Source organism: Glycine max, chromosome 20, assembly GCF_000004515.6.
Source record: "Glycine max cultivar Williams 82 chromosome 20, Glycine_max_v4.0, whole genome shotgun sequence".
In the NCBI taxonomy this organism is placed as follows: Eukaryota; Viridiplantae; Streptophyta; class Magnoliopsida; order Fabales; family Fabaceae; genus Glycine; species Glycine max.
This window is the reverse complement of record NC_038256.2, coordinates 43,539,488-43,610,470: the sequence shown is the minus strand read 5'-3', so window position 1 is coordinate 43,610,470 and position 70,983 is coordinate 43,539,488. Positions and strand designations below refer to the sequence as shown.

The window sequence follows — 70,983 nt, the reverse complement described above, 5'->3', positions numbered from 1 at the left end:
GTATTTGACTAATATTTAAATATGGTTTTAATTTATGTAATATATTCTTTTTTAAAAATTATTTTTCAAAATTATTTTTGTAATATTTAATTATTCTTTTGGGTTACTTCATTCTAACAACTGTCTTATCAAATGTCATTTGATGACACATCATTTTGTATAATTTTTAATGTAAGTCTTACCAATATCTTATTTTTATTTTAGTCTTAGACTATTTAGCTACAACGGCCAAAATTGGTTAAATCTAGGAATCAACAAGTCTAACCATTAGAGGTTAAAAAAAACGAGTCAAATTGCAAATGAGATAGTCAAGCCAGTAAATTTAAAATCCAAAAATCACTGGATCAATTTGATTTATATTTTTTTTTTAATTTTATACAATTTTTTTTTTTAAAAAGGCCAAATTGATATGCCTTAGAAGTCAACAGGGGTTGTTGTTTCCTTTACCTCTAAGTTGCTTCCTACACCTTCTTTTTGGCATTCAGAATGAACATTCAAAATGTAAAATTATATTCCAAAATGTACCCTTTTTTACTTTCAAAATCATCATTCCAAAAGGTAAAAAAACATTCCATGAAGAATGCAAGAAATAACAACCGAGGTCATGTCAAGTCAAGTCAAAAAAATCGTTACACACAAAAAATTTGGATCCAGTCCACTTTTTACCATTCGGTTTGTTAGGCCGACGAGACCAATATATAATCATACAATGACTTTTGTTATATTCTACTCCCATTTCTTGTTAAGTACACTCCCATTATATATACTTTTTATACCCATAACATTGATACATAATATTTTTTTTTACAATAGTAAAGTAGTTGAAGTGGAGAAAGCATATTATTGATATTGATATTTCAATTTGAGAGACTTTATGAGGCGCTCAGCTTTGACAAATTTAAGATCTAATCATACGTTTTAGCATATATAAAATGAGAAGCATCAATGGTGTTGTGTGAGTGAACAAAAACAAAAGAAATAAGGAAAATAATTAGGAGCGTAAACATATTGCATTGGATTTGGAGATTAAAGTAAGAGATCAAAGAGGGAAGCATGGAGTGGAAAAGATGAGGGAGTGTGTTGTTGTTGTAAAAGAAAAAGTGTGTTGTTGTGCTGAAAAGGAGAGTGTGTGAGGAAAAGAGGAAAATTTGAAAAGGAAAGATTATTTAAGTAATGTAATTTTATTAAAAAAGGGGAAATAAAGTGTACGTAGATAAAAAAAAAAAAAGAAGTGGATATAGCAAAATCCTTTTACAACTATAATTTTACTATTTTTGTTACATGTGGTTCACGATGAATAAGTAATGAGAAAGATTAAGGGTATATTCAATTAGGAATTGAAGGATTTTTTTAAAAGAAATCATTAAAAAAGTCTTGTGGTATTCAATTATTTTTTTAAAATGATAAAAATAAGTTTGTGGTATTCAATCAATATTATTAAAACTTTTTAAGGAGTACATTAAAATTTATTGATATTCAATTTAGAATTTTTAGAAACTTATAAAAAAGTCTTATGTTATTCAAAAGTTTACAAATTTAGATGAATAGTTTTTATAATGGATTTTGATGGATTTTATGAGACATTTTACTAAAAAATATATAAATTACACCAATAAAATAATTTCACTTAAACCCTTAGATTTTTTTGGACTTTTTTTTTCCTGTTTGTTGCTATACTCTTATTTCTTCCATCACATAATCTCTTTTTTTTTTTCTTCCTTGAAGGCAATGGGAAAATATAATTGTGTATGATATGTTTTATGATGGGGACAAATATAATTTGGAGGAAGCTGCAAATGCATATCAGTCATGCGTTTTTTGTTTTCCTTACGAAATGATGCGATACGGTTATAGGAGGAATGAGGTTTATGGGTACAGGTTCATAGGAATATAGGTAAATATGTAGAGATTGGTTTTTTTATTATGTGTACAATAGAATAACGTTTTGTAAAAGGGGAGCTTAGGATACTATCATTTGGGTTAGTAAGGGATTGTTAACGAGAGGATACATAGAATGATAAATCCCCAGGTCATCTTGAATCATGTTGATGGCTGATAGAATCCGACTCACAGATAAGAGAAGGAATTCCCTCCAACCAAGCTAAACTGAGATCATTAAAAATAGCTTGCAATTTCGCATTGATAATAGTGGTAAAAATCACACGAATCTTGATAATCATGCACTACTAAAAAAAAGTTAATTTACATCGGTTATATGAGATTATCTACATCGGCTGTCATCGTAAGAAATGTTGTTAAAAGTGATTATTTATTTTATGACGGTTGCCAAAAATCATCTTAAAATATTCAGAAAAAAGAAAAAACAGTGCTTATTCGATGACGATTTCAAAACATCATCTTAAAATGCTTAGAAAAATGATTGCTTATTCTATAACAATTGTCGAAGATCCTCTTAAAATGCTCAGGATTTTAAGCTGTGACCGATGTCTACGACAGTCACAACTTGGCCAAGTTGTGCGTGCTGCATGCGCACATGAAGACTCCAGAGACATCATCAAACAAATTGTGGAAAACAAATCACATATTCAAATTTATAGAAATATCTCAAATTCAAAACGATGTCACTCTAACCGAAGAGGGATTATGTGACGTCACCAGGGAATCCATGGCTTCTTTACGTTTGCTTCTTTAACATCATTTCCTGTAATTAAGAAGTGTTCTTGGGTTGCATCACGTTTTTTTAAAAAAAAAATCCCTCGCATGTAATTAATTAGTGCAGATTGTGGACAAGCGTAATGCGTCTCTCCTCCTAAAATGTTTCTTTACAATAATAATAAATATAATGATAATTAAAAGCCATCATTATTTATGAATATACGTGTCAAAATTCGTAATTTTAATGACGTCCATCTCAATTGGATAAAAAAAAAACTTATTTGAGACACTTTTAAAAATTAAATGTTAAAATTTGAAGATCAAATTAACATATTTTAAATCATTTAAGAATCAAATTAATAATTAAGCTTAGAAATCACGGCATGTCAAGTTTATAACTAAAGTTAAAATCAATATATATCTAGTTTTTTACTTGTATGATTGTGGATATACACAGTTAATTTGGTAGAATTTAGATTCCTCGGATATTAATAACCTGCAAGCTTCTAGTGTCACTCATTATTGCCGACATTTTTTTTTTTCTTCTTTTGACTTCATGACCGACATTTTATATATATAAGTATTAGACAGTATACAAATGTATTATGTGTATGTATAGCAGGGGAAACAGTTACTGCGTATCTAACTGTTTTTTTATAAATAAAAAGAAAGATATAAGATCGGAGGGAGTATTATAAGTTAGTAAATTATTTGTGAGAATAATTATAAGAACAAAATAATAATTTATGAATATAGTTATACAAATAAAATAAACATAAAATAGGTATACAAAATACTGTTTGACAATATGTAAATAAATATGAATTATACCATACTATTAAAATTTTATTAAATATTTTTATATCATTATACAAACTTATATAAAAACGTATTTGAAAAAAAAAGTATGTTTTATAATGCTTAATTAAGTTTTTTTTTAATATGAACTTTTACCCTTTCACATTATTATTATATTATACATTTTTGTGAACAAAATTCATAGCGTACTTTTTGTCGTCTACAGGAATTGATTGAAGACTCATTGTCTAACAAAGCGAGTTAGACTCCTTTCCTATAAATATAATCTGGGTAACGGAAAATGAATTAAATCAAATAATAAAATTTAGTAAATATTGATGAAGCTCTTCATTTCAATATAGATACATTTTTTTTACGAAAACATCACACATTTAAGAACTTTTACATAAAAATTAAAAAACAGACGCAGCTTCCCTTATTTTTATTTGTTTATTATTTAAAAGGATAAAAATGGCAACACAACACCCACGTGCGCGATTTCCACTCTAACTTTATCCGTTGCCTGACTCATTCTTACTCATGAGTCATGATTTCCTTTAGAATTCTATTATTTCATGATAGTAACTAAAAACAAATAAACTCAGACGCTCCGATGAACTTTTATCAAGTTTATTTGCGTTTATGAAAAATGTTTTTAGTTTTTATATGATATTTGTAAGAGTTTCTTTTTTATGTACTGAAAGTTTGAAGAGTTATTAGATTATCAATTAATAAGAAATTATAATAAATTTTTATAAAAAATAATACATTTATTATATATGTCAACTTTTTATTGGTTGATAATATGATTTTTTTTAAAAAAAGCTGTTATAATAGAACTTGATTGCTTTAGGTTTTAGGCTTCTCTCTAATCGAAAAAAAAGAGTATTCTAAAATACCAAGCTACCTATGTGAAGTAAAATTCTTTATTTGAGATAATAATGTCCGCTCAACATTTTTTAAAGAGGAAAGTTACATGCAGTTTTTATAGATATTGTATGTAATATTCTCCGTTTAGAATTGGTGTTTCACATTAAGATATGAAGAAAAATAAGTTTTACATTAAAAGATTGTGCATATTATCTATTTATCTTAATGAAACTCTAATTCTAATTAGGGATGAGAAAGTACATTCAAGTCCTATGCATATTGTAAAGAATCTGTAAATAGAATGGATAATTAACTGTAATTGGGACGGGATACAGATATGGATAATATTCAACTCGTCTGGCTTCTCATGCACACACCCCTTTTAAGATTAATACTTTAAGTTTTTAATTTTTAACAATATCATTATTAGATAGTAAAAATACTAAATCTTTAATTATATTTTTTTAAGTGATTAAAAAATTAATTTTAACAATTGGTGTGTTAAATGATTATTTTTATAATTTTGTTTGTTTATGATTTAAATTTAAAATAAATTAATATTATGTTTATTTATTTTTAATATTATGTGCGCGTATTTTTAATGTTATAATTAAATTATTTAAGAATAAGCTTTTATACTTAAGTAAAATGTGGATAGTAAATATAAGTATGAGTATATAAGTATTCAACAAGTATAAAATGAAGATTAAAATTATTAACTATATAACTATAAATATTATTTTTAAACACAAATATGAAATCTTTACACATTATCATCCGTAATTGTAATCGAACAACAACACATACAATACTTATAAAATTATACGTAAGTTTGTCTTTTTCTTTTTATTGGGAGGACATTATTTACACTAGCAATAAATACAATATGTTTTTAATTTATTATTTTAAATTTTTTTTAAAGGAAATTTATCAAATTAGTTTTTTTAACTTATTTTAATGAATTTTATGATAAATGTATAACCCAAACACTTGCATAATAAAAGTTTATTCAATACACTTACAAAAAATTTAGTATTGAAATACACATAGTTAACTCGTTACCTAAATACATCTTAACTGGATTGGTAAAAATGTCGAGAACTTGAAAGGGCATTATTATCTCAAATTTCAAATAATTGAAATAAGGAAAAAAAGAAAAAGAGAAAGGTAAGTCCAACAAGGTGCAAGCGAAATTCCAATAATACCTACCCCAGACCCACCTACCTACACTTACTACCATTATCATTTAAAAGTCTCTTATTATTATCATGTCGTGCAAACTCAAGATTTTTAAATTAATAGTAAGTTCAAACAAAATAAGTAATTTCCAATTTTCATATTTAGTTTTTATTTATTTATAAAAAAATAAATAGTTGAACGTAAGTCAGAAAAAAATAATGAAATTATGTTCATTCTACTGAGCAACACCAACGAGAATTGAGTGCATAATCTCTCACAAGTCACAACATAGTAGATTAATGTGGAAGAAATAGTTACATTTAGTGTTGATTGTGTTTCTAATATGATTGCATCCAAACCAAACCAAATAAAATCCTTCTCAGCGACTCAGCGTACGCTTCACTCTACACAACATTAATTTACCACTAAGCAAAGTAAAAATAAATAAATATAAAATATAAACATAAAATAATAATATAAATACAAAAAATATTCCCTTATTCCATTTCCCACGGCTTTCACCATTATTTTCCTTTCTCTCTCACTCGAAACAAAACAAAACAACACAACCGGAAAACCAAACCACCTCTCCCTGCTCCCGCCGCTGTTTTCCGCCGCTGTCGCCGTCGTTCCCGCCTCACCGTGGCGGCGCGCGCGTCTCCGATGGGAAAGTACATGAAGAAAGCGAAGCCGAAAGGAGAACTCGCGCTCGTCGAATCCACCACCAGCAACACCACCACCTCCTACATGGGGGTCCGAACCCGCGCCAAAACCCTAGCGCTTCAGAAATCGCACGCGCAGCAGCACGAGCTCGCCGCCACCTCCGACTCCTACCTCCAGCTCCGGAGCCGTCGCCTCCAGAAGCCTCCGATTTTGGTCCACTCTCCGAAGCGCCCTAAGCACCCGAACCCTAAATCCCCAATCCCCGAACCTCCCAGGCTCGGACTCGCTTCGGAGCGCGACGCTACCCTCAACCACAACAAGGACAATACTTTGCATGAGAATGCCGAGCCTCAGGAAGCGTCGTTCGGGGAAAATGTTTTGGATTTTGAAGGTAGAGAGAGGTGAGTTTTCGTTTTCCCCTTTTCAAATTTAATCCCAATTCGTTTTGATTTTTGCACTCATAAAGCTGCTTACGGATTTTCTCATTTAAATTATTATTATTATTATTTTTGTGATGAAAAAAAAAATTAAATTAGTGAATGCCCTATTTTTTGGGGGGTATTATGATTTCGTCTTGGGTGGAAGACGACTGTGGGGCAAAGTACTAAAACGTGGATTTGAAATTGATTTTTTTCTTTTTCTCTCTGGTTTTATGGTGTTTTGTTCGGTTGAGTTAACCGTGTTTTGAAGATCAAAGTGTTTTTGAAGCAATTGTAAAACTTCATGGCCTTATTTGCTGCAATGTAATTCGGTTTCTTTCCTGAATATCAGTCAGAACTCAGAAAGATGATTGAGTGTGGGGATTTTTGTTTTCTTCTTTAACGGTTCAGTGTTGTGTTCCTATTCTTGTGGTAAGAGGTTGATTTGCTGCACAGCTTTTCTTCTCTTCGGACATTTTGTGCTCTTTTTTTTTTTTTTTGGATGATCTTTTCAGTTATGCATGCAATTCTTGTGAAATTTTTGAGCTAGATTTTTTCTGTGAAAGTATTTTCTTCATTGTCTTCTATCATATTTTCCCCCCAATTCAAGGATTCACTGAAGAAAGATGTTTTGTTTTCTCTTCCTACCAAAACTTTTAGTATATGTTTCCAATATCGAAAGTCGTGTGACCATTTTCTTTGGACATGTTCACCTGATATCCTAAAAATGCTTCCTATTGATCTGAAGATGTTAATTAGAAAATAATCTACGAAATCTATTCAAGGGGAATACTTCATTTTTTTTATATCCTGCCGTTGGAGTACTTTGTTGGCAGAAAATGTTGATATTTGATAATTCGTCAGAAAGTTCGCCTCTTTTTCCTCAATTTGACGTTTTTATTTATTGTTTTAGCGATTGAAATATTTCACTAATTTCTCTGGTCGTGTGCTATTAGATTTGTATATAATAATGATAATAATAGTAATAATTAATATTAACCATAATAATGTAGTGTAGAGCGGAAAAAATAATCAATTTTTTTTTTCAACTGAGAGAATGATGTGATCTGTATAAACCATCAAAAGAAGAGATATCCCTTATTAAGCAATCTCCCATTTCCTGCAAACTTCTTTTTTCTGGCGGAAACGAGGTTAGAACTTGAATCGTTAAATATTCTCATATCTGAATCGACATATGCACAGTGATTTTGAAACCTTGTTCTTTGGCTTTAAATGTGGTGCTGGTCAGCCTTGATTTTACGAGCATTATCATTTTTGCCGTTTTGAGACTAGCTCTTACCTCTTACCTAAAATATTGTTTTGCCTTTTGCCACTAATATGCTTTCATTTTTTGTGTGTGTTTCTATTCTACTACTTTACGGTTAAATTGTTAAATTGATATATTTATTATTCGCTGCAGAAGCACTAGGGAATCCACACCTTGCAGTTTGATAAGGGACTCGGATACTGTCAGGACTCCGGGTTCAACTACCAGGCCTACTTGTTCAGCTGAAGCTTATCGAAGAACAGAGCATGCAGCTAGAAGGCAAATCCCAACCTCCCGTGAAATGGATGAATTCTTTGCTGAAATTGAAGAGGCTCAGCAAAAAAAATTCATTGAGAAGTATGCTTTATTGCTTTGAATTTATTTAGTTCTTTCTTGCTAAACTGCAACGTCTGTTGCATCCCCACAAACTAGTTAATCACTTGAGTTCAATTGCAGGTACAACTTTGATCCTGTGAATGAGAAGCCGCTCTCAGGGCGCTATGAATGGGAAAAGTTGAAACCCTAGAAGGGTAATGTAGTGTTCCATCAAGACATCTTTGAAGTAGCAGGCAGGCAGCAGGGTTAGAATTTGTTGAAGCGGTGGTGGCGTTATTTCACTTTTCCATCACCTTCTATTTACTTGTAAAGAAAGTAGGACTCTTAAAACTGTGTAGACTAATGGTCTGTAACTTTACAGAGGTTGTTGATTACACAACAATACAAATCAAAGGCCTTTGTCTAACAGATCATTTTAAGGAAGGGGGCAAGGGAAGAAGGGGCTGTAGCGCGTAGGATTAGGGATCAGTCAAATTAGGTCAGTATGAGGTACAGGAATTTACCTAGGTTTTCTCTTGTTCTTGTATTTTACTCATCTTTTGTCTATACTTGTACTGATGGAACTTGAACAAACTTTTAGAAATAAAGACCCGATTCCCCCACCTAAATTTCTGTCACTTCTTTTGTCATCTGTGTTCTGTTCTATTAAATATTGGCCTTATTTCCGCGCGAGACACTGAATCTTTCATTTGTTTTTAGATGATACTAGCTGTTTCTGTGGCCATTTGCAATATTTGCTAAAATCTGCTGGTCTTCTAAGCGTCCTATAGTGGTGGGGCAACGCTAACATGGAATGTTTTGTCTTCTCTGTTATCATGTTACCACAAATCACTTTATAACATTTAATAACCTGACATTGTGGGAGACTTTGGCAAATTGGAAAATGATGCCTCGCCAGATTGAGTATGCAAAGCACAATTTCAAATTGGAAAATGATGCCTGACCAGATTGAGCCTACAAGCACAATTTCGACTCTTACTCGTGAAGTTACTGTAGGTCACAAGTTTTTAAGGGAGGCATTGGCAAATTGTGGAAGACATTTGGAAAATGATTTTGAGATTTATACATTTTCGAGCAGGTCGAGTTACTGTGGGGTTTTCTAGCCTATGGAACGCGTCAATTTTTTCCTTTTTTTCTTCTGAATATAAATAAAGAATCTAATTGCTGGGCTAGAAATAAATACCCTCCCCCTTCGTCACAGTAATTTTGAATCCCTTGTGTTTTTTATTTTTATTTGATAACCACCTAATTAGAGGCCTAAGGTTCCCTTGTGTCTTTTATTTCCATTCATCCCAATTATGTTTCATTTGTATTTTATTTATATTATTCTTATTTATTTTTCTCTTATTTTTTCTCAATTTCATTTTTTTATTATCATGTTCTAAATTTGTTGATTACTAATTTCATAAAGAAACCTTTATTTGGATTTCTTCTAAAGTAATATAAGATTTTAGTTAAAAGTGACGGACTTCAATATTAATCATACCAATAAGATGTTGGTTTTCTATGTGTCTCCAGGGATTAATTTTCAATTTCTAATTATTTCTGTCTAATGTAAGCACATTTAGATTATCATTATTCATTCTTTTACTGAAGCAGCGGCAATGAGTGCCAAAAAAAAGTTTCCATGATGTTCTTGCCACTGCGGAATCCAAGTTTTATCATCTACGGAATGCTATAAATTTTCAAGTACGCAATCGAATGAAAAGTTGAATAGAATCAAGCCAAAACAAACGAAAAGTTCTCCACTGAGTGAAAGAAGTAGGAATGCGAACTACTATCACTAATTAAAAGGGTCTCGTTATGAGATTCGAGTTATGTATTTATTTATCTTGTATGTCAAATTTTATTTATCAAATATTTCTTCAGTTATTTGAAGATTATATTATTTATGTAATATTTTTATACGTCTTTTTTTTATAAAATATTTTTATTTGTTTATTCTAAAAAAAACAACTGTCATCTTATTATCTGTTTATTAATTACTAATTACTTTAGTTATTGTTTTAATTGAGTTTTTGTATTTACTAATCTTCAGTAAACTATGTATTTTCTATCATATAGTGACATTTTAAGCATTAACATATAATAAACCATTGCTTTTCACACCTTTCATAGTAAATTAGTATTTTTATTAGTTAAAAAAAACATTTCAAAGCTTACTTTAGGTCTACTTGTCATGCACACACGTGTGGAAGATAAGTCTTTTTATCTAACTTATAGTAACTCATGTCACGCATTACCTTATAAGTTTATATGACTAAAATAAAGGTGGTTGGTAAACAAAATTCTCTAACTTATTGCATTTTTTATGCTATTTGATGCGACATTCAAACTTATAGTATCTTATTACAATTTATTTTTTTATTTTTATTCCCAGCATTTCTATAAAATTCATCATTTGCCATCTCTTTTAATACTACATTAATTGTTTGCTTTAACAGTTATACTATTTATATTTTTAATAATTAATAAAATATTTTATCATTAAACCAAAAAAAGATCAAAGTTAACTTTGAATATATATATAAAAAAAAAAAACACCTATGGATTGTTCATGTTAGAGATTAATTGAATATAAATAGCATTCTAATTATTTACGATGCTAACACTCAGATAAAAAAATAAAAAATCAATTTAAATGCATGATTCTAATCGAGTGCTTCTTCTCCCTATCCTTAGGAAATCTGGTTCACACTCCACCAGCATCGAGACATTGTGATTGGAATAATGGTTGTTGCTGTTGTTTTTGTAGTGGTGGGTGGTGGATCTGTGAAGATGGTACTGGCCGTAACTCAGGGATCTGCAATTTCCAATGAAATCTCTTTGCTCCTTTTGCAAAAAATAAAATGCGTGGAAAGATTATTCCCTACATGCAAATTCAAATGGGCATTCATGATTTGTTCACCCAAGGGAAGACACTTGACAATGAAACAAACTCCCATATCATTATTCCTCCTTTGACTCTATGGGGAATGACACATCGGGTATCTCAATGGAGGACCCTGTTCATAATGTAATTAATAATCATCGTACATCGAATACCTTGTGTAAAATTACAATATCCTTTTAAACATAAAAGATTATGAATGATATTTTTCACAGAAATTAATTATCATTCAAATTAATAAATATTTTATATATAATAATAAAATAAAATATTCCTTTAAGCATAAAAGGGTCAATAAATACTTACAATATTGAGATATTGCTAATTTTTTCATAAAAAGGTATTGCCAATAACTTATTTTTAGAGTAATTTCACTGTAATTTTTTATAAAAATATTTGTTTATTTTTTTGTATCTTTATGATACTCGTCTGCAGGAAAAAAAATTTAAGGACAACGGTCATTTAATTTTAAAAAAAATGTTTTTTTGGAGCAAGAAGTGTGACATGAAAAGTGGATACAGGAGAGAATTATGATCTTGTGAAAACTTTTCAAGACAAGCCTTGCCCTAGATGCTGTGAAGATGTATTTTTATTTGAACCGATCTTACAAAATAATTTTAGTTCTAAGCTCACTTTTTTTTTTTGGTGCTTGAACGAAAGGAAAGAAATTAGAGATTAAAAAAATATGAATATGATTTCTTTTTAGTTTGGTTGAAAAATAAATAGAACAAAAGAAGAAAGGAAAAACTGACTTTTAATAAGCAATTTCAAAAATTTTAATTCAAAGATCATTTTTTTTTCTTCTACATTTTCTTTTCCATCTATCAGATAGGGTCTTCGTGACGTTTTGAATGCACGTAGTATGCTTGTTTGGCTTAGCCTTCAATCTTTTTCTCTTTCTAAAGGAAGAAAGTAAGAAAGATCTTGACCGTTGTTATATTTTGTAGGATATATATAGAAATATATAAAGTTCAAGACTATGTGAACTCTATATATATGCCGAGAAGAAAAATCAATTCTAGTACAGACATAATTGGAAGTGTCCTTTACTTTTCCACTTTCAAGTCCTATTTGTTATTTTGTAGAGACGAAAGAGATAGAGTTAATAGAAATAAAATGGATGAAAAAAATAAGTGAAAAATAAATTAAAAATGCTTGATCGAAAAGACATAGAGAATAAATAAGAAGAAAGACAAAGAGTTAAGCAAAAATAATACAATGAATCTAATTATTTTAAAAATTATTTATATCTTATTTTTCTTCTTTTAAACATATATACCACCTTATTTTTATCCACCCTTGGGCGTAATTTCTCACCCACCAAACAAAGTGTTAACGATGGGAAAACGGTTATTCACAGCCCATGGGAAGTTGGCTTTGTATTGGGAAGGCTCCTATAAAAAATAATTCAAGCTACTAAAAATGAGCATGTATAAATATATCAACTAGAGACATTGGAAGGAAAAATCGCACCTCAAACATGGAACATAAGAAAATATTACAAAATGTATTTGATTCTCCACGTATTATTATGAAAAATTCAATTACATACACTTTCAAAGTGCTGTTTAAATCTTTTTACAGGTATCAAGCAGGGCATATTGCTAAAAGAACACAGGGACCAAAATGAATATTCAATATGTAGAATCATTAATTAAACCAATTGAGAGAATTAAATATTAAAAATAATAAGAAATATTTAGAATTTAGCATGATTTAGTAAATATTAGAAATTTTGTTAGCAGGCTGGCTTAAAGCCCAAGTAAAGGTTTTTAAGTCTCCAGAAAAAAAAGGTTCCAAAATTTTTTTTAGTATTACTATACCTAAAAAAAAATTATTATAAAATTATATTTAAAAATAAATTTTAATTAAAATATTATAAGTAACGGTTAATCTTTTTATTGGTACCTTAAGTAATAATTAATAAGTAACAACTCTTCATCAATATCATAACTTTGTGTTAGAAAAAAGAGTGAAAAAGTAAATAAAAAATCTTATTCTTAAATTTGCTTTAAGGCTCTCAAGTTCTTAAGACATCCTGTTTGTTAGAAATTGATTTTTTTTTTAAATATTTATAGAAATACTTGCAATTTTAAAGGAAAGTCAAGAAAACGATCCCCACCACCTAATGAGGAACACAATGCTTGATGGTGTCTTGAGTTTCTCAAACTCAATAAATGACTTGTATGTGTTTTAATCATCATTGTCATTTCAATTATAAGAACACCAGGTGGTGGAAGACTCATCAACGAAGATAGAAAAATGAAATTTGCAAAATGATGGTTTGCCCAATGTTGAGCCATGACCTGAATTCTATTTTCATTGCACAACATTATCATTTTATGTTTTTAGGCCTTTTTACCAGACTTTCACCATTTTAAAATTTTTTCTTAGTTTTTGTCTATTCTTGTGAGTTATTAGTGCGAGAGGGAGTTTGAGTTTTGAGTTCTTTGAAGTTTTACTATAGTCGTGCTTTAGAAAAACATATGGAGCTTCAATTATGAAGTGCATTCAAGATTTTCCCTCTTGCTTCATATTGTGCTAGTTATTTTTTGTAATGATTCAAAGTGTGTTTTGCACTCTATGCATTACTTAATTGTGCTTCAATTTCATCCTTTATGATTCAATCTTGTTCTCTTTGCCAATGTCTTCAATGTGATAGAATCAACTAGTTAAACTTAACTTGAGTTTAACTTGGAAAATGGATTTCAGATTAACTGAGAATCGAGACATGTAATAACACATGTATTCTCAAATATTAGAACCCAATGCATTAGTCTTAATTGAAGGTGCTTAAGGAATTAAAAATATTAATTGGTAATAAGTCCAAATGATGGAGAGTGTGTTCTTGAGAATCTCAATCTTAATGCATGAATGCAATGATGACGCCTAAGGAATTAGAGTTTTTGTTGGTAATCATAACACGAGTTACCAAGGAACAAGGACTAGCTACTTAGGTGCATACAGACCTTGAATCAAATTGAGGTTAGGATTCCAAAAGACTGAAGCTAAAAGCTATGGATAGAAGATCTTATGTTATACTTTGTCGTCAAGCAGAAAAGATCATTATAAATAGATTGAGTCTCTGTATTATTTTTCATTCGTTTTCTTTCTACACTATGTTAATTTTAAATGAAATGATTTAACATTATTATCAGATTTTTTTAATACATCATGAGAAATTAGAAAAATAGTAAATTCTATCCTCCCTTTTAATGTAATTAATGCAAAGTCAATTATGTATAAATTAATAAAAACATCTTTAAGGTTAAAGAAAAGAACAAAGAAGAATATCTGTGTGCATATTTTGGTCTTATATTTTAAAAAATAGATTTTTTATATAAAAATATTAAAAATAACTAAAAAGATTTTAGGGTTTAATCTTTTAAAACTATCTTTAATTATATTTTTTAATTTAAAAAAATTATAATTTTAAATTTTTAAAAAATTATAATAAAAAATTAATTTAGAAAAAAACAAAAAAATAATTAATGAAAAATGACACGTAGTTTAATTGATTAAAATATTAATAGTATCAAAATCCCTATAATCATTTGGGGGGCACGTCTTGTTAAAAATTATGTTTAATGTTATTATAATTTTTTTTGGATGAAAATGAAGTATTCCTTTATTGGGAGTCACCATAGTTTTTTTATAGAGTGAATAGACATTTTGGTCTTTGTCTTTATAATCATTTTATAAATTAATCCTTATCATTTTGAAATATAAAAAATAGTTCATATCTTTATATTTGATATTTAAATAAGTTTTTATTATTAAAATCCAATTTACACTGTGAGTCATATGTCTATGTGACAAATCTTAATTCATGTAAGTAAATCCATGTAATAAGTTTATGTGAGAAGTCTTAGTACATGTAAGTGATGTATGTAACCAAAGCGACCCTCCCTAGGAATGCTATCGGGTCTGAAATTCCCAGTTGCAGCCTTTAGTTCTTGAAATGTAAATTGAAGGAGCTGGCAAGGAACCTTATTCTCCTTAGATGGGGAATCAGGATTATCAGAAGATAATCGAGCTTCATTTGGAGGGCATAGTTCTCTATTGCTAGCATTCAAGTATCTTGTCTCGGTTGCTGCATCAATACAAAGAATGTGAAAGCTTCCTTTTTGAAAGAGTAATGCTATGATCCATAAATAAAATAGATGATAATTGCATTTAGCTTGGTTTTGGATCTGACAATGCCAATTGAAGCACCATCATAACAGAAAAATCCTTGATTTCAGCTACAAAATCTTTGAAACTTCAAATTTCAGAAAATGCCTTGGAAAGAAAAGTAGAATTTTACAAGAGGAACTAGTTTAGTTTTCCTCTTTGTACCCCACGTTCCTCCAAAGGAATCCTGAAGTTAGCTATGCTTAAAGTGCTGAAACATGAAGATGGAGAAAAAGGGTTCTCAGAAAGCTTAAAAATATCCATCTTTTTAACTACTCACATCATAATTAAACTCCATAAAAATGCGTGCCACAAAAAGTTCATTTTTTTTCAAAAAAAAAAGTTTCCCAAAAAACTCCATGATTTAATTTTGAAGTAAACCCAAAATCACAAGAAACTTATTGCGGATTCAAAAGGAAGCTCGAGAAACAGAGAGAAGATTCATATAGCGGGAAAAGACTCAAATGGAGCATTTGAGAGAGGGTGGCATGACACTAGGCTATTTTTTAGATTCACAATGAAGAAGGAGAGAAAACAGAGTGAATTTTGTTTCCATCGTGGAAACAAATTTTTTTAGATTCACAACAAATGGAGCGCCACTCCGACTAGAAAACCGGCGAGCCTTTTGCCATTGACGACCTCCTTGACTTCTCCCACGTCGACGCCATTATGTCCGACGGTTTCTTCGATAATGTCGCCGAAAACTCCACCATCACCGCCATCGACAGCTGCAACTCCTCAATTTCGGACAGCGGCAACCACCATTGTCCCTCTTATAAACGCTAATTTGAAGAAGAAAAAGCAAGTGACAGGAGAAGCTTTATAAACACATACTTTAATGTCATGTTGGATAATTTAGGTCACACTAAGATGGCTAACAATCCACTTTATTAATGATATTATTTTGGAATTTAACAACAAAAACTATTTTATAACACTTATTATACAAAAATAAAAATTATTTTTTACATTTGAAAAGGATAAGACTAATTTGTAAAATAACTATATAAATAGTTAACAAAATACTTATTTAGTCTTTCTCAATAGGTACGGACTTAAGGAACAATTAACTGTCAATCTTATTCTTATCATCACAGCGCATCAAAATTTTATTACTAATATTCTATTTTACAGTTTGGAAAGCTTGTGTGTTTCCAGATAGATAGAGGCTATGGAAACCTAAGAAATTGTACGAATCACTCTTCGACCAACTCAACTCCACCTTCGGCTGTGGCCAATTGTTCAAGACCTTTCTCTCTCTTGATGTCGCCCAACGTGGCGGTTTGCGCTTCCGCAACTTTCTCTCCGACGTTGACTTGGAGCTTCCTTCTTGCCCTTCGTATCTATGCGCGCTGCTTGAGGTAGGTTCAGTGTTGAGATGATTATTATATCTTGTGTTTTTTCAGCTATATTTTCCAGTTAATTGCTCGATTTTATCGTACATGATAATTTGGTACCTAATTTGACATGTAGCTTCTAATTAGATGTAGCTTTTGGTTTGAGGTCTTATTTGCATAAAAGTTTTGTTTATTTAGTTTTTAATTCTAGAATTCTATGATTTCTGTTTTTTTTTTTTTTTGGGGGGGGGGGGGGGGGGTTCTAGATTTAGGTCTTTTTCAATTAATTTCTCTATAGGAGAAGAAAACAATTTTCTGTTTTTTTTTTTTATTGAAGCTCTTTTCATTTAACTTTTTCAAAAGTTAATTGCACAAGTTGATATGAGTTTATGGTGTAGCTCAAAGCATTTCGCCTTCTTATTTTATTCTCCAATAAATGTTTATGGTGAATTTTAACCATACAGAGTCTTAGTATAGAGCACATATTCATGTTTGTTCCCTCATATCCATTTTGTTTCCTAGCATAACCTGGTTGGACAGATGTAATGTGGCATTGTGCTTTTAATTTGACGCTAAAGTCTTATAGTTTCTGGAAATAAAATGAAGTGGAGTTGAAATCAGGAAATGGGAAAATAGTTCTGTTTCATCAGCTCATTTGAGTTTTTAGTTTCAATTTGGATGGAACTGAATGTCTATGGGATAAGGATTTTGCAAAAGGGGTTGTCCGGTGCATGAGGCTCCTACCTGGTGAGGTCTGGGGAGGGTAGATATACACAGTTTTACCCCCATAAGCAGGGTGGTTGTTTCTAGGATTTGAATTGTAACTTCCAGGTCACCAGGCAACAACTTACTGTTGTGCCAAGGCTTGTCCCTCTAATATTTATGATTGTTACAGTGTATCAAAAAATATTTACATGTCTGTAGTCATCTAATATTCTGATCTATGCCATTATGTACAGTTTTGTGCATTGTAAACTTCTGCCACTTAGAAATTTGTATAGGTTTCTTGCTGGAGTTCTATCCATCTAAATTTGAACATGTTATCTCAGGTATTTGCAGATGAGCTTTTAAGAAATCAATCTTTGAGAAGATATCTTATGAAGGTTGATTCAGTGTCTTCCACCATTGAAAAACTTTTTGTGTGCCATTTCAACCAAGGTGATATTGCCAGTGTCCTGGAGGTGATAACTACCCATTTCATCATGTCAGTTTCTAATGAGAAAGCATTTGAGGATTTCACAAGTGGATTTTTTTTTACATTGTAACAAGGATTTTAGATTTCCTAAACTTAGCCTTGCGCCCTCCATGATGTTACTGCTTGACCCTGTTGTGTTTTCTGCACCAAAGATGTTCCAGGCACACACATTTTCAATGGTTTCTGAAGCCATTGGTTCTGGCTTATCTGCAGAGATTTTAGCTCCAGATATGAATTGCGACCTAACAGCACTTCAAAAACTATTATCTTTGACTCTATGCACGTGTCTAGTTTGCAAATAGATGGCTTTTGTGTTGAGTTGAAATGTTCCTATAATTCATACCTGCTTGAGAGAGATCAGCTAACTTTTAAAGCTTATATCCAGCAAGGCACAAGGAACAAATTAAATCAAGTCTTATCAAAATCAGATAATTCATGGGACTCCTATCAATGCAAAATGTCTTCCAAAACAAAAGCTGACCTTTTGGCTGACTACATTGCATTTATGAAAGATAGACAGTACATATTTGTTGATTCATGCTGGGACGCGACTACCTTAATCTTAGATTGTATTATCCATCAAGCTTTCTCTCAGGATGCCATTGGAGATGCAGTATACCATATAAAGGAAAATACTAGTGCCCAAGACATACACCTTCTTGCATCCATATTGAAGTTGATGAGTGCTTCATTGCTGCAGACAATTAAGTATCTAAGCAATAGTGGTGATTCAGATGTAGAAGCAAATAACTTTGATGCTTTGATGATGATCATGATGATTTGATGCAAATGCGCTTTTCAAGTTTAAATTCAAGATAATGATTCAAGAATACAAGACACAACATCAAGATGATCACTAGTATTTTAGGAAGGGAATTCCTAATTGATATAGCAAAAGGTTTGGCCAAGTAATTTAAGTTAAAAAGTGTTTTTCAAGAGATTTATTCTCTGGTAATTGATTATCAGAGGATGTAATCGATTACCAGTGGCCAAAAATGATTTACAATAGCTATTAAAAATTTGAATTCAAATTTTAGACTGTGTAATCGATTACACAATATTGATAATCGATTACCAGCAGTTAATAAACGTTTTGATTTAAATTTTAAAACCTGTAATCGATTACCAGATGAGATTTTCAGAAAATTATTTCTAAGAGTCTCATCTTTTCAAATGGTTTTTACATGGCCACCAAAGGTTTATATATATGTGACTTGAAACACGAATTTGCTCAGAGTTTTTAACAACAACAAGTCTTATTCTCTCAAAGAGCAAAAACATTTTATCCTCTTAAGAATTCCTTGGCCAATACACTTGCAATTCAATAAGGAATTAATTGAGTGCTCAGATTGTACAATCTATCTCTTTTAAGAGAGATTCATTCTTCTCTTATTTCTAAATTCTCAAAGGAGATTAAGAGATCGAGGGTCTCTTGTTGTATAAGAATTTTGAACACAAAGAAAAGATTGTCCTTGTGTGTTCAAAACTTGTAAAAGGATTTTACAAGATAGTGGAACTCTCAAGCGGGTTGCTTGGAGACTGGACGTAGGTACAAGGGTGTGGCCGAATCAGTATAAATTCGAGTTTGCATTTTCTCTTCCCTTAAACTCTTTTATTTATTATTGCTTTATATTTATATTCAAATTGTTCTATTTGAATCATTATTTAAGAGTTCATTTTTAAGGGAATTTGTAACTTACATAGAAAGTGAAATAGAATTTTAATTGGGGAAATAATTTGTAATATCTTAATTCAACCCCCCTTCTTAAGATATCTGAGGTCACTTGTCTAACATCAGATTGTTTAAAAACCATGAGAAGTGCCTCTGTGTGCGAGAAATATGATTTCTTGATCAGCATCATTGACCATTTTCAACAATTTAAGTTCTGTTTACCAATTCAAACTTTATTGTGTGATGCGCTGAAAACTCAGCAATCAAATTACAAAGTCTCCAAATCAATGCTTGTGCACTTTATAGGCTTCCTATCTTTAAGTTTTAGCAATGGATTTGATTTGATTTGCTTGCTAAGGGGTGTATACTCGTACTTATGGCACTGATGTGTCTATTTGTTTTTGAAGAGGGAGATTTAGTTGCTTTGGGGTCATTGAGGGGTCTGTCATTGCAACCTTGCTCGTCTGAAATTCCATCTGATAAGAGTGGAAAGGTGAATCGTGCCTTCAGTTTAATGAACTTAAAATATTACATTTAGTTTCTCATGCTAAATTAACAATAAATGTCACAGGGGTCTAGAGATAAGCGACCTGTCCATAAAGTTGCCGCAGAGTTTCGTAGGCATGTAATTTAAGGTACATAGTGTACCTATTTCTTTTTGGCCTTTACCAATCTTTTCAAGTTACATATTCTCGATTTCTCTATTTACTAATATCCTTCCCCTGCCACTTAGGCTTGCTTAAGTGAATGGAGTGTTGGGGTTTGAGTAGCCATCATAAGTTCATTCATTGTTAAGCCCAAGAAAACACCATTCTGTGTAGGCTCTGTAGTTTGAGGCCTACTAATTTTGCTGTTAGTTGTTTGTTTCAAGGTTTTAAAATCTTGTTCTACCCTGTAGTTATGGTCTCTTTGGAAACTAGAAGGATTATTCTTTTATTTGATTAATAAATTATATCATACTGCTATTTGTTTATCTTGGGGCACATAAATCTTGAGGGACTCCATTTTACCATTTAGTTTAGCATATCAATGTTACACTGTTTTGAGTGATTCCATTTAGTTAAGCTTAACAGTGATTTTACTCGTGTTATTTAGATTGCATCAATTATTGTTGTTATATTATTCATGTTTTTTTCACCCAAGTGTCCTGGAGTTGTTTGGTTTTCATTTTTAATACTGTTTCTCTTTTATGCTTCCTTGAGGTCTGAACCATCCTATATTTTTTCAGAACGGTTTCCTTCACCTCCTATAACTTAGAGGATGGAACAGCGAAAACCTGCAATGGGGAAATGTTCCTTAATTGCATATTAGAAGACCCCAAAAAGCTATCTGATTATGATGATCTTGCAGATTTCCTTGAGTGTAAGACGGGGAAAAATTATTCCAAGTGGTTGAATGGCCGAGAAGTATATACAAACCGGAGGTATCAGAAAAAAATAGATTTAAGGAAAAAGAAGAAGGAAACATTCTGGAATTCTTCTAAGTATAAAAAAATTGGCAAGTCTTTGAAGCGATAGAACATTTGTACGTTTATGAAGCATTGGAGGTGATAGATCTGACCCATGATCTTTAACCCGTCTACATGTAAATTGTTTAATCTTATCCAGTTGATTTATTTTAGATACCCATACCGTGGCGTGAACTTTTTTTTTTCTCTCTGTTTTTCTCACACATGATATAGCAGTCCGTGAACAAAGGATTACAATGTTCGACGCCACGTAGTCCCCAAAAAAATATAGAAAAACGGAAGGACATGCGTTTAACGTTTTTTAAGCGAAATTCTATTTTAGTTTCATTATCATATAATTAATAATAAAGTAGTATATTAGCCCGTGCATATTATTTTTATTTTATACCACTAAAATATAATGTATAATAAATAAATATTTTTAAATCTATAAATTATATTATAATTAAAATCTATAATAAATATTTTTTAGCATGTAAGTTATATTTTGGATTTATAATAAATAATTTACGTTACAATGTATTTATATTTTTAATTATTGACAATTTATTTTAAAGAAATATGCAAATCCAAGTTATAACTAAAGATGTTGAATATGATAGATTTGATGAAATAAGAATATAAGGTAAGTTGTTTAATTTATATTAAAAATATAAGATGATATCTCAAATGCATGCAAAAATATATTTAAATTAATTTCTGATATTCAGTTATAGTTTGGTAAAGTATTTAATTGATATAAACATTTAAAAGTATAAGAAGATATACATGATGTATGTTATGAGAGTGAATCTCACCACTAATGACATTAAATTATTGTAAAGAATAATAGAAAAAATTTACAATAGTTAAATGAAAGTGAATGTAAGATTAATGGAGGATGAGAATGAGACAAGAAAATAAAAATTAAATTATGAGTGTAATTATATAGATAACTTTTTGAGAAATTTTTTAGAAAAAGTGTGAATAAGAATAAAGTACATTAAAAAATTTTTTATATTAATTTATAAGGTCAATCATTTGATATATGATATTTTAGGTCTCGAAAAGGATTATTTATGAATGATTATGATCAATAAAAATGTTAAGTAAAGTATCATTTTATAAAGTGTGTTAAGTTTAGTATTTAAGAAATCTTACCATGGATGCACTTCGATCCTATCTTGAGTTTAACGGGAAAACTTGCTTTCACTAGGGTTGAATTTTTTCTGACTTGGGGAAGCAGCAGCAGGGTCAGATATGTGACTCCCACCCTCATATCCACCATGTTATGTATATTTTTTATAATTATTAATATCGTAATTATATATTTATATATAATTCTAATATTATATATATTATATATAATTGTTAATTATATAATTATGTAACTATTTCATATTTTTTTTATAATTATAAAAATATAGAATAATCATTTTAATTGTTAAATGAATAATATTATAACTATAGTACTAATTATAATAAATTTAAAAATTATACATTTAACTAAAAGTATAAATTAGTTTTTAAATATATTTATGTTATTTATTCTTTATTAAATTACATATATTGATTGTATTAAAATATAATTAATAATCTAATCTATGATTTATTTAAAATACATGAATAAATATTATTTAAAAAAATACGAGATGAAATTGAGTTTTATTTTTCCCAAACTCAATAAAATTCGATGGAATGAAGTTGAGTTTTATTTTTCATTTCCGTCTTTTATAGATTTAAACCCGTCCTGCTTTTTGGAAGGGACATAAATGAAGATAGACAAATTGATTCCACCCTTTAAAAAACAAGGATAAGAATAGATAAAACCACCCTTAATGCGCCCGTTGCCATCTTTGCTCAGGAGAGTAGAGACCTTAGGAAGCAAATAATTTTAAATGTTTGTATATACAAGAGGATTAATTAATAAGTCTTCAATTATATGGAAATTTTAATTATATTTTTAAATTAATTTTTTCTAATTGAGTAATTTATGTTATAATTTTTTATTTGAGTCTTTAAAAATTTTAAATTTATTATTTTCTAACAATTTCATACCGATACATATTAACTTAAAAACCCTAATTACAATTTTTTTTATAAATCAGGAATTTAATTACAAGTTTTTAATTTAAAAATTTCTAAATAGTTCAGGAAGCTGCCGATTAATTTAATTTACAATTAACTTATTTTCATCATTTGAAAAATTAATATTTATGATCAGTAATTAATAGAGTATTTGATAGAAAGTAGTAACTAGAAAGCAATTAAGGGAAGCTCTAACAAACCCATGAAAGGACCAACTTGTTACAGTGATCGGATTGAAAAGTAAACCACGACTCTGATGTGACCATTCTCCATTCCCATGGCACCACCATCCTCTCCTCCGCTCGTCGACAATTCCGATGCCGAGCGCCGCCTTCGCGAAGCGGAGGAGCGCCTCCGCGACGCCATCGAGGAGCTCCAGCGCCGGCAGCGCCGCGCCGCCGCTCACGCCCAGCAGCACCGCCACGTGGACTCGCTGCCTTGCGATCACGGCCCCGACGAGTCCTGCGTGGCTCACGCCATTGGCAACCTCTGCCAGACCTTCCTCCTCTCCTACGGCGTCAGAGTCGGCATTGGCATACTCCTCCGCGCCTTCAAGCTTGTTCGAGGCCAATCCTACTCCTCTCTCCTCGATCTCAAGGTTAGTTCATCTCAAATTAGGGTTCCGATTCTCCGTTAACATTGATTTTTGTACTTAAATCAAAATCTGTCCACGTTTCAGATTTGGTGTTTGTACGTTTAGCTGGAATATTTTTTTGCTCCTAAAATTTGGATAACTCCTTTTATCGGAGTAAGTTTTGATCGGAATGAGCAGAAACTAACAGAATCGGTGTTTTTTAATAGTTTAAAGTGGATTTTAAAGCAACTGCGTTTTCGATTTTTCTTTATTTTAATATATTCTGTTGAAATTGATCAAGCTTGATGTTATCAGTTTGTTCAATTTTTTTGTAGCTAATATGATTCGGTGGAATGGTTGAAGCTTTGTAGGTTTCAGTTGTTGTTAGGCAATATTATGTTGCATGAAAGTATTGGCTATTGGCTATATTGTATATGTTAGATGGTTAGCATATCTGTTTTTATACAAATACAAATTGGGGAACAAATGATGAGGTTATGGATTTTATTTTATTTGTTTCCAGCAACTTGTTTCAGAAAAAGATCTGATAGTAAGGGAAGAAGCATGCCGCATTGGTCTTCTTTTTGGTGGTTTCACTGGATCTTATCATGCTCTTAGATGCTTGTTGCGGAAATTGAGAAAGAAAGAGACACCGGCTAATGCGTAAGTTGCAGCTCAAACTGTTTTCTTGATTTATTCTTGTAGCTTCTCAGTTAACTATTTTTTTCAAGCTTTTGTTATTTTTAAATAGTTGGATATTGTTTTGCTGTTTGTGTTTGCACGTGTTGCTTATTTATGACTTTGTTTAAGGGGATGATGGTGCAGAGTTTTAGCAGGTTCTATAGCTGGTTTCTCGATTATGGCATTGAATGATTCAAATAGGAGACGTACACTGGCTTTATACCTGTTGGCTAGGCTAGCCCAGGTATTCGAAAGTGCATCCCCAAAATGATTTCTGAGCGATATGACTTACATTTATGTATTTAATGCATTTTAGCCTCTTGAAAATCATCTGCATCTGCTAGGCTAATACATATTCTTTATATACCAGTGTGCTTATAATTCTGCAAAATCTAAAAACAAGTTTCACCTTTGGGGGAGTCATTGGAGACATGGAGATTCATTGCTGTTTGCCCTTGCTTGTGCACAGGTATTAATAAAACCTCAATCTGACTTTTCATGCTAGGGTTTTATTCTTAACTATCACCCTTGTAATCTTTATGTGTGCCTGATAATTGATATCAGTATAATGCCATAAAACATTTTTATGAATAGAAGCAAAGCAATGCTGTTCGGTGTGGAAGCTTTTGTATGTTGTTGCAAATGCCTCATAACCAATCATGTTGAGAGAAAAAAATGAAGAATAGGTGACTGACAAAGTACAACATTTTTTTTTCTTTTCTGATGAGTCGTTTCACTAGAACACATCTCTATCATTTAGCTTTTTCTTTTTAATATCTTAGACTAGCCATGTGGGAATGTTTATTCTGTGTTAATTTTAATAAAGCCCATGTAGCTGATTCTTCATAGTGAGATGAGACTTGGTTGTTGTGAAAAGAGAAGTATAGAGATTTAGGGAAGGAATGAACTGCAATGGGGCTTATCCGCTTTCTCAGGCTTCCTGTGTATTTACACGAAAATACAATGGGTGTAAGTGAAGTACAACTTTCACACTAAATCTGTAAGGCAGACACCACTAGATTCCCAACCCACGTGTAGGTTTTTTTTTGGTTCCTGGTGTGGAATTTGTTATCATCAGACCTTGCATGGAGGCTTAAAGAAGAGTCACTAACTTACTTTCTGATTGTGCCTAATGTGCATATACCATCCCCATGCCCAAAATGTGAAGTACAAATTGCTTTGTGTAACTACTAGTTAATGTCTTTAAATTGATTATTTCTAGTGAGATACTTTATGGGTTCCTCAATGTCTGTAAAATATTTGTCATTATGGTTTTCATGTAAATCTTAAATTTTTTGTCTATAGCATCTCATCTTCTGTCATGTTTCATGGAATTACTTTTAATAATTTTACAACAAAAAATGTATTTCAGGTTATGTATGCCTTTGTAATGCGTCCTGAGAGCTTGCCAAAATCCTATCAAGACTTCATTCAAAAGACCGGGCCAGTTGCAGAGCCTGTATACAAGGCTGTAAGGGATAGCTGTAGAGGTCATCCAGTTGATGTTGCGTCACTGCATGCTTATTTATCTCGTGTAGGAAGATCTGACTATGTAAAGTTGGAAGAATTTCCCTCCATTATTCCATGTTCCATTATTCATCCAGCAACAAATTCATGCTTAGCTCATCAAGGAAATGCAACATCATTAACGTTTAAGAAAACATTTCCGCTTTACTTCTCTTTGACCTTTGTGCCTTTTGTTGTTCTGCACCTACAGAAGGTATTCTCTTACCAAACTATTTCTGTTACTTGTATGCATCAGCAAATCAAACACTTGCATAAATTATCAAGAAAATAGTGTTATGTAAAAAGAACATGTGCATAATTTTTAAGTGTTTGTGGCAAGTGTCCTTTCTAAGTACTCTGGAAGATTAATACAGCTAAGTAAATTGCTTGTGGCTAGGTTTCATTTTTTTTGTGAAAATATAAAAATTTAGATTTAGCTTTTATGCGCTCAGTGTAAAAGTTTTTACTTTTTACACTGTCAATCAAATAGAAATCATGATAGGTGGTATAACTTTCAAGATAGTTATTGTAAAAGTGAACAAACTTACCATATATAACACTTTATGATTGGATGATAGTGTAAAATTCCTTTACACTGTTAGTGTGTACACTATTTACTCTTAACTTTATGCCCATTACTTTGTTACTGCCATCCTAGTTTTAATTTAAACTAATACTCATAATAGACATTCATGTTTGAAATTGTTATTTTTCCTTTTCATGTAATTTAGTATATGAGAATAATTAAATGAAGAGTTTCTCGAAGTTCAATACTAATTCCTAGTTTCCTAATGATGATTTCTTACACATAGGCTCCATATCTCCTTACTACTATAATGCACTTGTCAAGGTGCCTCAGTTCCCACAGTATGAATTAGTTCTCTCTTGATCTTTTTCTTTAATCAATCCATGCAATTTTTTGGTATTTCTAATGTCATTACATGATCTTTAATAATGAAATAAATGTACCAAAAATCTTGCAAACTTTATGGTTGAGTGGTTTTTTTGCTTTGAATAAGATAATGAACTGATGACTAACTGTAAGTATATCGTCTTCTGTCTAGATCCACCATTGCCACAACTCCTGCTTTTATTGCTGACATTTCTGTAATTTGTCATTGCCATTGTTATTTTGAAAATTTCTTTTTGCTAATGAGAAAACTTATGTTTTCAGTTCACTGATGCTCCTTTCCGCACTTTCTGGCTTGCCATTAAAGGTGCTGTTCGCTCGACAACCTTTTTATCCGCTTTTGTTGGAATCTTTCAGGTGTATTTTTGCTGTTGTTCTTCTTCTCGTTGCTATTATTATTAATCTGATCTTTTTATAGATAAATCTAATATTAATGTTCTTGTGTCTTTCTGATTATGCAGGGAGTCATATGTTCACATAGAAAAGTTTTTTCAAGAGATCACAAGCTTGTATATTGGATAGCAGGTGGAATAGCTGCCCTATCTGTGCTATTGGAGAAAAAAGCTAGGCGTGGTGAGCTAGCTTTATATGTTCTTCCCAGAGCAGTAGATTCATTGTGGTATATCTTGGTGAACAGGCACCTTCTTCCAAATATCAGGAATGCTGAGGTATGCCCTCTAGTTACTTTGCACTGAATTAAAGGAAACTCTTTTCTGATCTGTTTTTCTAGCATCCTCCAAAAATAATTTTCTAGAACTCTAGTGACAACCATAATTTGTTATGAAATGAAAGTCAGCTTTTATTGTTGATACCTCTTTTGATGTTTTTAAGTTCCAATATCTATCCGTGCAGTTAGAGAATGTGAGAATTTTCTTAAAAGGGAATTAAGAACAGTATCTCTCACCATGTCTCAAATGGCAGTATGCTTGTCTTTGCAACTCATTTATTTTGTCCTTTTCTTTTTCATAGCTAACCACATGTTTTCATTTTTCGTAAGGGTTTAGGGCCCTTTATGATGGAGGAGATTGAGTAGTAGGCATAGCCTTGTATGCACACAAATTATTTCATTTGATGCTTTCAACTGGTACAGGTTTTCTTGTTTTCTCTGTGTATGGGGGGAATCATGTATTACCTGGAACACGAACCAGAAACCATGGCCCCATTTCTTCGAGGCTTGATCCGTCGCTTCCTTGCCAGCAGAATCAGCAATCCAAGCCCACCTAATCGGACTGCTTCCTACACATACCTGCAAGCTCTTGATGGCATAACGAAACCAACATTACAGGAGAAGAGGGATACTGAATCTTCCGAAAAGTACAACCTTGAATCTATTCCTGGGCTTTAACGTTGTTTTTTTGGGTTGGGTAGGTTAATAGGTTATCTTGTATCGGGAGCCAGATTCAATATTTGGCTCCCCATTTTTTTATTGATTGCTAATGAAGGTGCTCTCAATGTTAGGTGTTTTAAAGCTTTTATAATTATGTGAGAAAGTAAATAAATAAAAAGAACATGATCTGATGATGTCTTCAAATTAAGTGCGGAACAATTGATTGACACGATCATATTCCGGCAGATAAAGGTGCCATAAAAGACTACCCATAACAAAAAGTTCAAATCGACAGTTATAGATTTTATTCTTATGTGGACTGTATTGGTTCTAATAGTCATCCTTATACAAGCTTCGACTAAATATTCGAAGTACATATAATATAACGTACAATTAAATGGAGTTTTTTTTCTTTTTTTTGCTGAAAGGACAATAAAATGTAGTTATGTATGTTTATATATATATATATATATATATATATATATATATATATATATATTATTATTACAATTAAAATCATTTTGTTCCGAGAAGAGATGTGAGTGCCTTGTGAGGTCAAATTACGCTAGTTATTTAGGACATCTCCTGTGGTAGGAGCTTACCTGCGTTTTTTATTGATTTTTGGTGGGTCCTGTAACCATGTAAATAAAAAAAAGAAACAGAATTTGTATTTTTCTCCAATGGAAAATTTCTTTGAAGAGGTCTCATGTGCAGAGAACATTTTTCTCTTTTTTGCAATGAATGATGCCTGTAGGTGTGTAAATAAATTAGTTTTTAATTCCCAAGTGATTGTTTTTTATATAAGATGCGGTGCTTAGTTTTAGGATACTCAATTTACCACCTAGACCACCTCCAACGGAGAAAAAAAAACGATTTCTTGGGTTTAAACAACTCTAATGATGTTACCACTGAAAGTTTCTTAAGTTAATCCCAGGACATGAACCTTTGTAGGAAGATTGTCTTGGTTCGTATAGTTGAATGATTCTGGTATATATTTGCACGTAGTCGAACAAACTATGAAACAAACATCAGATATTCTGCAAATTCATTGCAACTTTTCCATTAACATTTTTGACTGAAACGAAAATATGCTCCAAAATAAATTGTATATAATCTTTTATTAAAATAAATACAAATTTTGACCCAAATAAAATACAATTTAAACAATGAATTTCATGCAAATAACTATGTAAAAAAAGCTAAATATAAATATGAAAAGCTTTATATTACTTAAAATTTGTATAGGGAGCTAAGGGTAATTTGCAATGATTAATAATTTTGTGTAATTTTTTTTTACTCGACCTGCTCTTGAACTATAATTAAGATTAAAGAGCTGACAAAATTGAATTTCGTAATGAGAAATAATTAATTATTTTTTTCATGATAAAAGTAAAATAATAAATAGTTACTTCTATGTTTTGATAATAGCATCATGATTGAAATAAAATTGATTATCCTGTTACTCCAACACACTAGACGTATAACTTAAAACTACAACAGATGGTTTTCCACCTGATACAAACGAAGCTTTGCTACCTGATATTACACAGGTTAATTTTTTTCAATAATCTTTTATAAATTTTATGACAACCATACAGTCATTACAATTAATATATATAGATTTCAAGGGAATATTTACAAAGAAAACAAATGTGATAACTACAGAAAATAAATGCCATTCATAACAGTTGCAAAATTTTAACTTTAGTAGATAATAAAAATTCATACAGGTCCTCATATCTATTTGCTTAACCAAATTTGTATGCAAGCTTGCAAACTAACTTGGCCTTCAATATACAGAGACTGGAAAGGAGAAACAGAAGATTCCCACACTGGATTCTTACAATGATTTGAATTGCTCAATAAGATGAGATGCATGGAGGCGGGAGGTAGGGATTGCGGTGCAACCCAGTTTTTTCAAATATGAAATCTGCAAAAACAATTGATATGGAATTAGGTAATGAAGAAAACAATTTGATGCTTTAAAAAACATTAAAATTTCAACAAGAAAATGAATGAGCCAAAGTAGGAAAAAGTTTCATTTTAATTGTCTTTTTAGATGAAAGTTGTCACATATATCATTAGCAATGCTACTTGTTTATAAAGGAAAACATTGGAGATGGAGACTTTTTAGGAAATGTGGCACCACCGCCTTTAAGTACTAAATTAGTAAACAAAAGGTATGAACGTACAAACAACAAAAAAAGAAAACGGTAAGAGTTAAGATACATAGTAAACTATCCAATCCCAATCATTGAACTTGTTATGACAAAATCAATAAAATAGAATTTTCAACATATTGATCAAGAACCATGTCTTTATAAGTGTAACAGTAAGTTGAATTGTGCGAATCTAGTAAACAGTGGAAAGACACACAAGTGCAATGCAAAAGAAATGGTTCATCCATAGAAAAGTTCATAGTTTTTTCTAACATAGAACATGAAGCTCAGTATAACAGGAATGTAAAAAAAAAAAAAAATAATTCACATGTATACAGCTTTTCTAATTCTTGAAACAACCAAATATGTTATCGAATGAATCTGACTAAAATTGCATAATTTTTGTATTTCTATGAAGTTTCTTTTGGTGATTAACTTCATACCATTAACTTTTATTAGCCATATACCGCAAGACAAGAATGAACAAAAATATTAAAATGAAAGGTCTAACATGTCCTATCACCATGATTGTTACCTGCTTGTCAGTTGGTGTTGCCGAACCCATTGCATTCTCAATCTTTAATTTCAGGAAATGTTCCTAAAAAGTGCAAAACAATAGTACATTAACTATATATTTCCAACAGAAGAAAACAATAAACTTTGAATAATATGAGATGATGTATGATACAAATTATTCACGTCTATCTATACTAACATTCTAGGTCATGTACTAGTTTAGTATGCATAGCTAGGAATTACAGATAAAACAAAAAGGACACTAATATTCTAACAATCTTGTAAGAATCCAAATAAAAGCTAGTGAAAATCCAGAAAACCTGTTTTTCTCTCATAAGATGAGCACGTTTATCAGCAGGAATCTGCTCCCATCTCAAAACCTACCAGGAAATAAATAGCAGATTTCAAAAAGAATATAATATAAGTTCAATTTCTTCAAAAGATGCCAGTATCCTAGAAATGGAACCATATTTAGTTTAAGAAATATGTAAGGTGCTTACATATTGAGCATACTGAAATGCTTCATCACAGCTTAAACAAGATTTTAATGTATTCAACAAATCCTGAAATTGAAATGAGAAATCAGGATATAAAACAATTAACAACACGACATCCACAACATTAACTGTTAAGTCATGAGATTGCACAAGATACATTAAGATAAGTAATGAGAACAATATTTGATGGACTACTGCCAATAAAGGTGAGTGTTTGTCTGGTAAAAGGGAGAAAGAAAAAATAAATTGTTTTTGCTTCTGAAAGATACTCGAGAAATAATATGTAAAACATATGGGCCCAAACACTTTAATCACAGTAATCTTATTCTTTAGTAACTCCTGATATCATTTGATGTCCAATGCATTTAAATATTGGAAATATTCAACACAACCTGAACAATGATATGCTCATCCACTTCAAATGACAAAAAGAATCCTAAGGGTTCATTCCTCATAACTGAAAGTTTGTCAATACAAACAAAGTGCACACACACACACACACCCGAGAAAGAACAATAGGCAGCATAAAACAGACAGCTCAGAAAATTATGGATATTGCTAGACCTTGTTTTTGTTTCTCTTCTGTCTGAGGCGTTCATCAATTACAAAACTAACCTGTTATATCCAATAGGAAAAACTGATTTAGTTACCAAATAAGAAAATATAAATTATATTCATCCTGTGCATCCTACAATACTTGTTTAAAAAAGAGGTACTGATATTTATAGTGTCCAATATCTATGAAATGCTTTAGCAACCAATCCTTGTTAATTACGTTAAAAAATGAAGATAAACTATAATTAAAATTATTCTTATATTTTATAATAATAACAGCATAAGAGAACACTTAACAGCACTTCAAGCACTATTTCCTTGAAATCAATATTGAGGGACTTGATCAATTGACTTAGTTTGTAATTCCAAGTCCCAACATTAAGAACCCCCATATAAGTCTAAGTGTAGTTATTGAGTATCAGAAAATCAAATCTGAATATGTTAACTACCTAAATCTTCCAGAATCCTTATTAGAAATTTAAATTTAAAACAAAAGTACATGCAGTTGTCAACACTATAGATATAGATATAGATAGATCCAACAGTATAATTACCTTGTCAAGCAATCTCTTTGGATCTTGAAATGCTTTCTTTTTGGCCCACTGATGGAATAAATGGGAAACAATAGACCTGTTCTCAACACTAAATCTGCAAAAAACTAATATGTAATGATTAAAATTAACGTTTCAAAATCAATTACAGCTTAGATCAGTGACAAATATAGTAATATAATAATTAAAATAGAGAAACCTTCTTAAGAAATCATTTCTATTGTTTGCCTCTGCAAATTGTGCAAGCTCATTGGAAGTCTCACTAGAATGATTATCAAGTATTTCATGAGGCATAGGGATCACATCTGCTTCAGATTGTTTCTCTTTTATCAACAAGTCAGTGGTACAATGGGCAGTTTCCTTTTGAAGAGCTTCTTGCTTTATCAGTAGTTCTTGAAAACTTATTTCACCCTACACAAGAATATACTATTCACTGAACTTGTACTTTTAAACTTATGCATAAATGTGATATTAGCAGAACCTAGATACATGCTAGGAAGAAGATGTGACATTTGGTTAAGAAAACAAAGGTATAGTGTTTTTTAATATGGTCCACTAAGTATGATATTCATAAGCACAATTCCAGCCAGACCCTCTTGCTCTCTGGAGTTATGAAACTTCGTCTGCTGGTCCAAAATTATCAGATATAGATAGAATTTTGATAAAAATAACCAAAGGAAAAAATGCTAGCAATGCATAGGACACTATGAAATCCCGATTAGTTAGGGAGTGTAAATTAAAGTAGACTGCATCTCTTCTCAAGTATAAGTGAGGTTGTTGAGAGCACTTCTGTTTCTCTCAAGCAATTTTGAAATTCAAGTTAGCATCTAAAGCTAAATTTTTCCTCACCAGTCATGATCAACTCCAACCAATGTGGTGAACACTTGCGAGAGAGTCTCCCAAGACAAAACTTGGGTGGCTACAACTCAGGATACTCTGGCTAACTTATTCCTGGAGCTCCACAACCATTGGCCTGAGCATGTACAGTTATGCACCAGTAATAATCCATTCTTCTCAGTGCAAGATGTTCATGCACTGCCCTGGGTGTAGTTTTTTGTAGTGAATCTTTTCCAGCTGCTTGTTCAAGCAGTCTCTGCCCACTCCTGTCCATCAGGTCCCTAGCACTGCTCCAGAGGCTGTCATATCTAAAAATTCATGTGATTCATCTCCTGCTCCAATGACTGCACATGCCATGAACCTAGCTAAACCATTAGAAGGCCTTGGACTGGCTATTTGAGAAGTTATATGTTCATTTTGCAATCCTCCTCCTATGTCCTATCTATAATTTATTTAGCTTCCATAATTTATCTCCATTCCATTATGCCTTGTCATCTATTTCTGTTCCTAAAACTGTTCAGGAGACATGTGAACTCTTGTTTCTTCTTCCCTCGAGAAATGTAAGTCGGTTGTTGTTGACTAAAGGCTACACACAAATTTTTGTCCTTCATTACTGCATTCTCTCCTGTAGCATTTTGCTTTTGTCCTGCTGCTGCTATCCCTTCTTACCATGAATTATGGGTCTCTTCATCAAATGGGACATTAAAAATGATTCTTTAAAAGGTGTCTTAAAATAGAAAGTTCATAATAGAAATAGGACAGACCTAAATCAATCTCAAAAGCTAAATCAAGGAGCAAGAATTGCCAAAGTCTTATATGGAGTATTTTGGTCATATTTCTAGCTGATGTGGGATATCTTAACTCCTAAGACAACACATTTAGAGCGTAAAATTTGTAAGAGTGAACATCTATGAGCAGCTCAAGATCAAGACTAAATAGGTTTTGATAACATACAGGACCTAACTTAACACCAAAAGCATGCTAGCTCTAGAGGAGAAGATTCCGGAGTTTTACTTTTTGGTAGGCCCCTCTGTTTCGAGTGGTGGCCAGTATTGTGGTTCGACATTAGTATAATGCAGCTATAAGGACAAGAGTGGTTAATATTTTGCATTACATACAATTTACTAGGTTTGATATATTATGGGTGGGATACCTTTGTTTGAGAGCTCATGGCAGTTATTAATTATATTTAAATGATGAGACCTTGTTTGGTGAATCTTAGCAACCTTTATTAAGTGATTGATAGGTGTTTGTTATCCTTGAGAAGTTGATACAGAGAAAACTGTCAGATTTTCATTAATTTATCTTTTGATTTGTTAGAGCATGTATTCCTAGTTCAGTGTGATCTGTAGGCTGTGTGCTGGTCATGGCTTTAGAGTGGGTCATGACAACAGAATGAGTATTTCAAAAATAAAAAAAAAAATTATACTATAGTTTGATAGTCAAAATAATTTATAAAAAGCAGGAAGACATACCTGAACTTCTGTAAGATGACGAGGGATTTCTTTCAAAAATCTTGAAGGTTGAAGCATCTAGAGACGCACAGAATTAGCAAAAACCGACAATTAAAAAATGAGTTCAAAGTTATGATAGACAAACCTGCCAGTTTGAGTCCATCATAACATGAAGAATAAAAAGCTTCTCCCGAGCACGAGTCATTGCAACATATAATAATCGTCTTTCTTCCTAGGAATCATATAAGAAATAGAATCATAATTTAAAACAATCCAATTGAAGACAAATGAACATATAAATCATTCTTCCAACTATAAAACAAAAACAATGTACCTCAAGTAAGGCTGCAGTGTCCTTTACGGTGCCCTTGAAATCATGTAATAGAGGGATCTCAGAGTCATTTGCCTATTTTAAATAACAAAATATCAGTGAAGGAAACATCCAAAAAATGAAGAAAGGTAATGTATAACTTTTCGCAATAACTTGAACAAACCAAGGAACTATGATCCCTACAAAGGTAGTCACAAACCACAATAAAGATAAATTCGTCAATCTTCAAAACTATTACACTTTGTTAACTTTATAACATTAACAACAATAACGTTATCTCACTAGGTGACGTTGGCTACACGAATCATACAACGCCATTGGGCTTTTCTAACTTTGTGACACAATATCTAATTAATAATTTAATATCACTCAGTGACTTCCAAATTACAATGAGCAGTTGCAAGGTCATGTTGCAGATAACCAGATTTAAATGTAAGTCAATAAATTGTTAAAGGGTCACATAAAGAAAAAATAACTTTTGAACAACTTTCTTGAATAATATTAAAAAACATGCCAAACAAAGCAAGAAATTACTATCCATGAACAAGGTAATCACATGAAGATTCAGATCACAACAAATATGTGTTCCTCTAGTACTGAAACTGCAACAATTTGATAATTTCTGTAACTCAATCTTCAATTAATTTCTTGAAAATAAAACTTTTTGGTACGTTTTTTTCACCAGAGTATGCTGACTGACAGACTTCCAATAAGCAGTTGTATAGTCATGTTACAGTTTATTCAGGTGTAAATGTTAGCCATATAATCATCCAAGGGTAAGATGAAAAATGGGGTATTAACATCTGAGCATCTATTTCTGAGGAATCACATGCACTACTTGCTTAAGAGCTTGTCAAAGAGCAATCACATACCTTAACTATGAAGACAACATCCCACTCTAAACCTTTTGCCTACAGGTAAAAAAAGTTTAAACTTGCATTATTGCTTTGCTAAACTCCACTAGGTACTAATCAAGTGAGACAGGTACCTGATGAATGGTAGTCAACGTCACAGAGTTTTCATTGTCCTTCCTCCGAGCACCAAAATTTTCTTTCTCACGCTCAAGTAAATAATCAATGAATGCTTTTAGAACAAAAATGCAGCCCTTATCTTCAGATATTTCCCTTTCCTCTTTTACTTCAACTAATTTAGTGGATAGAAACTCAGAGACGTCATCTAACAGGTATTGAAGAACCTGAAGAAAGGTGCAATTCAAGCCATGGATGAACAAGGTCTCATTCAAAGTGAACTCAACATGAAAAAAGAACATTAGTGATAGAAAAACAATGAAAAATTTCAGGTTTCTCCCCATCCGGTCCTTTACATAAGAAACAAATGATAGTATTTTTTTTTGTCCTAATTATAAGAAACATAGGACCACTTTCAAATGCATTAATAGCTAATTTTCTTTTATACCCTTAATTTATTGTGAAGTTTATTAATGAGATGTTAAAGTGAATGTATTTATTGAGTTATTAACAATATAACTCATACTCATTGGTTGAAAAAATTATTTCTTGGACTATAAGTAGTGTCATTATATAAAACCACCACTTAAACCAATTTATTCTATGGGTATTTGTGGAATAAAATTTAAATTTATGGCATTAGTAATTAAAATTAACTAATTTAACTACTTTTATAGGTCTTGATGAATTAGATATTTGTTTCTTATATATAGGTTGGAGGTAGTATCATGTATAGAGGAAGAAAAGGATCCAAGAGTGAGGCCTTGTTTTTGGGAATGTGAGTAGACCCACTATTATTCATAGTAATGAAATGGGATTATCTGTAATCTGTAGAACAAGAGTGTAATGCAAGAGGCCAACGGGTATTACAGGTATAAGAGCACATACATACATGATAATTACTATCATTACAAACTTCTATTGAAATTTTCCAAATATACATACCAAACACAAGAACCATTTTTTTCCGAACACAACAATATCTAATGGTAACCTAAGTTTCCTCTTGCATCGAAAACTTACAGATCTGATGTCATAGTCTTCATTCAGCAATGTCCCTCCATCAACATCAACGACTGCTCGTTGCTCAAGAAGGTATTTCTAAAATTTATAATTCATGGAATAATAATTAAATAGATATTGAAGAATATGACATTGTATATGTAAGGAATATTTTCATTAAAGAGATGTGTTTATTTTCAAATCCATTGAAATTTATATGTCAAAATTAAATTAATTTATCTTCAGATTTATCTAGCAATAAAAGAAGCAAAACATCTTAAATACAATGCCAGATCATGCACTAATATAATTGTATGGTTGACACATACACACACAAGAATGTTTCACGGAGACAGATATAAAATATATAGTTAAAAAATAAACAAAAAAACCTTTCAAACAACAGTTACCAATCACTTTAGCAGATTGTTTGTTTCATTTTAAGAAAATGAAATAATCCATGGACTAATACAGTATTAGAGAAAAGATTCCAAGTAAGATGCTAGACAAACCTCGGGTATCATGTTTGCCACAGAAGATATGATAGCTGAGATCGATTTTTCCTGTCACAAATAAATATAGCCTCAGGCATGTAATTATTAAGGTAGAGGAGAGAAATAAATATGGGGATAAAGCATCCTCTCTTACAAAGTTCAAAAGAAACTACAAGAAAGAGAAAGGTTCTATCTGTTGCTTCCATAGAAGAAAATTACTTCGTTAGCTTCTCTGCAATTGAAATTAGAAAGGAAGGGGTTAAAGGAGGAGGTCGAGAGTTTTCTGGTGGTGGTGGTGGTGAAGGATGGGCCGAAATTGGAGAGGCATGAATTGGTGGTGGTTGGAGATGTGGATTGGAAAAAGAGGGAATTTCTTCAGCCATGGATCTTTAAGGTTTATGTACCATGTTAAGAAACTGAAGTTGAGAGAGAAAGCTAAATTTCTGAAACTGTATTTTTCAAATTGATTAAAACTGAAACTGATATAAGGTATATATATAGAGCTGGAGTTCACAGCTCTGTAAAAGAGATAGATGCTACAACAGAAATCCTAACTATAACAAAGTCTAACTGTAACTGACAGCCCAACTGTCAGTAACTGAGCACTAAATAGCCAGAAAGTGATACAGTGTCATGCACGGTATTGTAGTACATGCAGCAGCATAACCTGATATCTCTAACAACCATTAATGAATTTTTTTTTAATACAAAGCATTGATGCAAGACCAGATGCTCAATATTTGTGCCCGTCCCCTATATTAAACATTCCTCTCATTTAATGTTCCCCATACATATCTAAGACAGAAAGATATATTGTTGATATTATATCACCAATATATATTTTCTTTACTTTCAGTCTTTCACCAACAAAGATTGGTTGAATAATTATTATTGCAAACATAAATTAGATCAGCAATTGAAGTGTGCAGAAAGTGTTTACCCTCTGAATAAGTTTTGATATCATCTCTAGTGTCATTAAAATCTTCCTTCCATGGGTAAGCTCACTCCTATGATCAATAACAGCTATGAATGTCATTATATCAAATAGGCTATAAGATTATATAAAACAGAACAATACAGAAAAACATGTCTATGAACTGGAACACAACAGATATTAGATCAGGAAATTATCATCATATGCATTATGCACTGCAAGAAAAAAAATCACATTGAAGTTAAGGGATAAGCATAAAGCAAGAAATATGGCATAAATAAGAAAGCACCCCAAAATTGAGAAGAAAAATTGCTCACACAAGATTATTTCCATAATAATCAATATTTCAGGGGAAAGCTTTGATGTATAGGGCTGATCATTCCAGTTTCAGCATCAAGCCATAGTTATTCAATTAAAATGTGGATAAGTAGATTACTTTTTTTTAGTATTCACAATAGAGGCAGGATGAATAAAACTAATTTACTTTAAAAAAATGCAGCTTTTCAGAAAACAAGATGCGCCATTATTGGGAAAAACCCAAGTGATAAGATCAAGATAGAGTATATAAGTGAGGGACATCCTTCATCCTACGAGCTAGCTTTTAGGGTTGAGTTAGGCCCAAACTCACATTCTAAGATGGTATCACCACCCACCATGTTATCCATGCACCAAGCCCAAAAGTGTTGGGCATGAGGAGGTGTATGGAGAAAACCCAAGTCCCACAATGGCTAGAGATAAAATCAAGATAGAGTATATAAGTAAGGGATAACCCTCACCCTATGAGCTAACTTTTAGGGTTGAGTTAGGCCCAAACCCACATTCTAAAAGCCATGCATACTCCTACAGAGCAATAGAACAAAGTAATATTTTTTTTTCCAAATAGTTAATATAACATGATGAGACTTTAGGGAAGAATCTTTTACCAAACCTTTTAAAGGTACCAGAAATCTTTGCACTAAAGATGTCAGAGGCAGCTGACAAGAAGCTACATCTTCTAATTGTTGATATTTTGTTGATATGGTCAATTATCTGTAATGGAAACACTAATCTGAAACATTTAGGCTGAATCAACATCTGGAAACTAAAGAAAATATAAAAATCCACCATGACTATATGCTCCGTCTGCCATGAAGGTTCAAACTGAAAAACTTTAAAAAAGCAGTACCCTCTTTTTTTTATCTTTCTCCAAAGGCATTAAAGCCTTGAAGACACGACTATATGACCCATCATCACAACCAGGCAGTGCTGTTCGAAGCATGGCCATGATAGTTCTGACTACCTATTATAAGAAGGTATAAGTTAACAAATTATTCATAAATGCAAAGGTATAGATAAATCATTTGCAAATCAAATAGTTATAAGATTATAATCATAAAACTTTCAAAAGCTTGTGAATTTCAATAATCAAGTAGTCTAGCATATATCTTCACCAAATCTTGTTGAGCTCCAAGGATAACTTTCCATATGTAACAAGCTTGATGCATGAGATATATGAACTAGCTTAGCTTCAGGGAGGGGAGTCTTAGGGAGTGTAAATAGCCAGATCATGTTAATTTTCTTTGACTTCATTCAGATATTCTTCACATGGAAGTATCTCAAAGGAAAACCTGGGCATGGGATTCTTTACATGAATATTGTTCATTATAGAGTTTAGGGTTTTGCTGATGCAGATTAGGCAAGGTTTCTATTGATAGGAGACTTATGACTGATTATTTTGCCTTTGTTGGAGGTAACATGGTGTCTTGGAAAAGTTAGAGCTCTAGTTGGAAACATGGTTACACATATTTGTAACATCCTGGTATGATGGACATCTGTCCTATATATCTTGGCCCAAATTTTGTATCCTTCAAAGAAGCAAACGCTAGAAACAAGATCCAGCACTGAAGCTAAGTATAGAAGTCTGGAAAACAGAACAGTGGAAATACTTTGGCTTTAATCTCTTCTAACTGAATTAAAAGTTCCATTTACCATCACTGTGCTTCTATGAGACAACCTAAGCATTGTTTCCCTGCCACACAAACTTATCCTACATGCCAAAACAAAACATATGGAACTTGACATTTTCTTTCTCAGGGAGAAGGTACTAAACAAAAGTCTCATGATTCAGCATATTCCGGCTCTTGACCAGAATGTAGACATCCTCACCAAACCAGTTTCCTCTCTTAGATTTCTGGCCATGCGAGATAAACTCAGATGGTTGATAAGTTCTCCCTCACTGAATCACCTTGAATTTAAAGGGAGGTATATTAAAGATATACATATATTCATTTCATTTGTAATTTTGTTTAGCTCTCTCTGAGATTAGCTTTCCTGTTGAGTTAGTTACTTGCTGACTTAGCAGTGAGTCATATGGGCATATAACCTAGGTATATAATGTTCATTTCTCTGTACTTTGAACCCAATGAATCAATTACAGTTTTCTCTTATCTGAGCTCAATTCTCTCTATCTGTTATTACAAATTCTATTATTTATGACTGATTTCTTTTGCACACTAATGTGTCATTATAAATAATACACGTGTGTACCTATGAGACACAACATTTAGATATCATTCTCCTCTATACTTGGAAATAAAATTACAATGTTTACAATGACCATAAAATAGTTAATGACCAACTTGATACAAAAGGTTTAAGTTATTAGTGCATGCCTAGGAATATTAATATTTTAACAACAGTCAATTAGAAAGTAAGATATAAATACATCTTTATCTTGATTGGCAAAAAAATTACCTTTTTTCTGTAAAAAGCCACACCATGAATGTTAAATGGTATTTTCCTATCACGGAAAGCCATTTGGAAGGCTTTACCTGATATCTGAAACAGGAAGAAAGGGTGTAGTAAAAATCATTCAGTCAGATATAGGGTAATTGCTTTTGAACAGTTATAAAAGCAAGAAACATCACCTGCCTACGGTAGAGAATTGCAATGTTGCCATAACAACAGTTAGCTGCAGAATAATTTGATGAAATTTCTATGATTTTGTCAACAACAAATGCGCATTGTGCATCCTCATTGTGACACTCCTTCATAACTATCTGCAGATTAATAACAAAATTATTTTTAGCCATATAAATAGGAAAATCACAATTAAACGTACTTTCAAAAACAGCACACAGCAAGATGTAACCTTGGATCCAGAAGAGTTATCAGTAAGAACATTCTTCAACTGACATCGCTTGGAATTATTTTGAATAAGAGAAGATGCGGCCTCAACAATGCAACGTGTGGATCGGTAGTTTTTGTTAAGCCTAATCTGAACCCAAAAAGTTGTACAAGTATCCAATGAAGACATTAATAAGGATATAATGTATTCATTCTTCTATCAAATTATCAATATATATGGGTGTAGCATAACCAATTAAGGCTAAGTATCCAGCATTAAAACATAATCAGTCAGAAAAAGAGAAACCTCTTTGTAGTTTGGAAAATCATTGCGAAAGGAAATAAATCCAGAAATGTCAGCTCCATTGAAACTGTAAATAGACTGTAAGAAAAATAAGACATTAGACCAATGGTTACAAGGATGATCTTTTAAGTGCAGAGAGAGAAATAAACAATATAAATATCCAACCATAGACTTATCAAACTTCAGAGGTTAAGAAGAAAATATTCATACCTGATCATCATCACCAACAATTGTTATTTTATGATGAGATGCAAGCATCTTTAGAAACTTGTATTGCATGGCACTAGTATCTTGGAACTCATCTATAACAATAGCTTTCCATGAATCCTGACATTCTTTGAAAACTAATTCATAGTTTAAACAAACGCAAGTTAGTCCAACTAACGGTAACAATTGAATAGATTTTAGTTAATTGTATATTTATGAAAATGAAAATTCTCACCTTCAGGAAAATCACTAAGTAGCTTCACAGAACAGCTGATCAAGTCATGATAATCCAGAGCATTACAAGATTTTAATATGTTGTTGTAATTCTTAAGAATTGCGGCCTGATTGCAATGCAGAAAAAAAGAATCAGAAGTGCGAAAGCAGAACAAGTGTTGGTGTCTGTGTGTGCATGCATGCGTGGCAAAGCCTTTATTTATCAGCTTACTCCAATTTCGTTGCCCATTTTGCGATATTCTGCAGAAGTTCTTCCCGAAGCTTTGGCCTGAAATGGTGTAAAGTTATTCCATGAATTTAATTTTGAAGCATAAGAAAATAAAAGTAAGAATTGAAAAATCCTTCAAGCAATTATAAATGACAAAGATTAATGAAGTCACTAAGAAATACATAATGGGCCAGCTTGTTTAAACTTAAAACAAAGAAAGTTTTGTTTTAATAAAAAAGCATTTTTACGAAGCAGATAGGATATGCTTCTTATAAAAAACATTAATTAAAAAAAACAGTTTAAACAAACACATCAAAAAACAGAAAAGTGCTTATTTTATTAAAAAAATGTTTTTTTAAAATAAGTTTATACAAACGGGCCTTAATAAATATAAAACTGGCTTGTAAGGTGAGATTGACCCTTGACCGAGCTTTATAAGCTCTATTTAAGTTGTATCTCTAGTCAATGTGGGACTAAACACCCCCCCTTCAACGCTGCAATTAAGGAAGCCCAAGGAAGCCACAACTAAGGCAGTTCAAGGGTGACCACAATTAAGGCAGCTTTCCCACATTTTGTAAAGATAAAATTGCTATCTTTTGGTTTATCTTTTATCCAAAAGATAAACTAATCTAAAAAATAAACTAAAAGAGATTTAAGATAAACTAAAAGATAAATTTCCCTATCCTAAATATCAGCTGTATTTACAACACTCCACCTCAAGTTGGTGAATGGAATGGCTTGAGTGAAATGATAAATTTCATATACATACTCATGAGAACCTTGAGAGAACCACGCCACAAAAGTTAGTTATTGTAGTCGAAGAGCCCAAGGCCTTATAAACCACACACTAGAATCCCATAATTTCAATATGGGACTCAAGTCTCATACCTGGCAATTGGATCCTAACACCCCACCACGATTTGCAGCCCCAGCGCCCACACGGGATGGATGTGCACTGGCCCTTTGACTATTCCCGAGTGAACACTGCAATGCCAACATCACCACCCATGTTGCTCGTTTGTAGCTGAGAGACATGGTGGAAGGCTCTGATACCAATTGATAAGAACCTTGAGAGAACAACACCTCAAAAGCTACCTATTGTAGTTGGAGAGCCCAAGGCCTTATAAACCCCACATTAGAATCCCATACTTTCAATGTGGGACTCAAGTCTCATACCTTGCAATTGGATCCTAAGTCCTAACACATACACTTCATAATACAATTTTCAAGGCTAAGGGAGTGGCAGCTCTTTCCTAGACATTAATTCCAACTAAGGCTAAATACATTTAACATGTGGTACATGAAGCGCATGTGGTTATTCAATATTTCAATATTCTAACATAAAATTTCTCTTCAAAATTCAAGTTTGTAATTTATTCCTTCTTTTGATTTGTCAACTAGGAATATCCTCCACAACAAACATGCATTGAGGCATTGGTGGGCAGTGAGTACATATGGTCTTAACAGTTTATGAGCAGCAAGACAGGTCAAAACCCACTCTAATAGCAACTTGAGATTAGATAGTATGCTGGAATTGTATCTAATCCAATTTGCCATACCACACAATGATATATTTATACTAGCAAAGTTTTAATTACAAATGACAATAATAATTTGCTCTTTAATTAGAGCAATATACCTTACACATACACTAGTTTCTAGATACTTCTAATAAAAACAGGACTTCTTTGTAAACATACAATTTGATTTTTAATATATACAATGAGTGTGATTATAAATTTACATCAGAATTGAGAGAGGTTAATGTAGCTTTTGCAAAAGTATTTCAAAAGGGGGTTTAGAATGACTAACTCTTTAAATAAACCAAGTACCTGAGCCACAAACTTTTGCCATTTCTTTGCCTTATCCTTGAACTGTTTAGGATTATTTAGACTATTGGACAATTCACCAATTAATAATGCACCATCTTTATTTTCACTCTTTCCAATTTCTAATAATCGGATGGCCTCAATAATTGCATTTCGCTGTTGCCCCTGTCCATATATTAAGAATTCAGATGTACGACCTAACCTGCAACGTAATTCAAATATTATTCACAAAACATTCAAGCAACATGGGATAAAAGCTTGCGGATACAACAGATAGCTCGCACAGATCCAGTCATATAATATATGCATGCTTTGTGGTCAAGTACTAGGCAATATGGCTTTAAAACCAGATGAGACATACCATTTTTAAATGGCTAAAATATGTTTTTCATCCTTATAAAATCATCAAAGTTCACTTTTCATCATGGCAAAATTTTGTCTGTTTTTCGTCCTCGCAAAATTAAAATGTGTGACTTTTTGGTCCAAAGATAGGTTTGGACAAATCCGGACATATGTGACATTTTTTTAATTTAAATTTTAAAATATAACTTTTTGGGAGTTAAAACAGCTACAAATTGCAGGAAACAAATTAAAAATAAAGTACAAGAAACCCCTTTCCCTAATAGCACTGCACCACCTGTCTCCAGGAAAATCAACAACTTAGAATCAATCCAGATCAAGAACAAGGAAAAAAACACAAATTAAAATCAAACCGAGCTCATTCATGTGCTCAAACAACTGCAAGGCCTCATCTCCATAGGTGTTATTTGCATAGCCGCGCATCATCAAGTGCCAAGAGTCCATATTCTTGTTGGGCATATGATTGAACACCATACGTGCATCAATCGTGTTTTTACAATTCCCATACATTTCAATCACCTTGCTGTTCAACGTGAGACCACTCCTAAAAGCAACTAGCACCAGCTTTGACCCCTTTGTCCATCCATTCAATTGCCTCTTTAACTTTCCCCTCTCTGCACTTCCACACCACTATCAAAGATTCCCCTCCCATCAACACCAACCACAACCATGGCAACAACAACCTCAACGTTTCAACCGCAGACCCATCACCCAACCCTCCTCCTTCCAATCAATTTCCTCACCATAACAATCAACCTCACCAGCACAATGTTGCGAAGATGGAGACGAAGCAAACCTCAAATTCGTAGGGAAGATCATGTTGGCGATGGTGACGACGAAGGAACAAGAGACTCTGATGATGGCTGTTCGGGAAGCGCAAGGGAGGAACAAAAAACGATTTGTTGAGAAACAAGAGAGGATGGTGTTGGAGGACTGGCCGACGGTGAAGGAGCGGTGATCCGACGAGATGCCAGTGCCGGAGGAGGTGATATTGGTGGAGGAGTTGGACTGTGATAATAAAAAAGAAAAGAAAAACAGTTCTGATGAAGAGAGCGAGGGCATTACTGTTTTAACATGTCATTGTCTGATTGGCTAATAGGTCAGCTTATGTGCCCAATCATCAAACATGTAAGTTCGGATGAATCTAAACCTAATTCTAAGTCAAAAGCTAATTATAATTTTACAAAGACGAAAAATAGATGAAAAATTTAGCAGGAACTAAATCCGAATTTTGCGAATCTTACATGAATGAAAAACATATTTTTTAATGCTTAGTTTATCATAAATAGTGTTTTTGTATTTCTTTCTCTCCTTTCACCAAAAAGTTTCCTCTAAGGCTCTAAGCGGCTTCCCAGTAGTAATGAGCATCCACTACTGAATTCAAATTTTTGTGGCAGTTTGCAGTTTATGCAACTATAGTGTATATATGGTTGGAAAGGATTGTCCATATCTTTAAGCATGTCTCTTTGCCCTTAGATATGCTATTAGATAGGTTCATGAACAGTATTGGAGCCTCTATGACCAAGGGTGCATTTGGTTAAAGAGCTTAATTAAGGGCTTATTGAATAAGTGCTTATCATGTGACCAAGATGGTTTTTGTAATTAGGAAACAAAAATCTGTGGGGCAGGGTGTTGGATGTTGAGAATTCTGGACTGATCAGACTGATATATAGCCTGATTTTTTATAGTTACTAGTCTATCTAAAACTATAACTATCTTGTATCTTTAGTACCTCTGGTACTTTTATCTATAAAATATAGTTTTGCTGTCCAAAAAAAAAAAAAAGTGCTTATCATGTAAGTGTTATGCATAAGCTATTTCTATAATCAAAAAGGAAATAGTGTTAAACTGTTTTCATAAGCTATACTGAAGAGCTTATTGAAATAAGACAAAAACAACTTGTCAACATATCATAAGCAATTTTCATAAACTCTCTCAATCGCTTAACTATGTTAATGTCATAAGATAAGTCCAAACAAGTTGTGGATAAGCTCTTCCAAATGCACCCCCTAGTGGTCAAAATTTTAATTCTTTTGATTCTCATTCTTCATAATCAAATTTAAAATTTCAGCACAACATAAAATTGGCCTATTTACTGTCCACACTTCATGCCAAAAGGGCCCTTGTGTAATTGTGTTACAGGGGTGTTAGAGGTATAAAACCTTGGCTAGATTTCTACCCAATAGCTTAAGAACAGGATGAGTTAGTCCTTGAAGTAGGTAACTGTGAAGAATTTTACCCTCACATTTCTAACTCCAGACATCACTGATCCTTGTCCTTCTGCTCCTTTTTTCCCCTTCTTTCGTTTATCTTCAAATCATGATGTGCTGTTTCATTTGTCACATAATATGTCTGATCTAGGCTGGAAGTTAAAAAAGACAGATGAAACTCTGTAGACTATTTTGACCTCATGCATGTGAAAGAATGAAAGCAGCACAGTTTAGCAGTATTACAGTGTCAAAGCTATTATTGCTAGCACAATCGAGGAAAGCATGTACTGTACTAGTTATGAAATATGACATAAGAAATAGAGTTAAAAAGGAATCTAGTGAAGAATTTTTCGTTCTTCTAATTCAACTTATAAATATTGCAGTTAAACTAGCATTTTTTTTTCAAAAAGCTATTCCATCTGAATTATATGTACCAAATGAAATTTATTGCTTCTTAAAATGTAGGATGTCATTATCTTTTAAATTTAAATATACGAAAATGTCCTTAAACTAGCTGTTTTATTTCTGCTAACTTAATCTCAAGATGCTAAGGGTGTGTTTGGTTTGCATTTTCATTTTCTATTTTCATTTCCTGTTTTCATTTTCTGAAAACCGTTTTCATTTTCAAAATATTAGAATTCTGAAAACATGTTTGGTTTGACTTCTTGTTTTCTACTTTCAAAAAATAAAAACACTGAAAATGCGTTTTCAAAAGGAAATGTATTTTTAGATTTGCTTAAAATTACATTCCTTGTCACCGTGTTTTCATTTTATCCAAAATGAGGTTCCTGGTTTCTATTGAAAACGAGATTTTATTATTTCCAGTTTTTGGTTCGTTTGGGAAAATATTTTCACTGAAAATGAAAACAGAAATTCAACCAAACACATTTTCATCATCATTTTCTATTTCCAGTGAAAATGAAAACAGAAAACAACCAAACCAAACACCCCTTAAGATATTCATGGGAACAAATCAACAAAATATATTCAAAACTAATCATGTAAATGAGTTATCAGTTTGAGAATTGATAGATGGATTGTGAATTATGATAAACGGCACAATTAACATTTAAATAGCAGGGAAATAAACTACAACTTCACAAGACAAAGAAGGACACGAGTTGTATCCCGTAATCAGCAGACTGAGGACAAATTAAAGTGAAAATCTGAATCAAATTCAGAGCAACATACTTTTCTCCATGTGAACGACAAAGCTGCAAGGAAAATGAATGAAAAGTACTGATAGTAAGTTCTTTAGCTGTTGCCTTCCCAGCTATAGCTCCTATACGTTCTCTCATTTCAGAAGCAGCTGCTGTAGTAAATGTCATTGCAAGAATGTTTGATGGACTAATGCCCTGCTCGTATTTAGCAGAAAATAGAAATTACAAACAATATATTGAGCAACAACATTTAACAGGTAAAAACACTTGATTCAGAAAGGTAGGTTTAGATGGACAGGGATCAAAGATAAGTAAGTAAAAAGTATCTATCTCTTAGGCACAATTATTTTGCATCACCTCATTGAGCAGCATCAATACACGCCCTACCATCGTTGATGTCTGGTATAAATTAAAAAAAAATAAAAAAATCAGCTCCAATATGAAAATAAAAAACAGAAAGGGAAAAGAAAATGTTAACATGCAATGGACCAAGAAGGGCCCTAAAGTAGAAGAATACCTTGCCACTTCCTGGACCAGCTACAATCATTAAAGGGGTTGAAATATCAGTGCAAGCTGCTTCTCTTTGCCTGTCATTTAAAGACTTTAAGTATTTCAAATATTCCTCAGGCATGGTGCTATTGAGTAAATCTCGCCAGCTTGAATCCACTTCCTCTTCTCTACTATCTAGCTCAATCCCAGAGCTAAGCAGGTGACCGTTTCCTATACCCTCAGAAACAGTACCAGATTCTGAACTCAGATTAACATCACCAACAACATTACTCTTGCTCGAAAGTTTCTCGTCACTGCTACGATCCGCCTGCTGCTCTGCAGATTTCTGCTCACACAGAATGTCAATTTGCTCCAAAAAAGAGTCATCAAAATCGTCGTCAAGGAGACCAGTCGTTGAAAAACAATCCAGCTGTTTAGGTTTAGAGCCTTCAGGTTCTCTCCTTGGAGTTTCAAAAAGAGATCGACACAGGTTCTCATCCGCAGAACCAACTGCAGGAACAGACACAGTCCTTGCACTGAAACTGCTGTGAATTGCATCAGGCGACGGACCATGAACACTCCCAATTGCATTGAGCCTATTCAGCGGCACTTCCGCAAGAGGAACTCTCTTCGCAACAGAAACCGAAGCAACATCACCGGCACTCTTGATTCTGCAAACAACAGCAGATTATGGACTTTTGAATAATGAAATTTACTTATGCACTGATAAATAACTTTGTTTATTTCTTTCATGAGATTCGATTTGAAAATGCACTGATAATTAAACATAAAATCGCATTTGAGAAAATGAAAAATTGGGAAGGAGAAGAGAAAGAAGGGTTACACTTACCGGTGAGGGTGAAGGGGAGAGGAATCAGAAGGCCTTTTTCTAGGAAGAAGGGGCTTCGAAGCACTGAAAAAGACGCTGATTCGGCTACTTTGCTGCTCTGCCATTTCCAGGAATCACTATCATTTCTCCTTCTTTTGAATCGGTTTTCACTTCTTTTCCCTCGCTTAAAAAAAACAATTTCTTTTTTTTTTAAAGAAAAGAAAACCATAAAATCACCTTAATTTATTTATTTTATTATTTTATAACGAGGAGCGCCCGTAATATGTCATGTAATACATTGATTAAAGTTTATTAAACATTATAAACTCAATAAAAAAGACTTATTAAATATAAAGTTGGAAAAAATGTGATTCCTGAATTTCAATGGTAATTAGCGTATATAAAACAAAAGTATATTATTAACATTTCTCATTTATACGCTTGCAAATTGATACGATATTTAATTTGTTTATTAATCCTTAAATGAAACTATTTTATCCATCAGTCTTTGTTTGATTTTTTACTAACCTACGGACTATGTCCATGAAGGTGAGGCAATAGCGGTTCTTGAAGCAATTCGATGGTTTTGGTCACCGGAGATGCAAATTTTATCATGGAAGTAGATTGGATCCAAAGCACACGCGAGGACCATTATGCTTTTGGCACTGTCATGCTGTAGACAATTTTTATTATCACCTTTCTATAGATATTTTAACTTTTTATTTCTTCTAAAAATTATTGATATTTTAGGATTTTAAAATTTAATTGATGCATTTTAAAAAAATATATATATACCATTGTTTAACATTACTAATGCTACAAGTATCAAATATAATAAATTTTAGTTTCATTAAATTTTTTGAATTTATGTATAATAACCTTAAACATAAAACATATATATATAAAAAAAAGATAATAAGAAGTTTACTAAACCATTAAGTGAGGTTTGTCAGAACTTAAGAGACAAGCTAACTTAGTAGTCAATACCATAATTTAAAAAAAACCAAACCAATAATGTTGACACCAATGAGTAACCAATTAACCTTCATGATCCGATATAAATTAAAATAATATATAAAATAAATAACTAAAGTATCTATATATTCTTTTTGCCTTATATTTATTAGACATTGGGTTAGTGCAGTGTCAATCAATATTGCATCTCTCAACTTAAGGTACCTGGATGGAGTGTAGCAACCTTGTAGAAAAGTGCATCAGTATGCGCAAAGCTTGTGGGGACCACGCGTAAAAATTACAATAATATTAAAGCATGACCCGGTTACATTAATCCAGATTTGCTGTTGAACCAAAAATAAAAATAAGTCTTATTAGGTCACACTGAGCTAATAACATAAGTGTTTCATTAATTAGATTGATCCGGTCAGATGATCAATTGTCTATCTTCGTACTATTAAAATTGTCTATCTTCATAAGTGATTCATTAATTTTTATTACTATCAAATCAATTTAATTTTTAAATTTGTGGTTCATACTATTAAAAAGTCAACTAACTCTCTCGTTTGTTCTATTATTTTCACCATTTTACATTTTATATTATTGACCAACTACTTAAAGAAATAAATGAGTTTGTTGGTATATATAAACATAAACTAATTGTTTTAAAAATTAATAAATTTATTATATAAGATGATTTATCTTAAATTTAAAGTTTTGTTTTTTAGTTTATCAAATTAAAATGTTTATTTTTTAGTCCTTCAAATTCATAAAACATTTTTTGTCTTTATTGTAGTAAAAAAAAAACTGTTATAAATTATGCATTTAAATTGCTAAAAACGGCCCAAAGGGTCTAAAAAAATATTTCACAAATTTAAGAAACAAATAATGTAAATTTTAGTTTACATGGAAAAAATAAATATTTAAGCCTAATTAAAAATTATAATATGACTTTTTTTACTGACCTATCATGTATAACTTATAATACTTTATTATTGTTTTAGTTGTTCAATTTCAGGATATGTTTTTTTAGTCTCTCAAATTAAAATTTTCTTTTTTGAATTCAGCTTATGAGTAGGCATCAAACAAATATCAATACATTGATCATTTGTAATGATTTCAAAATGAAAATTTTGAGGGCTAAAAATAAAAAATAAAAAATAAATTCTAATAACTAAAAAACATTACGAATTATTTATTTATTATTTTTCTTTGACACATACCCAAGAGAGAGTAAAAAGAAATAATGTTCAAAATTTAATAACCACAAAAACAAATTTTAATTTAAGGAACTAGTAAATTAGGAACCTTGAATTGAAGAACTAAAACAATAATTAAATGGACTTGCAATTATTATAAAAATTAAAATTTTATCATACATTTATAGTTAATAATGAAATTAATAATATATAAAAATCTTTAAACAACTAGTAAATTATAATCAAATTAAAAAATAAACAGAAAACCTCTCTTTAAATCACATATTTTTTGTTATACAAATGAAAGAAGAAGAAAAAAAAAAAAAGATGAAGGGTGGATATTGAAGTTAGGTAAAAATAGTGGAAATGAGTATCTTCTTTGTTCCATGTCTTGCATTGTCTGCTTAGATTTGTTTTTGTAAATCGATTCCACCAATCATCGCTGTCCTTGTCGCGCCAAATACAAAAACCACCACTTCTACCTCTCTCCTTCTGACTCTCTCACTCTCACCGGTAATAATTTTTATCCTCTTCTGTTAAACTTGGTCCATCCATGTCAATTTTTTTGGATCTCAGTCACCACCGTTCCCTTTCCATCGCCAATTAATCCCCCCCCTCAATTTTTACTTCCCTCTCATCTGCCATACATACACGTCTCTATAAACATCATCCAGAAAAAGGTGCATTGCATTGATTGTTTTCTTTATCGAATATATATATATATATATATATATATATATATATATATATATTTGCATTGTAATTTGTAGGGTTTGTGAGATGTCGGATGCGCCACCGAGCCCGACTCATGAGAGTGGGGGCGAGCAGAGCCCGCGCGGTTCGTCGTCCGGCGCGAGGGAGCAGGACCGGTACCTCCCGATTGCCAACATCAGCCGCATTATGAAGAAGGCTCTGCCTCCCAACGGCAAGATTGCAAAGGATGCCAAAGACACCATGCAGGAATGCGTTTCTGAGTTCATCAGCTTCATTACCAGCGAGTCAGTTAGCAACTATACATATCCATATCAAATGTTTTGTTTTTATTTAGCTCAAAATGTCTTTTTTTTTTTAATGGATGATTGCAGTTTTTTATTTTTATTTTTTGGGGATTGAGGGTTTCTGAGAATTTGTTTATTTCTGAATTCCACCCACGTGTTTATTTCGGCGTGCAGGGCGAGTGAGAAATGCCAGAAGGAGAAGAGAAAGACAATCAATGGAGACGATTTGCTATGGGCCATGGCCACTTTAGGATTTGAAGACTACATAGAGCCGCTTAAGGTGTACCTGGCTAGGTACAGAGAGGTAATTTTTCTTTTGCTTCCTTTTTTCTTGGTATAGTTTTTGAGGGTTTCTGTCAAATTTTGTTTTTCGTTGATTTAAATACATCACAAGGATATATGTTAGAACATGAGGAGACAATTGGAATAATCTAAATTAAAGGCTTGTCTGATGCATCTAGCTCTGTTGGAAGTGTAGAATCCAGATATACACACAAAAGACAAATTTATTCTTGAGTAAATTACACTAACTACTTCTGAGGTTTTGTGAAATTACACAAACTTCCTAGTTTTCATTTCCTTTTCCCTCTTGAGGTGCGGTTTGGTGTTTGGTTAGATGAACCGGGTGGGTGGGAAACCTTTTAAACTACTGGATCTGTGCAATTCTTATCCTCCTCCCTTCCTTTTAATGCTGAAGGTTTGATAATGTTCCTTATGGCTTTATAATTATCTGACCCTTTCTTCTTCTTTTTATTTGGTTGGTGATTTTGAAATGTCCACGATATCACAGGCGGAGGTTAGTTAATTCCCCTTGGCTTAATTGTGTTATTTTGTTATTTATCTTGGACAATTTTGCCAATGGAAATGTTAATGTTTGCAAAGACAAATTCTTTTAGGGTGACACTAAAGGATCTGCTAGAAGTGGTGATGGATCTGCTACACCAGATCAAGTTGGCCTTGCAGGTCAAAATTCTCAGGTGTGGTTGCATAACCTTTTTGGAGTTTTGTTTTTGCTTTAACAAATTTTATTCTTGTGGTATTTTGTTGATTTAAATATGGTTTGCTTCATTAGTTAATATGCACTTTGTCTGCGTTGTTGGTTTATGTTTATGGCAGCTTGTTCATCAGGGTTCGCTGAACTATATTGGTTTGCAGGTAATACTCTTTCTTTTCATCTCTCTTGAATGCATGAATGCTCAAATTATTTTTTTAGCTAACACATGCAAGCTCAATTATGGAGATTCAGAAAATATAGTGTTACTAGATGTTTACTTAATCATTGCATGGCATTATAGTGTTATGTGTTTACTTAATCCCTTCTGACAATGTGCCAAACCAGTGAAAGTGTGGGACATTAACATTTATTTCCTCAAGCTCTGGATGTCATAAACTCATGATAATGTGAAGACAAAAGAGATCAGCCACAACGTAATAATGTGTGATGTCAGTTACACACACATTCTCTGTTCTATTGCATAGAGATAAAGTGGTTTTACAAGTTTTATTTTAGATAAAAGAAAAAAATCACTAAGACAGAAAAGAAAATTACAATGAATTTGGTGGGTAAGGGATACTCCATAAAGAAAAAAAAAAGCAATTAAGAATAATGAAAAGCATCAATGGCATAAGGCTGCTCAATCCCTCTGCATATTTGGCAAACCCCCGTAAAAATACAATATGTTTTCAGTGTGTCAGCTTACCCTTAAACTTGGAAAGGGATAGGAAATTGTTGATGGATTATCTTGTGTTCCACACTCTTGTGCTTTTAAAGGGAGTTACTTTTTTTTTTTTCATTTTAGTTGCCTGAGAGTTTCAATTGCCTTTATATTATTGACGCAACTTCGGGTTCTTGGAAAACCTTTTTTTTTTGTTAGAGACATGTTTTTAAAACTGGATTGATCATTGAATTGGTAAAGACACTCGTTAAAGGTTCAAGGTCTAACGTTGGTTGAACTGGCAATAATTAATTTTTTTAGTATAATATTAAAAAAAATAACAATATGCATAATTTCATAATATTAAAAATTAAAATTCACTTAAAAATGTCATAACTCATAACCATGGGGTTGTACCCACTTCAGTGATTTTTTCATCTTGAAAGGAATTGGTCGTTAGTTGTCAGCTGAGGAATACCTTTGATGCACACACACAGTCACCCACACGAAATGTGCAGTTATCTGAGTTGTCCTAGGGATTTGAGACTTCCATTGAATAATAGCTTTTTATTTAAAAATTGGATTTCTTGGCCATGTACTTTGATTTACAAGCTTATGTTTTAGGAGACTAATTCCTTTTGTAGGGTAGAGATCACCAATAAAGTCTTCTCCGTACACGTGGTTAGGAATTGAACCCTTGACAACATGTTTAAGAAACCCAACTATCTACTAACTATGCTGGACCTTGTTGGTTATTTTCCCCCTCCTAATATTATCCCCTTTCTCTCTCTTTTTCAAATTTCTTCTCCCCTCTCTGTTAGTCTATTGTTTCTCCTCATTGAACATTATGGTGAAGTTCTGTGCACATGTTTACCCACTCCATCCTCTGTAAAACTCCCCAGATCTGTTCACAAGTGAGTTATGGTAGGGTTGAATGATGACTGTCCTAAATTTGCAGGCACTTTGTGGAAGATATAGAAAAATATAATAATTCTTTAGCCCTTTCTATAAATAAAATATGGGATGGGTTCATTGGAGTCTGTGAACATAAGGTTATGAGATGGTTTCTTTCCAAAGTTGGCTTATGTTCAAACATAGTGCCAAGACATAACCTTTCGGCATTAATTACAAGGCATTAGTTATTTCAGGTTTCTTGTGGTGCCTGAATTGGAAATCACTTGCTAATTACCTGAATACATGTCTTAATGTTGTCATTAAGCTAAAGTCTAGGATGATAGTTATCTTACATAAGCCAAAATATAATTCATAATGGCAAAAATAGATTGCTCAGTATTGTTTTTGTTTTTTCCTGCTTCATCCTGAGTTCTACTTGTTTTGTTGATCATGGTGTTTTTAACAGATAAGATTGTTTGGGCATAGGAATTCAAATACTTGTTCAAGTGAATAAAGTGTGATTTCTTTGTTTTCTTCCGTTATATGCTAAGAACATCTCTTCTACTTCCTCTCTTAAGACTAATGCCATTTTTTTTAATCTGTTGGGATTTGCAGGTGCAACCACAACATCTGGTTATGCCTTCAATGCAAAGCCATGAATAGTTTAGATGCTTCTACGCATCTTATTTATTTCCCTTTAATGCTTGTACGCATGGCATGGGTGGAAACAATTGTCTGGTGATTTAATATTTAGGTTCTCGTGTAGAAGGGTGTCAGAATTTTGTTACGGTACTAATGTAGATTTTTATTAATACATGTCTTATTTAGCTTTGTAATACCTACTCAAGGGAGAGATGTGTTTAGGGTTATGCTAGTGATTCGCCATGTAGCTTGTCAGGGTGAGAAGCACTTGCTTTTAGAGTTTTCTTTAGATTATTATATAATATATAATATTTGCAGACACTGCATTTGTTACTTTATTTAGTTTAGGCCAAATAGTTTGCTTCTCTCAATGATTTAAAAAATATTCACTTGTTATTCATCTAGAAAATTCATAATAGAAACCTAAAAGTTTGGGTGATGCTATAAAATTGTTTATATTTTAAAAATCAAGTTTTTGCACCATTGGATATATTTCTAAGATAAGATCTTTTGCCTCTTATCCTTGGGTTCTCAAGTTCAAGCAAACTTACCGAGAAGGGAATGCGTGTGCGGACAGCCTTGCAAAGTTGGGAGACAAGTCTCATCAATTGTTGGTTTTGCTGGATTAACAGCAGATGCTGAAGGAACTGTCTGCAGTCCTCCTCCCTTTACCTTTCTTACTGATAAAAAAAACTTGACACGATTAAGGAAGATAAAAAAATACTTGAGTAGTATTGCTTAGCATAATTACTTAAATTAATAATCGACATGTTTGAGGTTGTATCATTCATGTTTATAATGTTACAAATGTTAATTGTTAATTTCATAGGTTACATGTAAAAGACTTGCTACACAGTTATAAAAAAAAAAAAAAAAAAAAGACGACTTGCTACACGACTTTTTAACTTATCTTGGTTTTTCACAATTGTATGAGTCTTGGTAATGGTTGCACTATCCTATACAGTTCTGGTTATGCTCATTGGTTTTCATATGTTGTTTCAGATTTATTTCTAGACGTGGGAATTTTGTGAATTCAATGTTCACCATACATAGACTCATGTACTCGGTTCATCAAGAGAATCTTTTTTTAAAAAAAAAAAAGTATATACTTGTTCAAATTAGTTTATTTTATGTTTGTAATATTTGTAAACGTTTTTAATCAAAAACTTAATTTAAAAAATTCAAAAGAATTATTTTCTCAAGTGTTTTTTAACATGTTTCGAATGACTCAGTAGTTTTACATCCTCTTTACAATATTTATATTTATTTCCTTAATCAGATTCCTTATTAAATTTATTATAAAATGACTTTTTTTTAATACTTTTTATAAATTATTAAAATATTTTAAGACGGTATAGTATTAAATGTATAAAATATAGTGTAGTCAACTTTCCAATACATGTACAATTATCTATGTATTATTTTTTTTACCTTAGATACCTTCCAGAGATAATTGTACATGTTATGGAAATAAAACTTAATGTCATTAAAATAATCTCTTAAATGTCTAAAATGAAGACTAAGGTGGTGACAAAAATTCATTAAAAGATAAATTTTGGTAACAATAATTTTTTACGGTATTAATTTGTGAATCATCGCATTCAAGCAGGATGGATGAAATGGAGAAAAGCATCGGGGGTGTTATGTGATGCAAAGGTACCGATCAAGCTAAAGGGAAAGTTTTATCGGACTGCGGTAAGACCGACGATTTTGTACGGAACAGAATATTGGGCGGTCAAGAGCCAACATGAGAATAAAGTAGGTGTAGCGGAGATGAGGATGTTGCGGTGGATGTGTGGTAAGACTCGACAGGATAAAATTAGAAACGAAGTTATTAGAGAGAGGGTTGGAGTAGCGCCTATTGTAGAGAAGATGGTGGAAAATAGACTTAGGTGGTTTGAGCATGTAGAGAGAAGACCGGTAGACTCTGTAGTGAGGAGAGTAGACCAGATGGAGAGAAGACAAACAATTCGAGGCAGAGGAAGACCCAAAAAGACTATAAGAGAGGTTATAAAAAAGGATCTCGAACTTAATGATTTGGATAGAAGTATGGTACTTGATAGAACATTATGGCGGAAGTTGATCCATGTAGTCGACCCCACCTAGTGGGATAAGGCGTTGTTGTTGTTGTTGTTGTATTATGATAATAGTTTTCTCTAAAAAAAGAACATGGTAATAGTTAAAATGTTTGGAAGACTATTTTGGTTATCAAATTTTTTGAAAGACTAAAGTGATAACGCACGTAACTTTAGAAGACCAAATTGAAGGTTAACTCGAGCAATAAAATAATGCACCCTACAACAAAATAATGGATGGCTAGATGAAATAGCATTTCGGTTATTTTGGCAGCCATTTAGCAATAAATTGGTTCAGCAGTTTATTCAGTTCTGTATATGCTCCCATGTTGTTTTCATCACTCCCTACAATGAGAATAATTGCAAATGGAATTTATTTTTGATAGAGTAGCTGATCTAGCAGAACCCAAAACATTGGTAGGGCTACTATATTTGCTTCTCTCTGAGATAAGAAGAAATCTACTGGTCTAATTGTGACGATGAAAGTGGAAGATACCTGCAAAAGCACTCTGGCAGCATAGTTTGCGGAGTAATAATGTATTGAAAGATGTGCTTACCCAGTGCCTTCACATGTGATCAACTTTTTGGACTAAATTGCGGCCAAGTCATAATCTGGATGTAAGTGAGTCACTGCTAGGATACTTGAGTTCGGTTATGAAGTATTCCTGTTCGATGCAGGAGCTTCTGATTAAAAAATATTCTCGAGTCCTTGGCAAGCATGACATGGGCAGATAACAGAGATCATCTGCAACGAGCATAGGAAGCACCCTGAGGAGCGAACTGAATAGCTAAGCCAGTTCCTAGTAGGCCTCAGAAGGCCTCTTAGCCCAGCAAGGATTAGCGATCTCATATGTGTCAATATCAATAATAACTCATTATTACAATGAATAATTTTTTCAAACAGAAGAAAATTACATAAACAATTACTCAGAATCTCACTCATCAAATTCCTGTGTTTTCCACGATAGAATCTGACAATTGTTCTTATCATATGGGGTTGGTGCTAGAAAGAATCACATTTGAAGTACATGTCAAAATTGTGCCAAATCAAACAAAAGATGCACAGTGCAAACACTAACAAACAGGAAAATCTTACAAAAACCGAAGTTTCAGTATTTTCAACTCTATAGTTCACTGTGACAATTAAATTAGGAGGCCCCAAACTAGCTAAACCAAAGAAACAGGACCGTTTACTTATCAACATTTTAAAGCCAATATACAATTGAATGTCCAAATGGATCTAACTAATGCTTTTAATGCTACTGCTCCCAGACTGAAAACTTTCATTTTGTAATGACACATATATCTAAGTAAATAGAGCTAACAAAGGATACATTGGTATTGTGATAGCTAAAAATCACTAAGCACATTTGCTCAAGTAAGTAATACCCTTGTTTTCTTCCATATTTCTTTCTTTAGTAGTCTCAGATGTTTGCTGCAAAAGTGCAAAATCATTTCCTTTTGTCTTGAAGTGGTGAGATTGAAAGCTGAATGTTTGATACATCCTCCTCCTTATCTTCACTGTTCTAGATTGTGGGTTGGCTGACATGCTTCCTTAAAAACATTCTAGTGGTACTAAAATAATTATGACCTAGTAAGACTACAATACAATTAGTCCCAAATCAAAACTAGAGTGAAAATAACTAAGATGATTTCATGTTCAACCTATGCTCTATTGATGCTACTGCATCCTCCATCAGGATAGCATGCAGTTACTATCACATCAACCATAGGACATGTGGGCACCTAACAAAATAGTCAATTATCAAGCACTGCACATGTGAAAGAAAAAAGTTACTTACCCAACAATTAGATCATATTAAGTTCAGAATTGGAGGGATCAAGATGCATTTCCGTTCTCCTGGTCTTGAGTTGTGGCAAGAGATGAAGCTTTGGATAATGTACTTGGAGTATGGTTAAGCTTGTAATTTACAAGAACTGATCCAAATATGTTGAACTTTTTAGCACTACTGAAAGCAACCTCTGCATCAACACACTTCTTAAAAACCACTCTAGCCCGGCTGCTCCCTCTATCAACTTCTGTTTCAGATTCATTTAGAGGTCCAAATCGCCTAAAAATCTTATTTAGGCGCATTTCTGAGGGAACAGAATCCAGCTCAGCAAAGTTTAAAACAAGCTCAACTGGGGAATTCTCATCTGCACAACCAGAATGCTTTTCAGGAACTGCAACATGATTGCTGTCAGAACATTGTTTCCTGGAATAGGACCTACGAGTATAAACTATAAAAGGTTTTTCTGGCTCAGCAGGGGCATGTTGATAGTCTCTTCTGCTGCTTCTCTGTGACTGCTGTTTTTCAGAACCACTCTGGATGCCCATGTCAGTCCAATGTGTATGACTCAGATCATCAAATTCAAATGTTTCAGGTGATCCACCCACAGGTCGTTTATTCCTTTTAGCACCAACTTTCTTTGTAGGAAAATTTTCTTTTCCAGAATCATTGGCCACGATTATTGAATTCCTGAAATCAGAGAAGAAGCTCACTATAACATTCAGGGAACTATAATCTCCCAGGGGTTCATGTGCTACCCACTGAAGTAAATGTAGCAAATCATCTAGAGATGAATATTCCGTTGGAACAGTGAAGCTTGACTTCTGAGTCTTCTCAGGATTAGGGGAGAAGACATCAGATCCATTCCCTGGAAAACCATCAGCACTTCCATCTTCCATTTGAGTCCTGTCTCCAGAACACTTCAACATAGAGGAGGGTGGTCCAGTAAGTTGATTAGCAACCCTTAGAATACGTTCACCAATCTTAAATGATTGATTTATGGTATTTGAAACTTTGGCAAGGGAAATTGTTTTTCTCCTATCTTTCATCCCTGAAACACCAGCACAGTGATCAATAGTCTTCCTTTTCTTGGAAGAGGCAGGAGAAATCAGATTATCAGTGGCATCACCTGGCTGATAATTACCAAGTGAAGAATCTGGAGTCCCACCTGCTGCTTCTGACAAAATTATTTTCTTCTTTTCTGGATATAAATCATCTTTCAAATTATGTTTGCGTTTGAGACAGGAGCCATTTGCTGTCTTCAAATTTCCAGCACCAGTTTGACCTTTTTTACTCGCATGAGTTGCATGCTTATTAACTTCACTCAAACTTTTATCAGAGCCCTTAATTAAGTCCTTAATTAAGAAGGCATCAGTGTCATTATCCACAACTCCACAATATTGCAACTCAGGCAAGCAAGAGTAACCCTTCAAACGATAGAAAGCAAGCAACTGAGCCTTAGCAATTAAAAGCTCCAATCGATCAAAGCCACCAGTTGGAAACTCGGATAGAGTTTTCAAGTATTCCAAAATGTTCTCAGGTGAAAAGGAACTAGCATTTAAAGATTCATCCACTCTGCGTGTGAAACTTAGTTCTTCTCGAATCCCAGTGTTTTGAACAGTTTGGAGCTTAATCTCGTCATAAGTATCTTTAGGTATGCAGGAACATGCTAACCCAAATTCTGCACATCTCCCGACTTCATCCAAAGCACAATCTACTGCATTCTGAAATGCATCTGAATTGCTCTGCTTTACAACATTAGAGAAATGAGTCCTAAAGAGCTTTAGCTGAGATGACTCATTCCAAGCAAATGTTCTATCCCCAAAATACGCAACCAAATGGCGGTCCTTTTTTAAATGCTTCTTTGCCTCCACAGACGAATCCGAGGGATCAAATATCTGCCCTGGCCACCACGGATGGCTTTTCACCTTACCCCAAACCATATCATACACAGAAAACTCAGATTTTTCCTTTGGCAGCTGATAACTTGCTTGAAGAATGTTTCCTGAACTTTTATTTGACACATGCTTTGCAACTCTTCCATGTGTTGGTTTTCGCTGTTTAGCATCATCAAGTTTTTCACCTTCAATTTCCTGCTCTCCTTGTGAACCAACCTGCTCAGCAATGCCAGCTTGCCCTTCAATGCTTTGACTAATATCCGACTCAACCTGAATATCAATGTTCTTCTGCTCATCCAATGTTTTCAAGGTGACATCATTTCCATCCAACTCAGCAGTCTCATTCTCACTCTTACCTTCTAAGGACCTCACAACTTGAGAACCTTCACCAAGATCCCCAGCATGTTCTTTAATGCTTTGCGTAACATCTGGCTCAGCCTGAATAACATCACTAATTGCTTCTTTCTCCACTAACTTATTGACCTCCTTGTCATCAATGTTCTTCTGCTCATCCAATGTTTTCAAGGTAGCTTCATTTCCATCTAACTCAGCAATCTCATTCACGCTCTTACTTTCTAAGGATCTCAAAACTTGAGAATCCTCACCAAGAGCCTCAGCAGCTTCTCCACCTGAAGGATCCACACCTTTACCCTCCTCTTTTGATCCATCAAAACCCACATCACCATTCAGCTCAGCATCACGCTCACGAGTGCAAACAACACCTTCTATGCACAAATCAGAACCCAAAACCCCCACCTTTAGGTCCTTCCCATCCCCAACCAAAGATCCCTCCTTTTCTATAGGCTCCTCTAGGGTTTCTCTTTCACCATCCATGCTTTCAATATGGGTCAACGTGGATTCTGAAATTCAACAAGCAGACAATTGTTTTACAAGTGTGCTTCTTCCATGTAAAAGCTATTTAAACACTGAAAACATGTTAGGAAGTTAAAAAATCTCTTTCCTCAACCAAAAAACTTTGGCATAAAGCAAAAAAAACATATGGGAAAACTGCATAAAATTGCCTATGGCACACAGAGATAGAAAATAAAGATTCAAATTTTGATGCCCGTCGAAGAAATGAACGACAAAAAGTCCAAATAAAAGGAAGAAAAAACAAAACAGGAAAGTGTTGAGTACCAGGTTGGATCCTAGGGGAGAGAAAGCTTGCTCGAATTTTGGTGGTCGTGGGCACTAGATTTTGGAAAATTGGAGAAATATAAAATAGTGGTGTGTGGATTGACATAAGCATGTCTTTTTTTTTTATTATTATTATTAGAAATCACGTATGTGTCTCATATCCAATAGGTGATAGACTAACTCTGTTCGAAATATGACTGAAGCCAAAAGGAGATTTTTTATCTTTTTCCAGCCTAATAATAAATTAGAATTAGAAGGTAAATAAAGGAAGAGTCCTAATAACAAGTGTCTTTTAATACACTGATTAAAATAAATAAATAAATAATTATTTCTGGAGTTATATTAAAAATTATGAAATAATATATTATTATTTTACAAAGATTAAAATAAGAAAAAATCATTTTTTTCAAGAACTTGGAATATATTTAAGCAAAAATTAGAAACTTAAATTATGAAATAATATATTATTATTTTACAAAGATTAAAATAAGAAAAAATCATTTTTACAAGAACTTGGAATATATTTAAGCAAAAAATAGAAACTAAAATTATATAGAATTTAACCTGAAAAGATAAAAATTATAGGAACAAAATATATTGACACCTCTATTTCTTAAAATTTCACATAATAATTTTGCAATTTTTAATGTCTATATAATCTTAAAAATTATTTGGTTTATAATTACTCTAAATTTACTACGTTTGTGCACAAATCTTATTTTTTTAAATTGAGTATTCAGATAAATATTTACTCTGAAACGTAGTTTTGAAAAATAACTAATCGTAGTTTCAAACTAATTTTATTCTTAAACTTACTTTTAAAAGCATACAAACACACATGTAGACTTATCCCATTAAAATTACCTCCTTACAAGATTGTATTAAATGTGTTTTTTTCTCGTTCCTTTATGAAAAATGTTAATCATGTCTTACGGATTAAAGAATAAAAGCAAAATATTTTTATTAAAAAGTATAATAATATAGAATATTTTTATTGCTACTTTTAGATCCTCACATTTTTTTCCTGTATTCTTTTTTAGTCTTTCTCATTAACTCTAATTAATTTAGTACTACTATGACTAACAAAATAAAGAATATTAATCAAAATAACTAGCAACTTGCGGCAAATTTACCAAGGGGGTCTTATTTTACAAACTATTTACGTATAAGGGTTTGTTTTAAAACTAATGACGGAGGGGGTTGGTTTTTAGGCGGAAAACGCCATTGCCACTGGCGGCAAGGCTCAACCCGCCATTGCCAGTGGCGGCAAAGCAGGAGAGAGGGGTGTATCGCCCCTGCTAGTGGCGACATAGGCCACGTAGGAGTGAGAAGTGGGACTCGCCCATCGCAATGGCGAGATAGGGCTACAGGCTTGCCGCCAGAAGGGCTGGCGGGATTGGCAGTGCAGTGGGTCTCGCCCAGGGTGCTGGCGAGACAGCCATGTCAGTGCAGGACTCGCCCAAGGTGCTGGCGAGACAGCCATGTCACGTGAACTTTTCAGGCTTGCAGGGCTTGTTTCTGCTCTCCATTGTATAGGGATGCAGCATAGGGTTTAGGGATACAGAGAGCTTTTGACCATTGTATACGCTTTTTTCCTATAAAATAAGTTGAACGTAAACTTTGGATTCACATTTCTTTTCTTCTACTACCTTTCTTTTCTCCATTCTTGAGTGTTCTGCGTGCTTGCTGTTGGTGCTTGCTCTTGCTGAGTTTTTTTCTTCCATAGTTCATAATTTCTAATTGGCTGGTAAGTGATTTTCTTAAATAACAGGTTAGCTAGATAAGTGATTTATATATTCTGTTTGTTAATATTTTTAAAATAATAGGTTAGCTAGATAAGTATTGTAAGTTTAGGTTAATTAAGATTAATAGGTATTGTAAGGTTAGGTTAGTTAGTATTATTAATAAATTAATAAGTATGCTGTTATTTGTTATTAATTTTTATGTAGTAACAGATATTTGAAGAGTAGGTTAGGTTAGTTAGTATAAAAATATTATTTAGTTTGTAGTATATATTTTTAGATTTGTAATATATATTTGAAGATTAGTTTGTATAAAAATAAGTATGCTGTTATTAGTTTGTAGTATATATTTGAAGGTTAGTTTGTAGTATATATATGATATTTTAGTAAGCCACAGCCAAACGTTCCGACACACTTAATATTAGCCTTAGAAATATTAGGCACACACTTAATATTAGATAAGGTAGAAATATTATGTATAAATTAATATTAGCATACATATTTATAAATTTTAGGTAGACATAAATTTTTAGTTTTTATAATATTAAGCATGTTACACGTAAATAAATAATTCTAATATTAGAGATGCGTAAATTTGTTTTATTAGTGTTATATTTTTGTGTCTTATATATTTTTGTATGTTATATATAGATAGTATAGTTTTAAATAAATGAATTAATAAGTTAATATTGTTTGAGTTAATAATTTTTAGTTTTTAGATTTTAGTTATATATATATATATATGATCACTGTTAGTTTTAGTTTGTAGGTTAATATTAATTGTTTTAGAAAATTTATGTTATTAAATATATGATAGATTGTACATTATTATAATTTTTGTATATATATTTTTAAATAATTTTTTGCATTTCAATATTTGTTTGTATTATAAATAATTTGTTAGTCCATATTTTATTAAATTATTTTTTTTAATTGTAGAAAAAAAATTATTTATTTAAAGTTTTGTTCACATGTATTTTAATTTATGTATAGAATATATTAAAAATTGGCGAGTTTGATTTTTTTCAAATTTATTGTTAGATATTTAATAATGTTTTTATAAATGTGTGTAGTTTAATTTAATTTATATTATCTACAAATAATGTATTATATTTTTTTTTTGTAGTAGCAATGGCATCTTCATCATCATCTTCATCACATGTTAACATTAAGTCTGGTCCCATCGATGCTGATGTATTATGGATGCAACCTAAACATGTTTCAGAACATGTTTGGAATGGGGAAGAAGATAGGAAATTACATATCAGACGAGCTGTCCCCACGTATCAAGGGGAAGAACAAATTCCTGAGCAAATTTTTCCTTTTCTTCTACAATCTGGTTTCGCCTGGATTATCAAGATGGGGTACTTAAAAATAAATGCCTCATTAATTAGTGCTCTGATTGAAAGATGGAGGCCAGAAACACATACCTTTCACATGAGATGCGGAGAATGTACTATTACTCTCCAAGACGTCTCTGTATTGTTAGGTATAAGTGTGGATGGTTTACCATTAATCGGTCCAACAAATCTTGATTGGGCTGATTTATGTGAGGAATTATTGGGAGTCAGACCACAAGAAGATGAAATTAGAGGTAGTGTGGTTAAATTAAGTTGGCTGGCTCACCATTTTGCCCAAATAAATAATGACGACGACGAAGAACAAGTACGAAGGTTTGCCCGTGCATGGATATTGAGATTCATTGGAGGTGTCTTGTTCGTTGATAAAAGCAGTAACAAAGTTTCGCTAAGATACCTTCAATTTTTACGTGACTTTGAAGAATGTGGCAGATATGCATGGGGAGCTGCCGTACTTGGTTTTCTATACAGAGAGATGTGCAATGCCACCGATTATAAAACTAAATCAATCGGAGGTATGTGCATCTTACTACAAATGTGGGCATGGGAACGATGTCCAACCTTGGCTCCAAAGAGGACTCCTTCCCAAGTAGAAAATACACCACTGGGGCATAGGTTAGTAATTTTTAGCAGCGTCTTTCATTTCAATAGAATAAATGGTTTTAGCATATATTAAATTTTAATCTTTGTAGGTGGCTGCGACGTGGAAACCAACATATCGGCAATGATGATGTGAGAGTTTTTCGTCGCAAGTTAGATATTATGAAACGTCATGAGGTAAGAAGATGTTATTCTATTTGTAAAATAAAAAATTATATGTGTTATTTTACTAAAATGTTCATAACTATGTTGTTATATGCAGTTTGTGTGGGAGCCGTACCCATCAACCGTAATATCACTGTTGCCTCCCGTTTGTTTAGTCGGAAGTCTCGCGTGGTACGCGGTGGTGCCACTAATTTGTTTCCAAGTTATTGAGTGGCACCAACCGGACAGAGTATTGAGACAATTTGGGATGCAACAGCCAATTCCAGAGTCTCCTTCACAACCCTTAAACATTCATGGCATAACATTGAAAGGGAAACATGACGAAAATTGGGGGCAATTGTTCGCCCCAATGATTGATCAGTGGAATAATCGCCATGCATTTAGGGTCGACGCTTATCCCCGACAAGAAGGCCTATTGAGTTTTAACTCGGACTACATGGTCTGGTATAGGCGAAAGACAAAGATGTTTGTTGACCCAGCAAATGCAAAGACGGCTACATTGGTATTTTTAAATTTTTTTCAAATTTTAACTTGAACTTTTATTTAATGATGGCCATTAATTTTCTTACCCTTATAAATGCAGGGTGAAGTTGCGGAGGCATTACAATACATGGTGTCTCCTCAAGGGAGGAATACATGCACATTTGATGATCTCGTGCCTTATGTGGAAAAAATTACAATTTTATCCGAAGAGCAAGAGAGAGTCACTGAGCCAGTGTCACATGGTCCCGCATCAGAGCGTCAATTTCCTGCACAACAGTTTCACATGCTTCAGTCAAGTATTGAAACTCAGGGGATAGACAGAAGAAGGGACATTGTTGAAGCGGAAGAATATTCCCAACAAATGGCGGAGCGTGGCCATGGAATGTATTACACGCCACAAACATTTGCTGAGTATCCGACCCAGATGTATCAATATCCTTTTCAGGGTCATCACACTGATACTTCTGCAAGCCAGCAATCGTTCGGTGGTGTTGCGGAAACACAAGCTCATTTTTCATGGCCCACAATGACCCCTTCACAGCAATATCATGGCCCAATTCCAACACCTAATGCCCCGTTAGGAACACAATGGAATGTACCGGGACCAATACCTAATACGGGTGACTTATTCGGTGTTGATTTGCGGCACGCATTTTCTGCGGAGGCTGACGAAGAAGAAGCGGGGAGGCATCGGGGCAGAAGAAATCCTGATCGCCAAGCACGAAGATGGGATCGACCATGTGGCACATCCTCACGACATCACGGACACCAAAATGAATGATTTGCATGTCTTCGTTTATTAAGCCTTTGTTGTATATTTGTAATTTGACATTCATGGCGTAATGTATGATATTCAGTTTATTAAGGCTTACTTATGGATAATATTTATGTCGCGTATCAAACTATAATAATCAATGAACCGTAAACCAAATAAAACTCAAAAACTAACCCCTAAAATAAAAAAACCTAACCCTAACCCTAAAAAATAAGAACTAACCCTAACCCCTAAAGTAAAAAACTAACCCTAACCCCTAACATGTTCAGAACTAAACCCTAACCCTAAAATAACAAACCTAACCCTAACAGTAAAAAATAAGATCTAACCCTAACCCCTAAAATAAAAATATAACCCTAACCCCTAACATGTTCAAAACTAAACCCTAACCCTAAAATAAAAAACCTAACCCTAACCCTAAACCCTAAAATAAAAAACCTAACCCTAACCCTAAAAAATAAGATCTAACCCTAACCCCTAAAATAAAAATATAACCCTAACCCCTAACATGTTCAGAACTAAACCCTAACCCTAAAATAAAAAACATAGCCATATATCCCTAACAAATAAGAACTAACCCTAACCCGTGTATAATGGAAATTAATTACTCTATTAATGTATCATTTATAAATATTAACCGATTATTAATGGTTGAAAAACTTAAGATGTGATACTTAATTAAAAGATTAAAATATATTTTTCTTATATATATCCAAAGTTTGTTGTTTGTTCTTGTAAAAAATTTCATTTGTTTTGTTTTTGTATAAAATTATAACATTGCTCCTTTTTTTATCTGAAGTTAGATTTGTTGGACATTTAACCTGAAAATATATTTAAAGGGAAAAACAATTTATAATTCTTAATAAATACCTTAATTTTATGTTTTCTATAATTTATTTATTTTTATTTTTTTCTACAATAAAACAAAAATTTTATTGTGGTCCTATACACTTTTTTTTAGTTCCTTATAAACTAACAAATTTTATTTTTACTTTCTAGTAAAAGAAATTCATTTGTTATTATTTTTTTTTAAAAAAAAATTAATAATAAATGAAAAAATTATCAAAAAATAAACACAAAATTTAATAATTTATTACGAGTTAAAAAATGTCAAAGAAAAAAATATATTATTTGATTAAAGACACAACAAAAAAAATTATTATAAAACAAATAAAAAATTAAATATTCATTGAGATCGAAAATATATTTTAGTAATTTTTCTTTAATGCCAATACATTGTAATGGCGGAAGTATAATAGTATGAACGTTTCGAATTCTCTTCCTCGTACTTCGCGAATCCAGTTTTACCTCCTGTTTTCACATTTCAGTACTCCACTTTATCCTTCTCCTTTTCTCCAGACACTTCCTTTTGCATTTTCATGCACAGATTCCTCATTCAACCCTCTATCCTTCCCTTCCTTCAGCAACTACTCTACAATGGAGTCATCAGAGGACCCCATCATCCAAGTCAAAGATGAACAACTCATGGTTTCACCATTATCCGGTGAAAACCCAGTTCACAGAACTGCTTATTTCATCAAACCTTGCGTGGAAGACTCGGCAACTCTTCCTCATTCCATGTTCTCTTCTGGAAGAACAGCCACTGTCAATTCGGACCACGCGAAGTTGCTTGAAGTAAGATACAAAGGGTGGCATTACCCAAGTGCAGAATGGAATACATGGGTCCAACAAATGCAACACAAGTATGAATGTGTGTGGATGAAAGCTGGGATAGACCAGGCAATCAAAGCTTCAACTTTTCAAATCCGTAGGAATGATGAGTTGATCATTGAGCTTGCACAAAGATGGTGTTCTAAGACCAACACGTTTGTGTTTCCTTGGGGAGAAGCAACGATAACATTGGAGGATATGAAAGTTTGTTGGGGTTACTCTGTTATGGGAGCTCCTATTTCTAGCCCTCTTGTGAGTGGTGAGGAAAGGGAAATAGAACAAAAACTTATAGGAGTTTTTAGGATGTTTTTCAAATCTAAGGCCAGAAGGGCGGATCATACTCCATGGATGAAGCATTTCATGAGTAACGAGAGCCGAGTGGAGCATGAGGCGTTCTTGTCTTTGTGGTTGTCGAGGTTTGTTTTCCCTGGTAGATCATATACAACCATTTTGCAAGAGGGCTTAAACTAGCACTTGCTCCTGCTGTCTTGGCCAGCATCTACAGGGATTTCAGTACTCCACTTTATCCTTCTCCTTTTCTCCAGACACTTCCTTTTGCATTTTCATGCACAGATTCCTCATTCAACCCTCTATCCTTCCCTACCCCCTACCCCCTCAAAAATAAGAACTAACCCCTAAAATAAAAAAAAATAACCATACACCCTAAAATAAAATGACTTAACCCTAACCCCTAAAATAAGAACTAAGCCTAACCCTAAAAAATAAGAACTAAACCCTTACCGTTTAAAAAAATAAATTTTATTTCAACTTCTAAATGTAATTTTATTTCATTAGAAGTACACATTAAAAAAAACAAATTTTATTTCAACTTCTAAATGTAATTTTATTTCATTAGAAGTACACATTAAAAAAACGAAATTTTATTTCAACTTCTAAATGTAATTTTATTTCATTAGAAGTACACATTAAAAAAAACAAATTTTATTTCAACTTCTAAATGTAATTTTATTTCATTAGAAGTACACATTAAAAAAACGAAATTTTATTTCAACTTCTAAATGTAATTTTATTTCATTAGAAGTACACATTAAAAAAAACAAATTTTATTTCAACTTCTAAATGTAATTTTATCTCATTACAAGTACACATTAAAAAAATAAACCCTAAACCCTAAAATAAGAAAACTTAGCCCTAACCCTATAATGTTCGGAAATACACCCTAACCCTAAATAAAAAAAATAAGCCTAACCCCTCCAAAATAAGAACTAACCCTAACCCTTCAAATAAAAAACTTAACCCTAACCCCTAAATCATAAAAAACTTAGCCCTAACCCCTAAAAAATAAGAACTACACCCTAACCCTTCAAATAAAAAAATTAACCCTAACCACTAAAATAAAAAAATTCCCCCTAAACCCAAAAATAAACAACCTTAGCCCTAACCCCAACAAATAAAAAATAAGGCCTAACCCTACCCCATACAATTATAAAATTAACCCTAACCCTAAAATAAAAAACTTAGCCCTAACCATAAAATAAAAAGAACTTAGCCCTCACCCTTCAAATAAAAAACTAAGACAAAATACTTAGACACTAACGTTTCTAACTAACGATCAACACCAATGTCACTCAACCTCGATTGATCCACTCCATTTATTTCAACTTCTAAATGTAATTTTATTTCATTAGAAGCACACATTCAACAAAAAGTAACTGACGATTTCATTGAAGACCAACAAGTAAATACATTGAACAAAACCTAAAGCAATACAAGTCAGGCATGTAACATACATAAATCAATTAAAT

The 70,983-nt window shown here is 32.7% G+C and overlaps 7 protein-coding genes and 1 pseudogene across 7 annotated transcripts; 6 read left to right on the top strand and 2 right to left on the bottom strand.

Moving 5' to 3' along the window:
* Positions 1–5,958: 5,958 nt before the first annotated feature.
* On the top strand, positions 5,959–8,756 carry LOC100781000 (cyclin-dependent kinase inhibitor 4). Its single transcript, XM_003556288.5, has 3 exons — positions 5,959–6,527; positions 7,966–8,169; positions 8,269–8,756. The coding sequence occupies exons 1-3, from the start codon at positions 6,127–6,129 to the stop codon at positions 8,336–8,338; spliced, it is 675 nt and encodes a 224-aa protein (XP_003556336.1). The 5' UTR covers positions 5,959–6,126; the 3' UTR covers positions 8,339–8,756.
* A 7,494-nt stretch (positions 8,757–16,250) lies between these two features.
* LOC102664240 (uncharacterized) lies at positions 16,251–21,043 on the top strand (annotated as a pseudogene).
* A 2,081-nt stretch (positions 21,044–23,124) lies between these two features.
* LOC100780457 (uncharacterized) lies at positions 23,125–28,152 on the top strand. The gene is made up of 8 exons (XM_003556287.5): positions 23,125–23,548; positions 24,048–24,187; positions 24,350–24,449; positions 24,576–24,674; positions 25,578–25,925; positions 26,886–26,978; positions 27,083–27,289; positions 27,712–28,152. The coding sequence occupies exons 1-8, from the start codon at positions 23,228–23,230 to the stop codon at positions 27,964–27,966; spliced, it is 1,563 nt and encodes a 520-aa protein (XP_003556335.1). The 5' UTR covers positions 23,125–23,227; the 3' UTR covers positions 27,967–28,152.
* A 1,393-nt stretch (positions 28,153–29,545) lies between these two features.
* LOC100808973 (ATP-dependent DNA helicase SRS2-like protein At4g25120) lies at positions 29,546–49,374 on the bottom strand. Its single transcript, XM_003555445.3, has 29 exons — positions 49,203–49,374; positions 48,381–49,023; positions 48,221–48,262; positions 47,895–48,058; positions 44,137–44,335; positions 42,308–42,364; positions 42,098–42,203; positions 41,866–41,999; positions 41,659–41,733; positions 41,377–41,502; positions 41,153–41,284; positions 40,980–41,063; positions 39,412–39,525; positions 39,175–39,275; positions 38,253–38,319; positions 37,331–37,381; positions 36,840–36,917; positions 35,837–36,043; positions 35,721–35,759; positions 34,852–34,923; positions 34,663–34,749; positions 34,539–34,595; positions 32,426–32,637; positions 32,230–32,323; positions 31,685–31,735; positions 31,124–31,186; positions 30,944–31,003; positions 30,643–30,705; positions 29,546–29,878 (listed from the first exon to the last, which is right to left on the bottom strand). Exons 1-29 carry the CDS (start codon positions 49,304–49,306, stop codon positions 29,789–29,791), a joined length of 3,372 nt encoding a protein of 1,123 aa, XP_003555493.1. The 5' UTR covers positions 49,307–49,374; the 3' UTR covers positions 29,546–29,788.
* A 2,306-nt stretch (positions 49,375–51,680) lies between these two features.
* LOC100779577 (nuclear transcription factor Y subunit B-1) lies at positions 51,681–55,844 on the top strand. Its single transcript, XM_003556285.5, has 7 exons — positions 51,681–51,847; positions 52,105–52,332; positions 52,507–52,636; positions 53,123–53,128; positions 53,229–53,309; positions 53,449–53,487; positions 55,497–55,844. Exons 2-7 carry the CDS (start codon positions 52,115–52,117, stop codon positions 55,542–55,544), a joined length of 522 nt encoding a protein of 173 aa, XP_003556333.1. The 5' UTR covers positions 51,681–51,847; positions 52,105–52,114; the 3' UTR covers positions 55,545–55,844.
* Positions 55,845–57,875: 2,031 nt separating this feature from the next.
* LOC100779209 (uncharacterized) lies at positions 57,876–62,538 on the bottom strand. The gene is made up of 4 exons (XM_041013405.1): positions 62,424–62,538; positions 60,518–62,146; positions 59,401–60,439; positions 57,876–59,198 (listed from the first exon to the last, which is right to left on the bottom strand). Exons 1-3 carry the CDS (start codon positions 62,533–62,535, stop codon positions 59,439–59,441), a joined length of 2,742 nt encoding a protein of 913 aa, XP_040869339.1. The 5' UTR covers positions 62,536–62,538; the 3' UTR covers positions 57,876–59,198; positions 59,401–59,438.
* Positions 62,539–65,286: 2,748 nt separating this feature from the next.
* On the top strand, positions 65,287–67,793 carry LOC121174314 (serine/threonine-protein phosphatase 7 long form homolog). Its single transcript, XM_041013421.1, has 4 exons — positions 65,287–66,138; positions 66,216–66,300; positions 66,386–66,790; positions 66,872–67,793. The coding sequence occupies exons 1-4, from the start codon at positions 65,297–65,299 to the stop codon at positions 67,550–67,552; spliced, it is 2,013 nt and encodes a 670-aa protein (XP_040869355.1). The 5' UTR covers positions 65,287–65,296; the 3' UTR covers positions 67,553–67,793.
* A 1,190-nt stretch (positions 67,794–68,983) lies between these two features.
* On the top strand, positions 68,984–69,688 carry LOC121174366 (uncharacterized). The gene has a single exon (XM_041013575.1). It carries the CDS (start codon positions 68,984–68,986, stop codon positions 69,686–69,688), a length of 705 nt encoding a protein of 234 aa, XP_040869509.1.
* The last annotated feature ends 1,295 nt before the right edge of the window (positions 69,689–70,983 follow it).

What these genes read in the sequence shown, in the direction of transcription:
- LOC100781000 (XM_003556288.5), top strand. Translation starts at nt 6,127, where the DNA reads ATGGGAAAGTACATGAAGAAAGCGAAGCCGAAAGGAGAACTCGCGCTC. An exon ending in GATTTTGAAGGTAGAGAGAG is followed by an intron (nt 6,528 to 7,965) that starts GTGAGTTTTCGT and finishes TATTCGCTGCAG; the next exon opens with AAGCACTAGGGAATCCACAC. An exon ending in CAAAAAAAATTCATTGAGAA is followed by an intron (nt 8,170 to 8,268) that starts GTATGCTTTATT and finishes GTTCAATTGCAG; the next exon opens with GTACAACTTTGATCCTGTGA.
- LOC100780457 (XM_003556287.5), top strand. Translation starts at nt 23,228, where the DNA reads ATGGCACCACCATCCTCTCCTCCGCTCGTCGACAATTCCGATGCCGAG. An exon ending in TTGTTCTGCACCTACAGAAG is followed by an intron (nt 25,926 to 26,885) that starts GTATTCTCTTAC and finishes TTATGTTTTCAG; the next exon opens with TTCACTGATGCTCCTTTCCG. An exon ending in CTTTTGTTGGAATCTTTCAG is followed by an intron (nt 26,979 to 27,082) that starts GTGTATTTTTGC and finishes CTGATTATGCAG; the next exon opens with GGAGTCATATGTTCACATAG.
- LOC100808973 (XM_003555445.3), bottom strand. Translation starts at nt 49,306, where the DNA reads ATGGCAGAGCAGCAAAGTAGCCGAATCAGCGTCTTTTTCAGTGCTTCG. An exon ending in ATAACTCTTCTGGATCCAAG is followed by an intron (nt 41,285 to 41,376) that starts GTTACATCTTGC and finishes ATTAATCTGCAG; the next exon opens with ATAGTTATGAAGGAGTGTCA. An exon ending in AAGACTATGACATCAGATCT is followed by an intron (nt 36,044 to 36,839) that starts GTAAGTTTTCGA and finishes ACCTTTCTTCAG; the next exon opens with GTTCTTCAATACCTGTTAGA.
- LOC100779577 (XM_003556285.5), top strand. Translation starts at nt 52,115, where the DNA reads ATGTCGGATGCGCCACCGAGCCCGACTCATGAGAGTGGGGGCGAGCAG. An exon ending in ATCAGCTTCATTACCAGCGA is followed by an intron (nt 52,333 to 52,506) that starts GTCAGTTAGCAA and finishes TTCGGCGTGCAG; the next exon opens with GGCGAGTGAGAAATGCCAGA. An exon ending in TTGCAGGTCAAAATTCTCAG is followed by an intron (nt 53,310 to 53,448) that starts GTGTGGTTGCAT and finishes TGTTTATGGCAG; the next exon opens with CTTGTTCATCAGGGTTCGCT.
- LOC100779209 (XM_041013405.1), bottom strand. Translation starts at nt 62,535, where the DNA reads ATGCTTATGTCAATCCACACACCACTATTTTATATTTCTCCAATTTTC. An exon ending in CTCCCCTAGGATCCAACCTG is followed by an intron (nt 62,147 to 62,423) that starts GTACTCAACACT and finishes GTTGAATTTCAG; the next exon opens with AATCCACGTTGACCCATATT. An exon ending in ACTTGGTAATTATCAGCCAG is followed by an intron (nt 60,440 to 60,517) that starts GTGATGCCACTG and finishes CTGGTGTTTCAG; the next exon opens with GGATGAAAGATAGGAGAAAA.
- LOC121174314 (XM_041013421.1), top strand. Translation starts at nt 65,297, where the DNA reads ATGGCATCTTCATCATCATCTTCATCACATGTTAACATTAAGTCTGGT. An exon ending in ATATTATGAAACGTCATGAG is followed by an intron (nt 66,301 to 66,385) that starts GTAAGAAGATGT and finishes TGTTATATGCAG; the next exon opens with TTTGTGTGGGAGCCGTACCC. An exon ending in ATGCAAAGACGGCTACATTG is followed by an intron (nt 66,791 to 66,871) that starts GTATTTTTAAAT and finishes TTATAAATGCAG; the next exon opens with GGTGAAGTTGCGGAGGCATT.
- LOC121174366 (XM_041013575.1), top strand. Translation starts at nt 68,984, where the DNA reads ATGGAGTCATCAGAGGACCCCATCATCCAAGTCAAAGATGAACAACTC.